The sequence below is a fragment of the Cherax quadricarinatus genome, chromosome 54 (assembly GCF_038502225.1).
Source record: "Cherax quadricarinatus isolate ZL_2023a chromosome 54, ASM3850222v1, whole genome shotgun sequence".
Classification (NCBI taxonomy): domain Eukaryota; kingdom Metazoa; phylum Arthropoda; class Malacostraca; order Decapoda; family Parastacidae; genus Cherax; species Cherax quadricarinatus.
The window spans coordinates 3,466,661-3,538,749 of record NC_091345.1 but is presented as its reverse complement, the minus strand read 5'-3'; the positions used below and the strand labels follow the sequence as shown (position 1 = coordinate 3,538,749).

Here is a 72,089-nt window from a genome sequence, read left to right as displayed (position 1 = left end):
TGTACAAACGATGTTGAAGGTTAGTTGTGAATTGTTGGAACCACGGTATTGAGGGTTACTTACGAATTGTTGAATTGACGGTATTGTGGGTTAGTTGTGAACAATTTTAACCACTGCGTTGTGAGTTTGGTGTGAATTGTTCCAGCCACGGTACTGTGTAGTTCTGAATTGTTCCAGCCACGGTACTGTGTTAGTTCTGAATTGTTGCAGCCACGGTACTGTGTTAGTTCTGAATTGTTGCAGCCACGGTACTGTGTTAGTTGTGAATTGTCGCAGGTATGCCATTTTTCCAACACGTTTTATTTTTCTCCATATTTCTTGTTAGCAGTGGGAGTATATGGCATTTCCCATGTACATTGCTCACTCCCATGTACACCCACGTACACTGCTCACTCCCACGTACACCCATGTACACAGCTCACTCTCACGTACACCAATGTACACTACTCACTCTCACGTACACCCATGTACACCCATGTACATCACATCCCTTATTAACCACTTTACTGGAATTTGCCCGTCACTATTAACATTCAAATAACTCTTACTTCCTGCAGTATAATTATAAGAATTTGTGAGCACAAAGCGTTTATCATAGAAATGCTAATGAACAAGTCTCCTTACACCTACTGCCCCTGTCCACCTTGTAGTACCCGGGTGCTAGCAGACTGTCATGGGTGGCATCCTGGGGGTTATTAGTATGCTTTAGATAGCGTCAGGTCCACAGTCAAAGGTAGACTATGATAGATGTCGCTTCTGGAGACACTAAATGATCTAAGAGGGAAGGCGCTTTGTTACGGGGGAGTTTCCTGCAGGGTTATACTAAGTCTTAATAATAATAATAATAATAATAATAATAATAATAATAATAATAATAATAATAATAATATCTTTATTTACTACAAGTACATGTACATGGTATACAGGACTAGTTAACATTAATGATATACTACTACACAGAAAGCCGCTTGTTACGCAGAGCATTTCTGGCAAATTATGTCTTTGTCCCAGGATGCGTCCCACACCAGTCGACTAACTCCTAGGTACCCATTTTACTGATAAGCGAACATAGACAACAGGTGTAAAGAAACACGCCCAATGTTTCTACCCGTGCTGGGAATCGAACGCAGACCCTCGCCGTATGAAGCGACAGCTTTAGCCGCCAGGCCACGGGGCACCGTTGGTCTTCTTCAGGATTATCTTGAACGTTTTGTACCTTATGTTCAATGTTCCGACCAACGTCTTTATCTGGTTGTTACTGACGCTGCCAGAATTGTTGTCAATGTGTATGCCACTGACACCAGTGCTGTATGTTGCACAGATTCCTAAAGTGACCTTTGGTTAATTGAACAAAGATGGTCTAGATATGATTTAATGAATGGTTTTGAAAACCGACAAGTTGAAGAATTGAAACACACAGTGTCTTCATCAGTCCAATACAAAGCAGAAAGAAGACCTACTTAGACTAGTGGATGGTACCACTATGACCTCGCCTCCTCCTGCTTCGCCTTACCTGACTACAGTATATAAACCACTGCTGTATTGTACTTTCTGCAAGATTGATGGACTGAACACATCGACTTCAGGCTGAGGGACTGATTACCTCAAACTCCTCTACTTATACCTTCCTGCTTTGTATGAGACTGATGAAGCCACTGTGTGACGAAACGTTTCTTCAATAATGATTCTCATATATTGCATAAGTGTCTCAGTTCTTCAACATGGTCTAGATACATTAGTGTAACACTTGGCTATCTTTATCGAGGAAACGTTTCGCCACACAGAGGCTTCATCAGTCCATACAAACGTCTAATTTACCAACATATCTGTTCTCTGAACCATTTATCTACAGTGGAATCATCCCACTGCCAAAAAAAAAAAATTAAGTTCAGAGACTGTAGTCTCAGTAGAGATGTAACTCTCGTTAGAGTCATAATATCTGAGCTAGACTTTGACGAGCGATGGGTTTAAGGTAACTTTTTTCATCACCAAAATACTTTAATACACACAAAAAAGATTCAATTAAACTCTCAGCATATAAACGCTGAGAGAAATAACCTTCTAAGGGAAATATATCCTGCGTAAGATTATACGTAAATAGTTGCTAATTAAACGTTATATTTTGACAGTTTTAAGTGCTTCTAAAACGCGAATAATTACTCGAGTTTAGGTTGAGATTTTTTAGCATTTAAAACCAATATTTTTCTCACAATAAATTAAATATTTATAGTTCATAAACAAGATTAATAGTGAACCTCAAAATAACAAAATTCGTGTTATAAACCATGGTAATAAATACCGAAAAATTGGTTTAGAAAGATGCCTGAGAAAACACTTGGACGTATTTATCAGAAAACGCTTCGGTCCTGAGACCTTGATCACTTCTGACATGTTAGAAGTAATCAAGGTCCCAGGACCGATGTTTACTCACGTGTCTTTTAAATCAAGAACATTCGTCGCCAGAATATTTAAGACTAGACACACCAGTGTGGTGGTACAGTTCTGGTGACACCAGTATGGTGGTACAGTTCTGGTGACACCAGTGTGGTGATACAGTTCTGGTGACACCAGTGTGGTGGTACAGTTCTGGTGACACCAGTGTGGTGGTACAGTTCTGGTGACACCAGTGTGGTGGTACAGTTCTGATGACACCAGTGTGGTGGTACAGTTCTGGTGACACCAGTGTGGTGATACAGTTCTGGTGACACCAGTGTGGTGGTACAGTTCTGGTGACACCAGTGTGGTGGTACAGTTCTGGTGACACCAGTGTGGTGGTACAGTTCTGGTGACACCAGTGTGGTGGTACAGTTCTGGTGACACCAGTGTGGTGGTACAGTTCTAGTGACACCAGTGTGGTGGTACAGTTCTGGTGACACCAGTGTGGTGGTACAGTTCTGGTGACACCAGTGTGGTGGTACAGTTCTGGTGACACCAGTGTGGTGGTACAGTTCTGGTGACACCAGTGTGGTGGTACAGTTCTGGTGACACCAGTATGGTGGTACAGTTCTAGTGACACCAGTGTGGTGGTACAGTTCTGGTGACACCAGTGTGGTGGTACAGTTCTAGTGACACCAGTGTGGTGGTACAGTTCTGGTGACACCAGTGTGGTGGTACAGTTCTGGTGACACCAGTGTGGTGGTACAGTTCTGGTGACACCAGTGTGGTGGTACAGTTCTAGTGACACCAGTGTGGTGGTACAGTTCTGGTGACACCAGTGTGGTGGTACAGTTCTGGTGACACCGGTGAGACCAGTGTCGTGGTACAGTTCTGGTGAGGCCAGTGTCGTGGTACAGTTCTGGTGACATCAGTGTCGTGGTACAGTTCTGATGAGGCCAGTGTCGTGGTACTGTTCTGGTGACACCAGTGTGGTAGTACAGTTCTGGTGAGGCCAGTGTCGTGGTACAGTTCTGGTGACATCAGTGTCGTGGTACAGTTTTGATGAGGCCAGTGTCGTGGTACTGTTCTGGTGACACCAGTGTGGTGGTACAGTTCTGGTGAGGCCAGTGTCGTGGTACAGTTCTGGTGACACCAGTGTAGGAATACAGCTCTGGTGACACACACGAGAAGTGATGGTCGCCAGTGAGCAAAGCTTATCTCTTCCTTCGAGTGTAATGACGTTTTAATTCGTAAGTTAAGACTCTAGTTCATAGATAATATTAACTTGCGTAAGATTGTTGATGCTGTTAACTTTGAAAATGAAAAAGACAAATTCTGGCAGCTCTTCTCCCACTCACAGATAAATATTGCAAGTCCAAAGTCTTGATGAGCTCAATGTGTTACAGTCTTTTATAATTCGTGGTAAAGAAAATGACATGGATAGCAAATGGACAGTCTGGGGGCCCTTACAAAGGTCTGGAAATAAACCAGCCTTTCCAGATGTGTATCAGTTTGTTACTGCTGCTCCAGTCACATCACTCGAGCGCTCTACCGTAGTTAGCGAGTCCAATTTTCAGTACCAGCTGGCAGTGATTGGCCAGCGCGTCAAAACAGAATATCTGATCGTCTGACCGACTGACTGTCTAATTGTCTTAGCGGGAAGCAGAATTTGTTTTTCTTACCCTTAAATCTTAGCTCACGAATTATTTAAATCACACCTGTGCAAATCAGCACAAAAACAGTGCCGACTACAGCTGTATAAGTTCAGTCACTAAAGACCCCACTGATGTATGGATACCAGCGTGTACTATGAAGGTTAATAATTCGTTGGTTAATGGGGGAAGACTGAAGTCTATCACCATACTAGGTGTGGTTGATAGACTTCTTCACCAGTAGACAACAATACTTCAACACCTAAAAGAGAGATTAAAGTTAAATTAGTGTATATATCATATACGCTGAGAGAAAAGTATCTCTCAGGGAATATATCCTGAGTAGTTTAAAGGAGATGTAATTGTTATATTATATATCAAAAATGTATTTTGCATGGAGCTAGATTTATGTATCTATTTGCTCTTTCAATAGGAGTTTTCCAGACTGATGGACACTAGGCTATGCTAAACTTTTAAATAATATTAATTTTTAATCCGCTGGTCTACATACTGTTAACAATACCACGGGTGGGGTTTGAACCCGTGGTCGGAGTCTCAAAACTCCAGACTCCATTCTAGAAATGAGTTTCTCGTACATTTGCTAGCTTCCAGTGTAGGCCTAACTAAATAACAATAAGGTGACGCCGTGTAACAAAGTTTTTATCACTATATACAAATGTGTCAGTCCTCTCCTGGCCTCCTCTGAGCCTCGATAACCTGATCATAATTGTGGCAGCGAACATAGGCCTAGCAGCGAACATAGGCCTCCTTTTCGAAATGAGCTGAGGGTGGGTTAATCACTCCTTCCTTGCAAGTTCACTGGTATAAAATATATATAAAAATATTGATTATAGAGGGTTGAAGAGCAAATGGATGACGCATATAGAAAATCACCAGACTAGTTACTATAAGGGAAAAATATAGAGATGGGCCGGGTTCCCCCCCTTTGATCTATCTTTCCTCTCGGCCCCCTCTCAACCCCCCTCTCTGCCCCTCGCCCCCCTGTTGCCTCAGGTGTGCAATAAAACAATTAACATAATTGTAAGGCCAGGTGAGGAGAGTCCCCTCTGACCATGTGTGTGTGTGTGTGTGTGTGTGTGTGTGTGTGTGTGTGTGTGTGTGTGTGTGTGTGTGTGTGTGTGTGTGTGTGTGTGTGTGTGTGTGTGTGTGTGTGTGTGTGTGTGTGTGTGTGTGTGTGTGTGTGTTTGAGTATGTGTGTGTGTGTGTACTCACCTATTTGTGGTTGCAGGGGTCGAGTCTTAGCTCCTGGCCCCTCCTCTTCACCGGTTGCTACTGGGCCCTCTCTCTCCCCGCTCCATGAGCTTTATCAAACCTCGTCTTAAAACTGTGTATGGTTCCTGCCTCCACTACGTCATTTTCTAGGCTATGTGTGTGAGTGTGTGTGTGCGTGTGTGTGTGTAAGACAACCAAACTTGCCTCTGCTTACAAAATCAGGTCTATTTCACGCATATTTCCCGCTGTTAAAACGAAAAAAAAAAACTTCTATTCACTAGTCGACGGATTTTCTAAAACAAGAAATGTAAACCTGTACTTGTAAACTGACGAAAGTTATCTTGTAGGATACATTCACAGTCCACGAGAGAAATAGCAGTCGCAGGATAAGTGATAACTTAAACAATAACTAATAAAAAATGTATATTCGTTATGATAAATAAAAGTTAATTATCTATGCAAATGGCAACAGTTTTCAAACGCCAGAGTTATCGTTTAAAATATGCAACACAAAAATCTTAACGTCAATGCAATCATCAAGACTCGTACCTCACCTGGGCACGACCCGTGCCCACCCAGCACGTGTGTAGATACCAGCTGGTCCACCCAGAACGTGTGTAAATACCAGCTGGTCCACCCAGAACGTGTGTAAATACCAGCTGGTCCACCCAGAACGTGTGTAGATACCAGCTGGTCCACCCAGCACGTGTGTAGATACCAACTGGTCCACCCAGCACGTGTGTAGATACCAGCTGGTCCACCCAGAACGTGTGTAGATACCAGCTGGTCCACCCAGCACGTGTGTAGATACCAACTGGTCCACCCAGCACGTGTGTAGATACCAACTGGTCCACCCAGCACGTGTGTAGATACCAGCTGGTCCACCCAGCACGTGTGTAGATACCAGCTGGTCCACCCAGCACGTGTGTAGATACCAACTGGTCCACCCAGCACGTGTGTAGATACCAACTGGTCCACCCAGCACGTGTGTAGATACCAGCTGGTCCACCCAGCACGTGTGTAGATACCAGCTGGTCCACCCAGCACGTGTGTAGATACCAACTGGTCCACCCAGAACGTGTGTAGATACCAGCTGGTCCACCCAGCACGTGTGTAGATACCAGCTGGTCCACCCAGCACGTGTGTAGATACCAACTGGTCCACCCAGCACGTGTGTAGATACCAACTGGTCCACCCAGCACGTGTGTAGATACCAGCTGGTCCACCCAGCACGTGTGTAGATACCAGCTGGTCCACCCAGCACGTGTGTAGATACCAACTGGTCCACCCAGAACGTGTGTAGATACCAGCTGGTCCGCCCAGCACGTGTGTAAATACCAGCTGGCCCACCCAGCACGCGTGTAGATATCAGCTGGTCCACCCAGCACGTGTGTAGATACCAGCTGGTCCACCCAGCACGTGTGTAGATACCAGCTGGTCCACCCAGCACGTGTGTAGATACCAGCTGACCCACCCAGCACGTGTGTAGATACCAGCTGGTAAACCCAGCACATGTGTAGTTACCAGCTGGTCCACCCAGTACATGTGTAGATACCAGCTGGTCCACCCAGCACGTGTGTAGATACCAGCTGGTCCACCCAACACGTGTGTAGATACCAGCTGGTCCACCCAGCACGTGCGTAGATACCAGCTGGTCCACCCAGCACGTGTGTAGATACCAGCTGGTCCACCCAGCACGTGCGTAGATACCAGCTGGTCCACCCAGCACGTGTGTAGATATCAGGTGGTCCACTCAGCACGTGCGTAGATACCAGGTGATCCACCCAACACGTGTGTAGATACCAGCTGGTCCACCCAGCACATGTGTAGATGCCAGCTGGTCCACCCAGCACGTGTGTAGACACCAGTTGGTCCACCCAGCACGTGTGTAGATACCAGCTGGTCCACCCAGCACGTGTGTAAATACCAGCTGGCCCACCCATCACGCGTGTAGATACCAGCTGGTCCACCCAGCACGTGTGTAGATACCAGCTGGTCCACCCAGAACGTGTGTAGATACCAGCTGGCCCACCCAGCACGTGTGTAGATACCAGCTGGTTCACCCAGCACGTGTGTAGATACCAGCTGGTCCACCCAGCACGTGTGTAGACACCAGCTGGTCCACCCAGCACGTGTGTAGATACCAGCTGGTCCACCCAGCACGTGCGTAGATACCAGCTGGTCCACCCAGCACGTGTGTAGATACCAGCTGGTCCACCCAGCACGTGCGTAGATACCAGGTGGTTCACCCAGCACGTGTGTAGATGCCAGCTGGTCCACCCAGCACATGTGTAGATACCAGCTGGTCCACCCAGCACGTGTGTAGATACCAGGTGGTCCATCCAGCAGGTGTGTAGATAACAGCTGGTCCACCCAGCACGTGTTAGATACCAGCTGTTCCACCCAGCACGTGTGTGTGTAGATACATACCAGCTGGTCCACATCGCACGTGCGTGTGTAGATACCAGCTGGTCCACCCAGCACGTGCGTGTGTAGCTACCAGCTGGTCCACCCAGCACGCGCGTATGTAGATACCAGCTGGTCCACACTACGATCATGTCTCCCCTCATTCTACGTCTCACAAGTGAATGTAAATTAAGAGATTTCAATCTTTCTTCATACGGAAAATTTCTAATGCTATGTATTAATTTAGTCATTCTACGCTGAATGTTTTCTAACGAATTTATATCAATTCTGTAATGTAGAGACCAGAAATGAGCTGCATAATCTAGGTGAGACCTTACTAATGATGTATAAAGCTGTAATATAACCTTTGGACTTCTGTTGCTTACACTTATTGATATAAATCCCAGTAAACTGTTTGCCTTCTTATGTACGCTTAGGCATTGCTGTCTTAGTTTAAGGTTACTGCTTATCATAACCCCCAAGTTCTTTTCGCAATCTGTACGGCTACGCTCTACGCTTCCTATCTTCAGAACCTTTCATTTATCTACACTGAACTGCATCTGCCACTTTTCTGACCAGGAATTGAGTTTGTCTGAATCCTCCTGAAGTCCCGTGACATCTACGGTTGAATCCCTTATCCTACCTAACTTCGTGTCATCAGCGAATTTGCTCATATTACTAGTAATTCCCTAATCAAGGTCATTGATATACATTATGAACAACAACGGGCCTAAGACTGATCCCTGTGGAACACCACTTGTTACAGATTCCCACTCGGATTTAACCCCATAAGCACACTCTCTGCTTCCTAAGACTGAAGAAATACTCCCTAACATCCTGGGACTCATTTGTGTTATAAGCTTCCAGCTATGCCCATTTGTTCCAGTTTCCTGACTCTTGAATAATTTGTCCTCTGTGCTCTCTAGTAGTTCTCAGCGTTATACCTGGAGAGGCTTTCGGGGGTCAACGCCCTCGCGGCTCGGTCTGTTACCATGTCGTATATATGTCATTGTCATATCACCCCTAATCCTTTTGTCCTCTAATGTCAACAAGCTTAGCTCCCTTAATCTCTCCTCATAGCTCAAGTATCCTTAGTTCCGGGACTAGTCTCGATACATACCTCTTCATTTACTCCAGTTTCTAGACGTACTTGACCGGGTAGTGGCCCTGATATATGTTGTGTAGTGTTGTGAATAACTCACTGCTTAGATTCCAGAAAGCTATTCTTTGATTTGCCTGATGCGCATTTGCTGCAGCAATTATTTTGTTACAATCATCACCCTGAGGTCCATCTCCTTTAAAGACTTTTGCAGTCCTTGTCCCACGAGCCTAAATTCCTGTCCCCAATCTTTATAACTTGGCATTTGCTGAGGTTAAATTCTAATAGTCACTTGTCAGACCAGACCTGCAGCCTGTCCATGTCCGTTTGTAGTCTTACCTGGTCCTCACCTGCTTGCATTCTCATTAGTGTAATATTACCTGCGAACAGGGACACCTCTGATTCTGGAAATAAATGGCATAAAATACCGACACAATGGAAAAATAAACACAGAAGCAGTATAATGTCATCCTTTACTGCTTCTGTGTTTATTTTTCCACATCTGACTCTGTCTATTACGTGATGTCGTTCACATGCACAAAAATATTAATGATTCAAGATACATAAATCTGAATGACTATGAAAGTTAAGACACACGTGCAACATCTGGGTATCTTTACTGTAGACGTTTCGCCATCCAGTGGCTTTATCAATACAGATTCTAGGACATAACTTGAAGACAGTAGAACTATATACATAAGATGAGGTAATCAGTCCCTTAGCCTTGGAGTTGGTGTAGAGAGCACCGTAGTTGTAGAGATTCTGGAGCACAGACAAGGAGACTGGCGCTTATATAGACAAGACTATGTTTCAAGGAATTTAAATGATTGTAATTGAGGTCATAACCACTTATGACCCATTACCAACACGCTAATGAAATACTAACACAATGTCCATAAAAACTCGACGTGTAGTAGGCAGATGTTCCCAGTAGAGTAACGTCTGGACTCCCACCATCGCATACCAGAGTGCTGTAATGGTGGAGAAAAGGCTGGGGATTTGTGTAGTGAATAAACAGCGTTCATTCAACGGTTCGGCATCTTTATTGATTGGAAGCTTGGCCTCTTCGGTAGACTTTTTCATTGCAAATACAGACGAGAGAGCATAAGTCGTTGAGATGTAGATATAAGAACATAAGAAAGATGGAACACTGCAGCAGGCCTACTGGCCCATGCGAGACAGGTCCAAGTCCCTTACCGGCTTAAGCCAATGCCCCAACCTTGTCAGGTCAGGTCACATTCACTCAAGGAACACGGCAACTGATCTAGTAGTACAAGCTAACCAGGTCCAACTCACACCCACCCACACCCACTCATGTATTTATCTAACCTATTTTTAAAACTACACAACGTTTTAGCCACTATAACTGTACTTGGGAGTTTGTTCCCCTCATCCACAACTCTATTACCAAACCAGTGCTTTCCTATATCCTTCCTGAATCTGAATTTATCCAACTTAAAATAATTGCTACGAGTCCTATCTAGGCTAGATATTTTCAGCACATTATTTACATCCCCTTTATTTATTCCTGTCTTCCATTTATACACCTCAATCATATCCCCCCTAATTCTACGCCTTTCTAGAGAGTGCAGATTCAGGGCCCTCAGTCTATCCTCATAGGGAAGGTTTCTGATACATGGGATCAACTTTGTCATCCTCCTTTGTATGTTTTCCAGAGCATTTATATCCATTCTGTAATACGGTGACCAGAACTGTGCAGCATAATCTAAATGAGGCTTAACCAAGGATATATAGAGTTGAAGAACAACCTGAGGACTCCTATTATTTATGCTTCTTGATATGAAGCCAAGGATTCTGTTAGCTTTATTGCGAACACTTATGCACTGTTGTCTTGGTTTCAGATTACTGCTAACCAGAACTCCTAAATCTTTTTTGCAATCCTTAATATTAAGATCTACATTATTTAGTTTATATGTGGCATGGTTATTGTCCTGTCCAACATTTAGCACTCTGCATTTGTCTATATTAAACTGCATCTGCCACTTCTCCGACCACTGCATCTGTCTATTCAAATCATCCTGGAGTACTCTAATGTCCTCATTAGAATGAATTCGACGGCCTATTTTGGTGTCATCAGCAAACTTGCTTATGTCACTCTTTATGCCCTCATCAATGTCGTTTATGTAGATTGTGAACAACAGGGGGCCCAACACTGACCCCTGTGGAACACCGCTCGTGATGCTTCCCCACTCTGATTTCTCCCCATTTATGCAAACTCTGCTGCCTATTTGTCAACCATGCCTCTATCCAGGAAAAAATTTCTCCTCCTATTCCATGTGCCTTAATTTTCCTCAATAGTCTCTGATGTGGGACCCTGTCAAAAGCCTTACTGAAGTCCATATACACAATATCATATTCATTACCATGATCTATCTCCTCAAACACCTTAGTGAAAAAGTTAATAAATTCGTAAGGCAGGAACGCCCCTTTGTAAAACCATGCTGAAATTCGTTGATTAATTTATGCTTTTCAAGGTGGCTACGAACTGCCTCGGCAATTATTGATTCCATAAATTTTCCCATTATGGAGGTTAGGCTTATTGGTCTATAGTTCGAAGCTAAGGACCTGTCACCTGCTTTGAAAATAGGTATCACATTTGCCCTTTTCCACTTACCTGGCACCATGCCAGTCTGTAGTGATATGTTGAAAAGATTAGCCAGTGGTTTGCTAAGCTCCTCTTTACATTCCTTTAAAACCCTTGCATACAGTTCATCAGGGCCTGGGGATTTGTTAGGTTTTAATTTATCAATTTGCCTAAGAACCATGCCACTTGTGACCCTAATCGTGCATAGTTTATCATCATCCTGTTCTAGACAATTTATTATTTCTGGAATATCACTAGTATCTCCCTGTGTAAAAACTGAGAGGAAGTATGTGTTAAAAATTCTACACATTTCCTTATCACTGTCAGTGAGCTGACCAGAGTAACTTTTGAGTGGGCCTATCTTGTCCATGATCTTACTTCTGTATACCTGAAAGAATCCTTTTGGGTTAGTCTTCGATTCTCTTGCAACTTTAACCTCATAATCTCTTTTTGCTTTTCTTATTCATTTTTTTTTATTTCTTTCTTTAACTGAATAAATTGATTTCTTAATTGCCCCTCTCCTCTTTTGATTTGCTTATATATGCCTCTCTTTTGACCAATGAGATGTTTTAATCAATTGTTCATCCATATAGGATCATTTTTGCTTGATCTGATTTCCCTATTTGGAACATAAGTTGTCTGAGCAGCTAGAACTATGCCCTGGAAAAGTCATATCGGCAACCATCACCACCTACCTGACCCATAGTCAGGTCATTCCAGTTCAGCCCACCTAAGTAATTTTTCAGTCCTATGAAATCAGCCAAGCAGAAGTCAGGGACAGAGACTTGATTGCCATTATTAGGGGAATTCCATGATATATTAAAACTGAGTGATTTGTGATCACTTTCCCCAAGCTCATCATTAACCTCAAGATTATTAATTAGCGTTTCCCTGCTGGCAAGAACCAAGTCAAGCAGGTTATTTCCTCTAGTTGGCTCTGTCACAAACTGTTTTAAAAAACAATCCTGCATCGTATCAAGAAAGTCACTTGACTCTAAATTTCCTGTCAAATTGTTCCAGTCAATCTGTCAATAGTTGAAATCTCCCATTATCACAGCATTTTCGTATGCAGATACCTTACGAATTTCATCCCATAGAAGTTTACCGCACTCCCTATCAAGATTTGGGGCCCTGTAAATCGCACCCAAAATTAGTTTTTCACGACCCTCGAGAAGCTGTAACCAAACAGATTCAGTGGCTGATACTTCTAATTTTATATCTTGTCTAACACAACAACTTAAATTGTCTCTGATGTACATTGCTACTCTACCACCCTTCCTGTTGACCCTGTCAGTGTGGAATAATTATATTGCCTTGTATTTGACATTCAGAGGGCATCTCTCTATCTTTCAGATTGAGCCAGGTTTCTGTTATAGCAATGATATCTATGTTTCCTGCACTTTCAATTAATCTTAGCTCATCTATCTTATTTCTTACACTCCTGCTATTAGTATAGTAAACCTTAAGGGAGCTAGTTCTTCACTGCCCTCTGCTGTCTCCCTTTGTTTTCTGACCTGATCTATTGTCTTTATTTATAACTTCATGATGAATGTCTTTTATACATTTACTGTTTTCAACCCTGACTGTTTCCAACACACACCCAGACCTCTATCTTCTATCAGTTTAAAATCCTAGGCATTTCAGCAATGACCTTCTCGACTGAGTTTGCAAGAGCTACCACCCCAGCCCCAGAGAGATGTACCCCATCCCTTGCATACATATCATGTTTGCCATAAAAGTTGTCTCAGTTGTCAGTGAATGGGATTGCAAGTTCCTTGCAGTATCTGTCTAGCCAGCAGTTTACACCAATTGCCCTAGACAACCATTCATTGCCCACTCCCCTGAGGTGATCAATCCCTCAGCCTCGAGAAGAAGTAAGTTTAGCATAAGAGAGCTGCTTTCTCCTGCTTCAGCTTCACGTTCATGGAAGCTGTGTAGCAGAACTCAAACACCATGGCTGAGGGACAGTCCATCTCATATCTGCGTCTCCACGACGTCTGCCATCTTTGTATTTCCACTCAGGAAATCTGCCTTGCGGGAAAAACGTCTCGACAATAAAGACACCAAAAACTGTTGCATGTGTCTTACGCATCTCCTCCTGAAAACTAAATATTCGTATTCTCATTGTCATAAACATATGGAAAAAATATAATCTTATTCTCATTATGTAATCCTCACTACCATTAAAACATTGAATGTGTCCACATTATGTATTTCTTAAAACAATTCAACTCAATAAAAGCCATTTATCATGTACTAACAGAATATTCAGTTCCGTTGTATTAATTGTAACTCCTAAATTTATTTCTAATACCACCTAAGAGACAGTACTTAAAACCAATCACTTTATCATTTCCTTATTAATCTTAAGATAGACTTAAGTCAGTCCGAAATACTCTGCATAATAAGGGACTTTCTGCAAGCACGCCAAAATGACATTCACCTCTGTACAAACACTGTAGCATTAGAATTACAGCATCAAGAAGTATTTATACAACACATCTGGAAACACGCTTATCAGCATCTCAGTTCCTTAATAGTTTTTATCACCTAAATCTAAACTCTTTCTTTCTAGATTTTTGTATTGTAATGAGAAGACTTCGAGGTGGAAGTGTTTTGGTGACAAGTTGGAGGTACAAGATAGATCTTACCTGGAGTTTACCTGGAGTGAGTTCCGGGGGTCAACGCCCCCGCGGCCCGGTACAGAGAACCCACAATTTGATAAATTAAACAAATGTGCAGCACTTGGGTATCTTTACTGAGGAAACGTTTCGCCACACAGGGGCTTCATCAGTCCTATACAAAGAAGAATGGTGAAGATCAGGAGGAGTTTAAAGTAATCAGTCCCTCAGTCTTTTCAAGATTGATGGACTGATTATGTCGACTCCAGGCTGAGGGATTGATTACCTCAAATTCCTTCTGATCTTCACCATTCGCCTTCGTATAGGACTGATGAAGCCACTGGCCGGCGACACGTTTCCTCACTATAGATACCCAGGTGTTGCACATATGTCTAATTTATCAAGACAGGTATCAAAATATTAACGAAATGTTGCGCCACGAGCGGCATCTTCAGTACTAATACACAACACTCATGACCAGACATTTGCTACAATAAATGTCCTTAACTGTATATAAATGTCTTTTTCCACATCTTGTCGTGTCACCATTTCTCATTCATTTAGTGCTGTGTGACGGTGTTGACTGTGTCATAGTGTTGACTGTGTCACAGTGTTGACTGTGTCACAGTGTTGACTGTGTCACAGTGTTGACTGTGTCACAATGTAATAATAATAATAATAATAATAATAATAATAATAATAATAATAATAATAATAATAATAATAATAATAATAATAATAATAACAATAACAATAATCTTTATTTGTATATGTACAAGGCATACAGACCATAGCTGACATCAATAACATACTACTATATAAAAAGCCGCTTGTTATGCAGAGCATTTCCCGCAAATTAGGTCAGTTTTGTCCCCAGGATGCGACCCACATCAGTCGACTAACACTCAGGTACCTATTTTACTGCTAGGTGAACACGGACAGCAGGTATCTTACGAAAACGCGTCCCAACGTTTCCACCCGTTCCGAGGATCGAACCCTGGACCTTAGTGTGCTACCAATTCAGCTACTGGACACCGTACTTCGTATAAAACAGTTTATGAAGCTTTTGTTTCAACGTTACTGTGATTTCTCACGAGTTTCAAAATTCAATTCTTCAGCTGCGTCCATATTTTTACCTCACGATTGTATACACTGAAAATTATTTATTATTTATTTCGTATTTTCAAATCTCTGAATCTAAAAATTTGTGTTATGTAAGTCTGGGGATCAATAACGTAAATTCGAAAATTTACTGCGTTTTTATTCTCAGTAAAACAAATTGTAAGGACATTGTCGGTGTTTTTCATTACTGTTTCTTCACTCTGCGCCTTATACCTGGCACCTTTTATTCGGTAGAGAGATGGGGAAGTCGGGGGCGAAAGGTGGGCACGACACAGCGTCTATCTATCCCCGGGTCCAGGATGGTTGCTTTAATCCCGGGTGAGAATGGCTGAGTGTGAGAACCTACTTCGGTAGGCCTAAGACAAAATACTTCTCTACTCTTGTACATAAATGGCATACAGTACCAACAAGATGAAGAATTAAACACCTGTGCAATATCTGGGTATTTTTGTTTGTAGACGTTTCACCCTCCAGTGGTTTTATCCATGCAATTAAAGATACCCAGATGTTGCAAAGGTGTCCAATTCTTCTTCTCTTCTCTTGAATAAATCCGGTGATGTATTTATTTACAATTTACCTAATACAGTCATTCGTCCATCCGTCAATCATGTAACATTGTCATCCAGCTATCCGTCATATAGAAGACATGGTCATCCATCCATCAACCAGAGGACGCACCCAACTCATCACGTAACACAGTCATTCAACCATCTATCAAGCTGTGACAGTTATCCAACAAATGAGACGGTCGAGTAACCACAATCCCTTGTCTCCCTCACTTTGCACCCTCCCTCAGCTCCACCACCAACACCACCACAAGCACCCACAACTCTCCCCATCACAAGCACCCACAACACTCCCCGCCACAAGCATCCACCACAGCCCTGGTCAGGAGGCAAGAAGGCTGACCATCGCTGGGCCCTCGTGACAAATTGTTCCGTTACAGGGGGTCGAACCCTGGTATCTGGAGAGACCACACGCTGACCACAACGCCACTTTTTAACCTCCGAGCTACAGAAGGAAAGAAAAGGGAAAAAGAATGAGGATGTAAACAAGGAACAACGAGAGCATTGAAGTCTGAGAGTGAGAGAGAAAGAGAGATAGAGGTAAATTGTACGGAACGGGAGGGTGAATATAACTAACACAGGAGGACTGCAGGAATACTAGTGGCTCGTGCTAAATAGACACTGCTGAAACCTGTTGATACTGAAATCCCAATATGACTCTATGTTTAGCGAGCCACTAATCAGTCTAAAGATCGACAATCCAAACATTTTTTCATGAATGAACCTCCAAACTCCATCAATGTATGCCTTATTTCCGACATTACCCTAACTCCCATAGCCTTTGAGAAAGCCATTGACAACATGCCCATGCACTCAGCCCCAGGCCCAGACTCGTGGAACTCTGTGTTCATTAAGAACTGCGAGAAACCCCTTTCGCATGCTCAAAGTATACTATGTAGAAGGAGCTTAGACATGGGTGAAATTCCAGTCACTAAAAACAACGGATTTAGCCCCACTCCATACAGATGGCAGCAAAGCATTAGCTAAGAACTATAAACCAATAGCTCTAACGTCCCACATCATAAAAATCTTTGAAAGAGTTCCAAGAAGCACGATTGCAAACCACTTGGATTCCCAAAAACTGCACAATTCAGGGCAACATGGGTTCAGAGCAGGTCGCTCCTGCCTCTCGCAACTACTGGATCACTATGATATGATCTTGGATGCACTAGAAGAAAAACAGAATGCAGATGTATTATACATAGGCTTAATGAAAGCCTTTGACAAGTGCGATCATGGAGCAATAGCGCATAAAATACGTGCTAAAGGAATAACTGGCAAAGTGAGGAGATGGATCTTCAACTTTCTAACCAATCGAGCACAAAGAGTAGTGGTCAACAGAGTTAAATTCGAAGCTGCAATAGTGAAAAGCTCTGTTCCACAAGGCACAGTACTCGCCCCCATCCTGTTCCTCATCCTCATATCAGACATAGACAGAGATGTAATCCACAGCACCGTGTCATCCTTTGCAGACGATACTAGGATCTGCCATCTCTGTACACTCTCAAGATCTGCAATTTCACCTGCTTTGAACGAAGATGTTAATGTACAGCAATATTCCAGCCTAGAGAGAACAAGTGATTTGAAGAGGATCATCACTGGCTTGGCATCTCTTGTTTAGAACGTTCTCATTATCCATCCTATCATTTTCTTTGCAGTTGTGATCGTGGCACTGTTGTGATTCTTGAAGGTAAGGTCCTTAGACATTACCACTCCCAGGTCCTTCACATAACTTTTCCGCTCTATTGTGTAATTAGAGTTTGTAGTATACTCAGTTCTAGCTATTATTTCTTCCAGTTTTCCATAACGGAGTAGTTGGAATTTGTCTTCATTGAACATCATATTGTTTTCCGTTGCCCATTGGAAAACATGATTTATGTCTTCTTGGATGCTAACCGCGTCCTCAGTAGATGGCCTCTCTGGTCTGCCATCCCCGCCCCAAGGGGGCTACTGGGAATGACAGTCTTGTGAGCTGAAATCTCTGGCTCAGGCACCTACCCTGCCCTAGAAGGGCTGAGCATGGTGTCGATGTGGGTCACTTATTATTATTAAAGATTCGCCGGTATTCTCCCGGCCCGGGCCTTTTCCAAGTGGTGGCCCGGCCTTGGCTCCCTGTCTTGGGAGTGTCTGAGACCTAAGTCTCCCATGGGAGGAGGTACAAGTACCCCCTCATCTTAGGGACCCACTGTCCCTAGGCCTAGCCACATTCCTCGCCCTCATGGGGCTCGTAGGGAGAAGCTAGGCCTCTCTGGTCTGCCATCCCCCCCAAGGGGGCTAATGGGAATGGCAGTCTTGTGAGCGGCAAGCTCTGGCTCAGGCACCTACCCTGCCCTAGAAGGGCTGAGCATTCTGTCGATGTGGGTCGCATCCTGGGACACTGACCTAATTTGCCCGAAATGCTCAACATAACAAGGGGCTTTCTCTAAAGTAGTAGGTCCATGATGTCAGCTAGGCCTGTATACCTTGTACATGTACTTGTAGTAAATAAAGATACATTATTATTATTATTATTATTATTATTATTATTATTATTATTATTATTATTATTATTATTTTGGAAAATACTGTATATATTTTCCAGAAATACAGTAGTTATATGTAAATAGATGGCCATACTTTATTTAATAAAAATTATGTTATAAAAAATGGGAAACTGCGCCTGCGCAGAAGAGACTCGCCATTGTGTTTTGAATGAGCAAAGAAAACGTTAGTGAAATTAAGAAGAATTTTCGTGCTCTAGAGGTAAAATTGGGCTGACACCTCTCAAATAGGAGGCTAAATTGTTGGATGTGCATTCCTGCATAACTTGAGATATCAGGCGACTGGACAAGACAGCTCCAGGAACCTCAGATAAGTCTGTGATGTTTTAACTCTGGCCAGTGTTATTTTCATGTATAGACATTGAGGTTTTCTGAGTATGATACACATTAATCTCCAGTCAAATTGGTGAGTGATATTAAGATGTTCTCCTTCTGTTATTTATATGTGTATATATATAATCCTTTATTAATTTAATATACAGTCCACAAATTTATATATTTACCAGAATTCCTGGTGATACATATTTCATTTGTAATTAATAGGAGCCTGAGCCTGCTACCATCTGCAGCTCATAAGACTGCCATCCCCACGAGCCCCTTTGGGGTGGGGCAGATGGTAGACCAGAGGTCTAGCTTCTCCCTATGAGCCCCGTGAGGGCGGGGAATGTGGCTAGGCCTGGGGACAGTTGGTCCCAAAGATGAGGGGGTACTTGTACCTCCTCCCATGGGAGACTTAGGTCTCGAGACACTCCCCAGATAGGGAGCCAAAGCCGGGTCACCACTACTTGGAAAAGACCCGGGCCGGGAGAATACTGGCGAATAAAAAAAAAAAATAGGTCTAGAGCAACTTGTGGATATGACAGTTGTAGGTATCGAAGGGGGACATTATTATTTATTATTATTAAAGATTAGCCGGTATTCTCCCGGCCCGGGCCTTTTCCAAGTGGTGGCCCGGCCTTGGCTCCCTCTTTAGGGAGTGTCTGAGACCTAAGTCTCCCATGGGAGGAGGCACAAGTACCTCCTCATCCTTGGGACCAACTGTCCCCAGGCCTAGCCACAAGCTAGGCCTCTCTGGTCTGCCATCCCCGCCACAAGGGGGAAAATAGGTATGACAGTCTTATGAGCTAAAGGCTAAGGCTCGGACTCAGGCACCTACCCTACCCTAGAAGGGTTAGGCATGGTGTCGTTTATTATTTTTTTTTTATTCGCCGGTATTCTCCCGGCCCGGGTCTTTTCCAAGTAGTGGAGCCTTGGCTCCCTATCTGGGGAGTGTCTCGAGACTTAAGTCTCCCATGGGAGGAGGTACAAGTACCTCCTCATCTTTGGGACCAAGTGTCCCCAGGCCTAGCCACATTCCCCGCCCTCACGGGGCTCGTTTATTATTATTATTATTATTATTATTTTTATTATTATTATTATTATTATTATTATTATTATTATTATTATTATTATTATTATTATTATTATTATTATTATTATTTCCCAATGGAAATAAGTCACTCTGTCTGACTTTTTGGGGTTATCCTAGGTTCTCTACACATATGCTGCTATGTATGATAATTCTATGTAACTGTATTTGTGTATACCTGAATAAATTTACTTACTTACTTACTTATTATTATTAATATAAAATAAATTAGTTAGCGTTACTTTGCCGGATGCTATTGTAAAGGAAAACCTTAATAAAGAAAATGAGTACTTTGGTGTATTTTTGAGGAGTGACAATGATAGAGAGCAAGACCGGAGACTATTTTAAATGAAGTAATTCAAAGATTCGTAAGCATTTTTTTATTATTTTAGGCTTTGGGAACACCTTTCATAACATATTAAAAGATAATTTTATTCGGAATTTTAACCACAGGTCTACAGTAGGACATAACTAACCTCATGGTTAATAGGACGTGGTTAATAGGACGTGGTTAGTAGGACATGAGTAACATGGGACTAGTAAGACATGACTAGTATGGGACTGGTAGAAAATGACTATCATGGGAAAGTTTCCAGGGTCATCGCCCTCGCGGACCGGTGCATGGCCACAGTGGATCAGAGTCTGATCAAACAGGCTGTTACTACTGGCCGCACGCAACCCATTGAGGGCACTGTCACTGGCAGACGGGAATCCCCAGTGGAAGTAGATCATGCTTAAGAGTTGGGCCAAGAGTAGGCAAGTAGGTTGTGGAGATATCCTCTGTACTAAGATTTCATGATGTTGCTGTCTGACAAGGTATATATATAAAAGGTATACAACACTCCTGGCTGCCCTCCTGGGTATGACCTACCTCCACTGAGAAATCATACCTGCCAGTGACAGTGCCTTCATCTGCTATAAAAAATGGTTATAAATCATAATTTTTAGTGGGGTGGACCGGTAAGCCAGCGGAAGGCCTCGGTCAGATGACCAAAAGCTCCGACGGCGGGTCATCATCTGACTAAGACCCGCGTCAGGAAACACTTGTCCTGTTTCCTGACGAACCTTACCTAACTTAACCTTCGTCTGCTGTACCTCCCTCACCTCACCCCAGTATATAAACACCAGTCTTCATGCCTGTGCTTCAGATTCTTTATGACTACGGTGCTCATCACCTGCTCCTAGGATGAGGGACTGATTACCTCACCTTCCACTGTCTGCTGTATTATACAGTCTTCAGATTATGTCCATGTATTGCACTGATAAAGTCATTGGATGGCGAAACGTCTACAATAAAAAGAAACCCAGATGTTACATGTACCAGTCCAAAGGTGAAGTGTATATCCTCAGTGTGACTGAGTCACTGTGCATATAATGACTTATTTGCACCAAGAGGTGCAAATAAGTCATTATATGCACAGTGATGCACGTGATTTCTCGTTATCAAGGAACATTACAGTTCCTTGATAATGTGAGAAATCACGAAAGGGCTTGGTCGTTCACTGTTTTTTCACAGTGGTTGTTTCGCACACCAAGAGGTGTATACCTCTCAGTGTATACCTCTCGGTGTGTATACCTCTCAGTGTATACCTCTCGGTGTATATACACTGAGAGTTCACTTTACAACAGCTGACATGCAGCCTTCAAGACCTCGTGTAGTAGTGAGATCTGAGAAGCATTAGTAACTCAACTTAAGAGAATCTGACAACACTAAGTTAGAAGCTAAGTATTTAAGTTGACGATACTTTGTTTGGGAACTTAATAATTAACTGAGTGTTTATTAACTGTACAATTACCATTATTATTATTATTATTATTATTATTATTATTATTATTATTATTATTATTATTATTATTATTATTATTATTATTATTATTATTATTATTTTAATCTGCCGTTCTGGTTCCGTTTATAAATTTATATGACTGTTTTTTCTGAGTTTGGAATTTTTTGTATAAATAAATTTTTTGTTAGGTGTTGTATAGGCCTATTTAACATTATAAACACTATTGTTATTAGCGTTATAAACATTATTACTAACATCATAAATATTACTGGTAACATCATAAATTATACAGGTTAACAGTTATACAATTAACAGATACACGGGTTAACAGTCATTATGGTGACGCATGAAGGTTACAACTGCGTGGCTCTACTGACTCATAACTCACAATGTAGACAGGTCACTTTAGACACTGACGTCCGTTCTCCTGACCTGACGATGGTTCAGGACCAATAGAAACTTCGGGACTTGATGACGGTACTGGACCTCTCTAAATTGTGTTTCTCTTGAGTCGTTTTCCTGCTGTACAACAAAGTATATTCATCAATATTTTGTTAATAATTGATGTAGATTCATCAATATTTCGAAATAAACTGATATAAATTAATGAATATTTCGTTATAAACTGATGTAGATTCATCAATATCTCGCTAGAAATTGATGAAGATTGATCAGTATTTCGCTATGAACTAATGTACATTCATAAATATTTCTTTATAGACTTTCAAACTCAAGAATAAACCCTTTGTCAAGAAACCCCTGTCAAGAAGCCCCTGCCAAGAAGCCCCTGTCACGAAGCCCCTGTCAAGAAACCCGTCAACAAGCTACTATCAAGAAGCCCCTGTCAAGGAGCCACTGTCAAGAAGCCACTGTCAAGAAACCCATGTCAAGAAACCCCTGTCAAGAAGCCCCTGTCAAGGAGCCACTGTCAAGAAGCCCCTGTCAAGAATCCCCTGTCAAAAAGCCCCTGTCAAGAAGCCCCTGTCAAGAAGCTCCTGTCAAGAAGCCCCTCTCAAGAAGCTCCTGTCAAGAAGCTCCTGTCAAGAAGCCCCTGCCAAGAAGCCACTGTCAAGAAGCCCCTGTCAAGAAACCCCTGTCAAGAAGCCCCTGTCAAGAAGCCCCTGTCAAGAAGCCACTGTCAAAAAGCCCCTGTCAAGAAGCCACTGTCAAGAAGCCCCTGTCAAGAAGCCCCTGCCAAGAAGCCACTGTCAAGAAACCCCTGTCAAGAAACCCCTGTCAAGAAGCCCCTGTCAAGAAAAAACTGTCAAGAAGCCACTGAAAAGAAGCCCCTGCCAAGAAGCCCTTGTCAAGAAGCCCTTGTCAAGAAGCCACTGTAAAGAAGCCCCTGTCAAGAAGCCCCTGTCAAGAAGCCTCTGTCAAGAAGCCACTGTCAAGAAGCCACTGTCAAGAAGCCACTGTCAAGAAGCCACTGTCAAGAAGCCCCAGTCAAGAAACCTCAGTCAAAAAGCCCCTGTCAAGAAGCTCCTGTCAAGAAGCCCCTGTCAAGAAGCCACTGTCAAGAAGCCACTGTCAAGAAACCACTGTCAAGAAGCCACTGTCAAGAAGCCACTGTCAAGAAGCTCCTGTCAAGGAGCCCCTGTCAAGAAGCTCCTGTCAAGAAGCCACTGTCAAAAAGCCCCTGTCAAGAAGCTCCTGTCAAGAAGCTCCTGTCAAGAAGCCCCTGTCAAGAAGCCCCTGTCAAGAAGCCACTGTCAAGAAGCCACTGTCAAGAAGCCACTGTCAAGAAGCCACTGTCAAGAAGCCACTGTCAAGAAGCCACTGTCAAGAAGCCCCTGTCAAGGAGCCACTGTCAAGAAGCCCCTGTCAAAACGCCCCTGTCAAGAAGCTCCTGTCAAGAAGCCCCTGTCAAGAAGCCCCTGTCAAGAAGCCCCTGTCAAGAAGCCCCTGTCAAGAAGCCCCTGTCAAGAAGCCACTGTCAAGAAGCCCCTGTCAAGAAGCCCCTGTCAAGAAGCCCTTGTCAAGAAGCCACTGTCAAGAAGCCACTGTCAAGAAGCCCCTGTCAAGAAGCCCTTGTCAGGAAGCCACTGTCAAGAAGCCACTGTCAAGAAGCCCCTGTCAAGAAGTTCCTGTCAAAAATCCCCTGTCAAGAAGCCCCTGTCAAGAAGCCTCTGTCAAGAAGCTATTGTCAAGAAGCCCCTGTCAAGAAGCTACTGTCAAGAAGCCACTGTCAAGAAGCCCCTGTCAAGAAGCCACTGTCAAGAAGCCCCTGTCAAGAAGCCCCTGTCAAGAAGCCCCTGTCAAGAATCCACTCTCAAGAAGCCCCTGTCAAGAAGCCTCTGTCAAGAAGCTATTGTCAAGAAGCCCCTGTCAAGAAGCCCCTGTCAAGAAGCCACTGTCAAGAAGCCCCTGTCAAGAAGCCACTGTCAAGAAGCCCCTGTCAAGAAGCCCCTGTCAAGAAGCCCCTGTCAAGAAGCCCCTGTCAAGAAGCCACTCTCAAGAAGCCCCTGTCAAGAAGCCCCTGTCAAGAAGCCCCTGTCAAGAAGCCCCTGTCAAGAAGCCTCTGTCAAGAGGCCACTGTCAAGAAGCCCTTGTCAAGAAGCCACTGTCAAGAAGCCCTTGTCAAGAAGCCCCTGTCAAGAAGCCCCTATCAAGAAGCACCTGTCAAGAAGCCCCTGTCAAGAAGCCCTTGTCAAGAAGCCCCTGCCAAGAAGCCCCTGCCAAGAAGCCCCTGTCAAGAAGCTCCTGTCAAGAAGCCTCTTTCAAGAAGCCCCTGTCAAGAAGCCCCTGCCAAGAAGCCCCTGTCAAGAAGTTCCTGTCAAGAAGCCTCTGTCAAAAAGCTTCTGTCAAGAAGCCCCTGTCAATAAGCCCCTGTCAAGAAGCTCCTGTCAAGAAGCCACTGTCAAGAAGCCCCTGTCAAGAAGCCCTTGTCAAGAAGCACCTGTCAAGAAGCCCCTGTCAAGAAGCCCCTGTCAAGAAGCCCCTGTTAAGAGGTTCCTGTCAAGAAGCTCCTGTCAAGAAGCTCCTGTCTAAAAACCCTTGTCAAAAAGCCCCTGTCAAGAAGCCTCTGTGAAGAAGCCCCTGTCAAGAAGCCTCTGTCAAGAAGCCCTGTCAAGAAGCTCCTGTCAAGAAGCTCCTGTCAAGAAGCTCCTGTCAAGAAGCTCCTGTCAAGAAGCCCCTGTCAAGAAGCCCCTGTCAAGAAGCCCCTGTCAAGAAGCCCCTGTCAAGAAGCCCCTGTCAAGAAATCCTTGTCAAGAAGCCCCTGCCAAGAAGCCACCGTCAAGAAGCCACTGTCAAGAAGCCACTGTCAAGAAGCCCCTATCAAGAAGCCCATGTCAAGAAGCCCCTGTCAAGAAACCCCTGTCAAGAAGCCCCTGTCAGGAAGCCCCTCTCAAGAAGCCCCTGTCAAGAAGCCCCTGTCAAGAAGCTCCTGTCAAGAAGCCCCTGTCAAGAAGCTCTTGTCAAGAAGCCCCTGTCAAGAAGCTCCTGTCAAGAAGCCCCTGTCAAGAAGCTCCTGTCAAGAAGCCCCTGTCAAGAAGCTCCTGTCAAGAAGCCCCTGTCAAGAAGCTCCTGTCAAGAAGCCCCTGTCAAGAAGCCCCTGTCAAGAAGCCCCTGTCAAGAAGCTCCTGTCAAGAAGCCCCTGTCAAGAAGCTCCTGTCAAGAAACTCCTGTCAAGAAACCCCTGTCAAGAAACCCGTCAAGAAGCCCCTGTCACGTGCCTTCGGTATTCTATGGAGAGTGAGTATGGACACAGGAGTCATCACATACTCACTAAAAACTACAGTTATAGGAATGCAGTTAGAAGCCTGAGTAGATCTATAACCCACTATGATAACATGAACGTTGATAAGTATGTTTATGGAGCAACTTGCAATGTGAACACTGACTGATGTTGTAGTGGCCAGGCTTAGGCTTGGTTACAAGTACTTTTGGCAGTTTAGGAGACACAAAGATGATGATCAAACTAAATGTAAATTATGTGGTCAGGTATATGGTCACTGTCTTGAACACTATGTGCTTTATTGTCCACTTATTGAGGAATACTGAGACAGACAGTATAATAACCTATGTGACATGTCAAGATATCTTATTGATGAAAATAAGATACCAGATGTACTAAGCAAATTTCCTAAATATGCTTGTAACAGATAAGTGAACTGTAGATATGTAGATAAAAAAAAACATATGTACACCTGTTAACCCTTTTGGAGCCTAGTTCCCAGGCCTTTTGTGTATCCATATGCTCTTGCGCTACCGTCCACAGGATGGATATGAGGTGTACAATAAACTAGCCACTTCGGTGGCAAAATCTAATCTCTCCGCAATGGTGGCAGTAAAGTAATTGCAAAGAACTGCAGACTGATAGTGCTAACATCCCGTATCATAAAAGTCTTTGAAAGGGTTCTAAGAAGCAAGATCACCAACAACATAGATACCCATCAGTTACACAACCCAGGGCAACACGGGTTCAGAGCAGGTCGCTCCTGCCTGTCCCGGCTACTGGACCACTATGACAAGGTCCTGGATGATGTAGACTTTTGTAGAGGATAAACAAAATGGAGATGTAGTATACACAGACTTTGCGAAAGCCTTCGACAAGTGAGACCATGGTGTAATAGCGCACAAAATGCGTGATAAAGGAATAACAGGAAAAGTTATTCATGGATCTATAACTCTCTAACAAACAGAACACAAAGAGTAATAGTAAACAGAGTAACGACTGAGGCGGCTACAGTGAAAAGTTCTATTCCACAAGGCACAGTACTCGCTCCCATCCTGTTCCTCATCCTCATATCTGACATTGATAGACATGTAAGCCATAGCTCCGTGTCTTCCTTTGCGGATGACACCCGAATTTGCATGACAGTGTCACCCATCAAAGACACTGCAAGACTCCAGGCGAGCATCACCCAAATTTTTAAATGGGCAGCAGAAAACAACATAAAGTTCAACGAAGAGAAAATTCAATTACTCCGATATGGAAAACTTGAGGAAATTAAAACTGTATCAGAATATAAAACAAATTCCAACCATACAATAGAGCAGAAAACTAATGTGAAGGACCTTTGAGTGATAATGTCAGAAGATTTTACTTTCAAAGACCACAACAACGTATCTGCGACATCTGCTAAGGAAATGGATAATAAGAACCTTCAAAACTAGGGATGCCAAGCCAGTGATGATTTTCTCCAAATCGTTTGTTTTTTCTAGGCTGGAATACTGCGAAATTGCTGACCTGGAGAATGTAGAGAGAGCCTTCACGGCACGCACATAAGTACTTTAAAGTACCTAAATTACTGGGAACAGATGAAGTCCCTTGACCTGTATTCCACTGAATGCAGGCGAGAAAGATACATGATAATACACACTTGGGAAAATCCTTGAGGGATTAGGACCAAATTTGCACCAGAAAATCACTTCCTACAAAAGCAAAAGACTCGGCAGGAGATGCAACATTCCCCCAATGAAAAGCAGGGGCGTCACAAGTGTCAGGGGCTCATGACTGCTCAATTGCTTCCCAGCATACTTAAGAGGAATTACCAATAGACCCCTGGGTGTCTTCAAGAAGGCACTGGGCAGGCACCTAAAATCAGTACCTGACCAGCCGGGCTGTGGTTCGTACGTCGGTTTGCGTGTGGCCAGCAATAATAGCCTGGTTGATCAGGCATTGATCCACAAAACCTGGTCTCAGACCGGGCCACGGAGGCGGTGACCTCCGAAAACCTCTCTAGATACACATATATCGTTATCAACTGTTGTAAATTCATTAACTTTCACAGCTCTACACTCAGTTGTGGATGAGTGGAACAAACGCCAGAGTACAGTTATAGAGGCTAAACGTTGTGTAGTTTTAAAAATAGGTTAGATATATACATGAGTGGGTGTGGGTGGGTGTGAGTTGGACCTGACTAGCTTGTGCTACTAGGTCTGATGTTGAGCTCCTTCCTTAAGTGGAAGTGACCTGCCTAGGTGGGTCATTAGGCTAAATGGGGGGGACATGGACCTGCTTCGCATGGGTCAGTAGGCTTGTTGCAGTGCTCTTTCTTATGTTCTTATAAATTTATGTAAATTCATGAATATTTCGTTATAAACAGAAGTATATTCATTAATATTTCATTATAAACTGATGTACATTCATGAAGAGCATTATATGTGACTAGTGAGGGAGTCATTATATGTGACTAGTGAGGGAGTCATTATATGTGACTAGTGAGGGAGTCATTATATGTGACTAGTGAGGGAGTCATTATATGTGACTAGTGAGGGAGTCATTATATGTGACTAGTGAGGGAGTCATTATATGTGACTAGTGAGGGAGTCATTATATGTGACTAGTGAGGGAGTCATAGTCATTATATGTGACTAGTGAGGGAGTCATTATATGTGACAAGTGAGGGAGTCATTATATGTGACTAGTGAAGAAGTCATTATATGTGACTAGTGAGGGAGTCATTATATGTGACTAGTGAGGGAGTCATTATATGTGACTAGTGAGGGAGTCATTATATGTGACTAGTGAGGGAGTCATTATATGTGACTAGTGAGGGAGTCATTATATGTGACTAGTGAGGGAGTCATTATATGTGACTAGTGAGGGAGTCATTATATGTGACTAGTGAGGGAGTCATTATATGTGACTAGTGAGGGAGTCATTATATGTGACTAGTGAGGGAGTCATTATATGTGACTAGTGAGGGAGTCATTATATGTGACTAGTGAGGGAGTCATTATATGTGACTAGTGAGGGAGTCATTATATGTGACTAGTGAGGGAGTCATTATATGATGTGACATTATATGTGACTAGTGGAGTCATTATATGTGACTAGTGAGGGAGTCGTTATATGTGACTAGTGAGGGAGTCATTATATGTGACTAGTGAGGGAGTCATTATATGTGACTAGTGAGGGAGTCGTTATATGTGACTAGTGAGGGAGTCATTATATGTGACTAGTGAGGGAGTCATTATATGTGACTAGTGAGGGAGTCATTATATGTGACTAGTGAGGGAGTCATTATATGTGACTAGTGAGGGAGTCATTACATGTGACTAGTGAGGGAGTCATTATATGTGACTAGTGAGGGAGTCATTATATGTGACTAGTGAGGGAATCATTATATGTAACTAGTGAGGGAGTCATTATATGTGACTAGTGAGGGAATCATTATATGTGACTAGTGAGGGAGCCATTATATGTGACTAGTGAGGGAGTCATTATATGTGACTAGTGAGGGAATCATTATATGTAACTAGTGAGAGAGTCATTATATGTGACTAGTGAGGGAGTCATTATATGTGACTAGTGAGGGAGTCACTATATGTGACTAGTGAGGGAGTCATTATATGTGACTAGTGAGGGAGTCATTATATGTGACTAGTGAGGGAGTCATTATATGTGACTAGTGAGGGAGTCATTATATGTGACTAGTGAGGGAGTCATTATATGTGACTAGTGAGGGAGTCATTATATGTGACTAGTGAGGGAGTCATTATATGTGACTAGTGAGGGAGTCATTATATGTGACTAGTGAGGGAGTCATTATATGTGACTAGTGAGGGAGTCATTATATGTGACTAGTGAGGGAGTCATGAGGGAGTATATGTGACTAGTGAGGGAGTCATTATATGTGACTAGTGAGGGAGTCATTATATGTGACTATGAGGGAGTATATATGTGACTAGTGAGGGAGTCATTATATGTGGCTAGTGAGGGAGTCATTAAATGTGACTAGTCAGGGAGTCATTATGACTAGTGAGGGAGTCATTATATGTGACTAGTGAGGGAGTCATTATATGTGACTAGTGAGGGAGTCATTATATGTGACTAGTGAGGGAGTCATTATATGTGACTAGTGAGGGAGTCATTATATGTGACTAGTGAGGGAGTCATTATATGTGACTAGTGAGGGAGTCATTATATGTGACTAGTGAGGGAGTCATTATATGTGACTAGTGAGGGAGCCATTATATGTGTGACTAGTGAATGTGACTAGTGAGGGAGTCATTATATGTGACTAGTGAGGGAGTCATTATATGTGACTAGTGAGGGAGTCATTATATGTGACTAGTGAGGGAGTCATTATATGTGACTAGTGAGGGAGTCATTATATGTGACTAGTGAGGGAGTCATTATATGTGACTAGTGAGGGAGTCATTATATGTGACTAGTGAGGGAGTCATTATATGTGACTAGTGACTAGTCGTTATATGTGACTAGTGAGGGAGTCATATGTGACTAGTGAGGGGAGTCATTATATATGACTAGTGAGGGAGTCATTATATGTGACTAGTGAGGGAGTCCTTATATGTGACTAGTGAGGGAGTATTATATGTGACTAGTGAGGGAGTCATTATATGTGACTATTGAGGGAGTCATTATATGTGACGAGTGAGGGAGTCATTATATGTGACTAGTGAGGGAGTCATTATATGTGACTAGTGAGGGAGTCATTATATGTGACTAGTGAGGGAGTCGTTATATGTGACTAGTGAGGGAGTCATTATATGTGACTAGTGAGGGAGTCATTATATGTGACTAGTGTGGGAGTCGTTATATGTGACTAGTGAGGGAGTCATTATATGTGACTAGTGAGGGAGCCATTATATATGACTAGTGAGGGAGTCATTATATGTGACTAGTGAGGGAGTCATTATATGTGACTAGTGAGGGAGTCATTATATGTGACTAGTGAGGGAGTCATTATATGTGACTAGTGAGGGAGTCGTTATATGTGACTAGTGAGGGAGTCATTATATGTGACTAGTGAGGGAGTCATTATATGTGACTAGTGAGGGAGTCATTATATGTGACTAGTGAGGGAGTCATTATATGTGACTAGTGAGGGAGTCATTATATGTGACTAGTGAGGGAGTCATTATATGTGACTAGAGAGGGAATCATTATATGTGACTATTGAAAGAGTCATTATATGTGACTAGTGAGGGAGTCATTATATGTGACTAGTGAGGGAGTCATTATATGTGACTAGTGAGGGAGTCATTATATGTGACTAGTGAGGGAGTCATTATATGTGACTAGTGAGGGAGTCTTTATGTGTGACTAGTGAGGGAGTCATTATATATGACTAGTGAGGGAGTCATTATATGTGACTAGTGAGGGAGTCCTTATATGTGACTAGTGAGGGAGTATTATATGTGACTAGTGAGGGAGTCATTATATGTGACTATTGAGGGAGTCATTATATGTGACTATTGAGGGAGTCATTATATGTGACTAATGAGGGAGTCATTATATGTGACTAGTGAGGGTGTCATTATATGTGACTAGTGAGGGAGTCATTATATGTGACTAGTGAGGGAGTCATTATATGTGACTAGTGAGGAAGTCATTATATGTGACTAGTGAAGAAGTCATTATATGTGACTAGTGAGGGAGTCATTATATGTGACTAGTGAGGGAGTCATTATATGTGACTAGTGAAGGAGTCATCATATGTGACTAGTGAGGGAGTCATTTTATGTGACTAGTGAGAGAGTCATTATATGTGAATAGTGAGGGAGTCATTATATGTGACTAGTGAGGGAGTCATTATATGTGACTAGTGAGGGAGTCATTATATGTGACTAGTGAGGGAGTCATTACGCTATGTCAACAACACCTCTTAACTGTGAACTGCATCAGTCATATGTAAGTGTTTAAACAGTTGTTAGCCTCATACATTTATTGTGCACCCCATACCCATGGTATGGGTGGTAGTCACCCCATACCCATGGTATGGGTGGTAGTCACCCCATACCCATGGTATGGGTGGTAGTCACCCCATACCCATGGTATGGGTGGTAGTTACCCCATACCCATGTTATTGGTAGTAGTCACCCCATATCCATGGTATGGGTGGTAGTCACCCCATACCCATGGAATGGGTGGTAGTCACACCATACCCATGGTAAGGGTGGTAGTCACACCATACCCATGGTATGGGTGGTAGTCACTCCATACCCATGGTATGGGTGGTAGTCACACCATACCCATGGTATGGGAGGTAGTCACCCCATACCCATGGTATGGGTGGTAGTCACCCCATACCCATGGTATGGGTGGTAGTTACACCATACTCATGCTACGGGTGGTGGTCACACCATACTCATCGTATGGGTGGTAGTCACCCCATACCCATGGTGTGGGTGGTAGTCACCCCATACCCATGGTGTGGGTAGTAGTCACCCCAAACCCATGGTGTGGGTGGTAGTCACCCCATACCCATGGTATAGGTGGTAGTCACACCATACCCATAGTATGGATGGTAGTCACAACATACCCATAGTATGGATGGTAGTCATCCCATACCCATGGTATGGATGTTAGTCATCCCATACCCATGGTGTGGGTGGTAGTCACACGATACCCATGGTATGGGTGGTAGTTACCCCATACCCATGGAATGGGGTGTAGTCACGGCATACCCATGATGTGGGTGGTAGTCACTCCATACCCATGGAGTGGGTGGTAGTCACCCCATACCCATGGTGTGAGTAGTAGTCACACCATACCCATGGTGTGGGTGGTAGTCACCCCATACCCATGGTGTGGGTGGTAGTAACACCATACCCATGGTGTGGGGGGGTAGTAACACCATACATAAATTACATGAATTACTAAAATGTTAGAGTGTCTTTTATAAGTGGTTCTGAGTTACTTATGACACTTTATATTATAGGAAGGTATCCTGGAATATAAACAGGTTAAAGTGGGTTATGTGTTATTTGCAGTGAGCAAAGTCAGGGTATTTTTTCCAAAATGGTTGATCATATGCCACTTTGGATGAAATACTTCGACATTTCTTGAATATTTGTAAGTTGTCTCTGAATTCACCAGTTTTATCGCAATGCTTCACGTATTGACGCTGTTTGTGACAATATTCCATGTGTTGTGTTCGTCAGGAGACACAGAAGTTGTGACATGGTGCTAAGATATATGATATTTCTCTCTCTAGAACTTATGGTCATTATGTTCGACGCCTTCGGTCCACTGCGAACAAGTTAAGCATCACATCGCATGTTGTGAGTTTATCTCCGCAGACACCTACAGGAATTTCGTCAGCCATTGAGAGTTTTAAAAGAATTACATGCTGAACAAATTGTTAAATAAGTAAGTTTATCCACGTATACACAATACAAAGATTATCATACATAGCAGCATATGTGTAGAGAACCTGAAATAACCCAAAAATCTCAGACAGAATGACTTATTTCCATTGGGGATATTACTAAGAAAACCGTATTCAAATTAAATCAAATCAATAGTTTATTCTCTGGAAAGATTACAATTTGTGGTTTGCATATTATAAAATACTAATTACAAAGAGGGCCACTATCATGCCTAGCATAACTAGGCATTTCAGTCAGACTAATTCAAACTGTATATTGATACAAGTTATGGAGGATATTGATATTAAAGCTAGGTAACTACATTATAGTTTGTAAATTTAGCAATGAGAATGGTTGGTCTTGGCACGATACACAGTTTACATTATAGCTCCTATATTGGAGTATCTCAGGCAAACTTATGACTAGTTTAAGATTTGTTTGGCAATAGCTTTATTCGACCTTTTATGTTTACAGTCATTTGGGTGAGTGTAAGTGTAAATTGAGGGGAAACACAGGTATCGAGAGTAGATCTAGTCTGTTCTTTTATGTATCATCCTGTAGCCACACAGGTTACGGCGTTAGACTCTTCTAATACTTTTAATTATTCCGCCGAGAACCTGGAAAAGAAGTGCAAACATCCTTTTCTCGGAGTCTCTGGAAATAAAGAGAGAAATTTTAGCATATTGGTAAGGACAATTAGGTAGAGTATCTGTCTCGATAATGGAGGACGGAGGATCGAGCCTCCAACAATTAATGCATTTAATGATATACAGGCTATAGCGATTCATAAAAAATACAGTAATGCTGAGTTTATCGAGTAATGTGTATGGACGAATTTTAATTGCTACTAACTGAAAAAAAAGAGAATCTGTGATTGTACAAGAAAGTGAAGATGCAATAAATGAACCTTCACACTGATGCAAGTAACTGACCACTACTTGTGTCTCTAGATATCAGCACTTCTTAAAGGCTGGACAGAGGAGAGACACTGAATGAACTGGGTGGTATATTGTTAAAATATGAATGCAACGTTGAGAACCCAGACCCAGGACCCATTATGTGCCAGGGTACACTCTTGACTGCCGCACACACCATGGGCAGGAAGTACACAATCAAGATTTTAAACTAACTTAAAGTTGAGGCACACTTTAGAGAGTGTAAACAAAAAGAACATGTTATTTAAAGAAAATGTTGGTGTACTAAGTGTTACTGCCAGTGTTGAGTGTACTAAGTTAATGTTACTGCCAGTGTTGAGTGTACTAAGTTAATGTTACTGCCAGTGTTGAGTGTACTAAGTTAATGTTACTGCCAGTGTTGAGTGTACTAAGTTAATGTTACTGCCAGTGTTGAGTGTACTAAGTTAATGTTACTGCCAGTGTTGAGTGTACTAAGTTAATGTTACTGCCAGTGTTGAGTGTACTAAGTTAATGTTACTGCCAGTGTTGAGTGTACTAAGTTAATGTTACTGCCAGTGTTGAGTGTACTAAGTTAATGTTACTGCCAGTGTTGAGTGTACTAAGTTAATGTTACTGCCAGTGTTGAGTGTATTAAGTGTTACTACTAGTGTTGAGTGTACTAAGTTAATGTTACTGCCAGTGTTGAGTGTACTAAGTTAATGTTACTGCCAGTGTTGAGTGTATTAAGTGTTGCTACTAGTGTTGAGTGTACTAAGTTAATGTTACTGCCAGTGTTGAGTGTATTAAGTGTTACTACTAGTGTTGAGTGTACTAAGTTAATGTTACTGCCAGTGTTGAGTGTACTAAGTTAATGTTACTGCCAGTGTTGAGTGTATTAAGTGTTACTACTAGTGTTGAGTGTACTAAGTTAATGTTACTGCCAGTGTTGAGTGTACTAAGTTAATGTTACTGCCAGTGTTGAGTGTATTAAGTGTTGCTACTAGTGTTGAGTGTACTAAGTTAATGTTACTGCCAGTGTTGAGTGTATTAAGTGTTGCTACTAGTGTTGAGTGTATTAAGTCAATGTTACTGCCAGTGTTGAGTGTATTAAGTCAATGTTACTGCCAGTGTTGAGTGTATTAAGTGTTGCTACTAGTGTTGAGTGTATTAAGTCAATGTTACTGCCAGTGTTGAGTGTACTAAGTGTTGCTACTAGTGTTGAGTGTATTAAGTCAATGTTACTGCCAGTGTTGAGTGTATTAAGTGTTGCTACTAGTGTTGAGTGTATTAAGTCAATGTTACTGCCAGTGTTGAGTGTATTAAGTGTTGCTACTAGTGTTGAGTGTATTAAGTCAATGTTACTGCCAGTGTTGAGTGTATTAAGTGTTACTACTAGTGTTGAGTGTACTAAGTCAATGTTACTGCCAGTGTTGAGCGTATTAAGTGTTGCTACTAGTGTTGAGTGTACTAAGTCAATGTTACTGCCAGTGTTGGGTGTATTAAGTGTTGCTACTAGTGTTGAGTGTACTAAGTCAATGTTACTGCCAGTGTTGAGTGTATTAAGTGTTACTACTAGTGTTGAGTGTACTAAGTCAATGTTACTGCCAGTGTTGAGTGTATTAAATGTTACTACTAGTGTTGAGTGTACTAAGTCAATGTTACTGCCAGTGTTGAGTGTATTAAGTGTTACTACTAGTGTTGAGTGTACTAAGTCAATGTTACTGCTAGTGTTGAGTGTACTAAGTCAATGTTACTGCCAGTGTTGAGTGTATTAAGTGTTACTACTAGTGTTGAGTGTACTAAGTCAATGTTACTGCCAGTGTTGAGTGTACCAAGTCAATGTTACTGCCAGTGTTGAGTGTACTAAGTCAATGTTTCTGCCAGTGTTGAGTGTATTAAGTGTTACTACTAGTGTTGAGTGTACTAAGTCAATGTTACTGCCAGTGTTGAGTGTACTAAGTCAATGTTACTGCCAGTGTTGAGTGTATTAAGTGTTACTACTAGTGTTGAGTGTACTAAGTCAATGTTACTGCCAGTGTTGTGTATTAAGTGTTACTACTAGTGTTGAGTGTACTAAGTCAATGTTACTGCCAGTGTTGAGTGTATTAAGTGTTACTACTAGTGTTGAGTGTACTAAGTCAATGTTACTGCCAGTGTTGAGTGTATTAAGTGTTACTACTAGTATTGAGTGTACTAAGTCAATGTTACTGCCAGTGTTGAGTGTACTAAGTCAATGTTACTGCCAGTGTTGAGTGTATTAAGTGTTACTACTAGTGTTGAGTGTACTAAGTCAATGTTACTGCCAGTGTTGAGTGTACTAAGTCAATGTTACTGCCAGTGTTGAGTGTACTAAGTCAATGTTACTGCCAGTGTTGAGTGTATTAAGTGTTACTACTAGTGTTAAGTGTACTAAGTCAATGTTACTGCCAGTGTTGAGTGTATTAAGTGTTACTACTAGTGTTGAGTGTACTAAGTCAATGTTACTGCCAGTGTTGAGTGTACTAAGTCAATGTTACTGCCAGTGTTGAGTGTATTAAGTGTTACTGCTAGTGTTGAGTGTACTAAGTTAATGTTACTGCCAGTGTTGAGTGTATTAAGTGTTACTACTAGTGTTGAGTGTACTAAGTCAATGTTACTGCCAGTGTTGAGTGTACTAAGTCAATGTTACTGCCAGTGTTGAGTGCATTAAGTGTTACTACTAGTGTTGAGTGTACTAAGTCAATGTTACTGCCAGTGTTGAGTATTAAGTGTTACTACTAGTGCTGAGTGTACTAAGTCAATGTTACTGCCAGTGTTGAGTGTACTAAGTCAATGTTACTGCTAGTGTTGAGTGTATTAAGTGTTACTACTAGTGTTGAGTGTACTAAGTCAATGTTACTGCTAGTGTTGAGTGTACTAAGTCAATGTTGCTGCCAGTGTTGAGTGTATTAAGTGTTACTACTAGTGTTGAGTGTACTAAGTCAATGCTACTGCCAGTGTTGAGTGTACTAAGTCAATGTTACTGCCAGTGTTGAGTGTATTAAGTGTTACTACTAGTGTTGAGTGTACTAAGCCAATGTTACTGCCAGTGTTGAGTGTACTAAGTATTACTACTAGTGTTGAGTGTACTAAGTCAATGTTACTGCCAGTGTTGAGTGTATTAAGTGTTACTACTAGTGTTGAGTGTACTAAGTCAATGTTACTGCTAGTGTTGAGTGTACTAAGTCAATGTTACTGTCAGTGGTGAGTGTACTAAGTCAATGTTACTGCCAGTGTTGAGTGTATTAAGTGTTACTACTAGTGTTGAGTGTAGTAAGTCAATGTTACTGCCAGTGTTGAGTGTGTTAAGTGTTACTGCTAGTGTTGAGAGTACAAAGTCAGCGTTACTGCTAGTGTTGAGTGTACTGTTTCTGCTATTGTTCAGTGTACTAAGTCAATGTTACTGCTAATGTTGAGTGTATTATGTTAGTGTTACTGCTAGTGTTGAGTGTACTGTTTCTGCTAGTGTTCAGTGTACTACGTCAATGTTGAGTGTACTAAGTCAGTGTTACTGCTAGTGTTGAGTGTACTAAGTGTTACTGCTAGTGTTGAGTGTACTAAGTCAGTGTTACTGCTAGAGTTGAGTGTACCAAGTCAGTGTTTCTGCTAGTGTTGAGTGTACTAAGTCAGTGTTACTGCTAGAGTTGAGTGTACCAAGTCATTGTTACTGCTAGAGTTGAGTGTACCAAGTCAGTGTTACTGCTAGTGTTGAGTGTACTAAGTCAGTGTTACTACTAGTGTTGAGTGTACTAAGTCAGTGTTACTGCTAGAGTTGAGTATACTAAGTCGGTGTTACTGCTAGTGTTGAGTGTACTAAGTGTTACTGCTAGTGTTGAGTATACTAAGTCGGTGTTACTGCTAGTGTTGAGTGTACTAAGTGTTACTGCTAGTGTTGAGTATACTAAGTCAGTGTTACTGCTAGTGTTGAGTGTACTAAGTGTTACTGCTAGTGTTGAGTATACTAAGTCGGTGTTACTGCTAGTGTTGAGTGTACTAAGTGTTACTGCTAGTGTTGAGTATACTAAGTCAGTGTTACTGCTAGTGTTGAGTGTACTAAGTGTTACTGCTAGTGTTGAGTATACTAAGTCGGTGTTACTGCTAGTGTTGAGTGTTCTAAGTGTTACTGCTAGTGTTGAGTATACTAAGTCGGTGTTACTGCTAGTGTTGAGTGTTCTAAGTGTTACTGCTAGTGTTGAGTATACTAAGTCGGTGTTACTGCTAGTGTTGAGTGTACTAAGTGTTACTGCTAGTGTTGAGTATACTAAGTCAGTGTTACTGCTAGTGTTGAGTGTACTAAGTGTTACTGCTAGTGTTGAGTATACTAAGTCGGTGTTACTGCTAGTGTTGAGTGTACTAAGTGTTACTGCTAGTGTTGAGTATACTAAGTCAGTGTTACTGCTAGTGTTGAGTGTACTAAGTGTTACTGCTAGTGTTGAGTATACTAAGTCAGTGTTACTGCTAGTGTTGAGTGTACTATGAATTTTTGCAACTTTCTTTCTGTAAATATGAATTAAAGAAGGATATCACAGTATTATGAGTGCCTGTGGTAGTGGTGTGTCTAGTGGATTCTCCTTCAAGGAATTCAAGACTACGTAGACTACCCAAGACTGAGGCATCTCTCGTAGTATCATTAAGTGATTAGTAGACTACGAGATCATTCCTGTCAAATATATTTGAACTTCCTGTCTACATATTTCTTTTTATGATGTATTTCTTCATATATTTTTTAAGACGGAACTGCCGGTGTTATTTTTTCTCAGTGTATCAGCGGGAGGAAGATCGAGGGAAAGATTTCATTGATATGAAACACACGACTTCCTCTCTGGGCTATTTTTATGATGCGTTTCTTCAGGTCTTAGAGAAGAATAGATAAAAAAAATATTCATAGTTAACAATTTCCTTAAATTTTAATAATCACGTCTGATGTCATTTTTCATAAGGATTCCTGCACCAATCTATACAACCGATCTTTGTTATAGATACTGAAAATTAAATGAAAAAAAAAACTTTTCTCTATTATACGTTAATTCAATATGAGTAAAAAATACATTGAGAAGTTTTACCAATGTCTGGATACATACATGTGCTTTTCCTGGCATCCAACATCTATAAAAAAGTCAAGACGATCTTTTTCTTGAAGGCAAAAACTCCTTCCTTTCTTCACTTTTGCAGACCATACTTTGAATATTTCATCAATACCTGGAGTACACATGGCTGTTACTGTTGGTCACTCACATCCCGACGTACGAACCACAGTCTACCTGGTCAGGTACTGACTTTGGGTGCTTGTCCAGTGCCTTCTTGAAGACAGCCAGGGGACAGCCAGGGGACAGCCAGGGGACAGCCAGGGGACAGCCAGGGGACAGCCAGGGGACAGCCAGGGGACAGCCAGGGGACAGCCAGGGGACAGCCAGGGGACAGCCAGGGGACAGCCAGGGGACAGCCAGGGGACAGCCAGGGGTCTATAGGTAAACCCTCTAACCTTCTGTAAATATGCTACAATACTCCAGTATGGTGTTTTTTAGTTTCCACGATACAAAATACAGTCCCAAGCAATTTTTTTCTTTTGTTGGCCTTTAAAGTTGAAATGGAAAAGGGAAATTCTAAGCCTTTATTAACTTCACTTGAGATGTGAGAGATACCAGATTTTCTTCTCTGTGACCACTTGTCTAGACTCACCAGTCAGGTGGGTTACTTGAGACACAACAGTCAGGTGGGTTACTTGAGACACAACAGTCAGGTGGGTTACTTGAGACACAACAGTCAGGTGGGTTACTTGAGACACAACAGTCAGGTGGGTTACTTGAGACACAACAGTCAGGTGGGTTACTTGAGACACAACAGTCAGGTGGGTTACTTGAGACACAACAGTCAGGTGGGTTACTTGAGACACAACAGTCAGGTGGGTTACTTGAGAGATACAACAGTCAGGTGGGTTACTTGAGACACAACAGTCAGGTGGGTTACTTGAGACACAACAGTCAGGTGGGTTACTTGAGACACAACAGTCAGGTGGGTTACTTGAGACTCACCAGTCAGGTGGGTTACTTGAGACACAACAGTCAGGTGGGTTACTTGAGACACAACAGTCAGGTGGGTTACTTGAGACACAACAGTCAGGTGGGTTACTTGAGACACAACAGTCAGGTGGGTTACTTGAGACACAACAGTCAGGTGGGTTACTTGAGACACAACAGTCAGGTGGGTTACTTGAGACACAACAGTCAGGTGGGTTACTTGAGACTCACCAGTCAGGTGGGTTACTTGAGAGACACAACAGTCAGGTGGGTTACTTGAGACACAACAGTCAGGTGGGTTACTTGAGACACAACAGTCAGGTGGGTTACTTGAGACACAACAGTCAGGTGGGTTACTTGAGACACAACAGTCAGGTGGGTTACTTGAGACACAACAGTCAGGTGGGTTACTTGAGAGATACAACAGTCAGGTGGGTTACTTGAGACACAACAGTCAGGTGGGTTACTTGAGACACAACAGTCAGGTGGGTTACTTGAGACACAACAGTCAGGTGGGTTACTTGAGACACAACAGTCAGGTGGGTTACTTGAGACACAACAGTCAGGTGGGTTACTTGAGACACAACAGTCAGGTGGGTTACTTGAGACACAACAGTCAGGTGGGTTACTTGAGAGACACAACAGTCAGGTGGGTTACTTGAGACACAACAGTCAGGTGGGTTACTTGAGACACAACAGTCAGGTGGGTTACTTGAGACACAACAGTCAGGTGGGTTACTTGAGACACAACAGTCAGGTGGGTTACTTGAGACACAACAGTCAGGTGGGTTACTTGAGAGACACAACAGTCAGGTGGGTTACTTGAGAGACACAACAGTCAGGTGGGTTACTTGAGACACAACAGTCAGGTGGGTTACTTGAGACACAACAGTCAGGTGGGTTACTTGAGACACAACAGTCAGGTGGGTTACTTGAGACACAACAGTCAGGTGGGTTACTTGAGAGACACAACAGTCAGGTGGGTTACTTGAGACACAACAGTCAGGTGGGTTACTTGAGACACAACAGTCAGGTGGGTTACTTGAGAGACACAACAGTCAGGTGGGTTACTTGAGAGACACAACAGTCAGGTGGGTTACTTGAGACACAACAGTCAGGTGGGTTACTTGAGACACAACAGTCAGGTGGGTTACTTGAGAGACACAACAGTCAGGTGGGTTACTTGAGAGACACAACAGTCAGGTGGGTTACTTGAGACACAACAGTCAGGTGGGTTACTTGAGACACAACAGTCAGGTGGGTTACTTGAGACACAACAGTCAGGTGGGTTACTTGAGAGACACAACAGTCAGGTGGGTTACTTGAGAGACACAACAGTCAGGTGGGTTACTTGAGACACAACAGTCAGGTGGGTTACTTGAGACACAACAGTCAGGTGGGTTACTTGAGACACAACAGTCAGGTGGGTTACTTGAGAGACACAACAGTCAGGTGGGTTACTTGAGACACAACAGTCAGGTGGGTTACTTGAGACACAACAGTCAGGTGGGTTACTTGAGACACAACAGTCAGGTGGGTTACTTGAGAGACACAACAGTCAGGTGGGTTACTTGAGACACAACTCAGGTGAGAGACACAACAGTCAGGTGGGTTACTTGAGACACAACAGTCAGGTGGGTTACTTGAGAGACACAACAGTCAGGTGGGTTACTTGAGAGACACAACAGTCAGGTGGGTTACTTGAGAGACACAACAGTCAGGTGGGTTACTTGAGACACAACAGTCAGGTGGGTTACTTGAGAGACACAACAGTCAGGTGGGTTACTTGAGACACAACAGTCAGGTGGGTTACTTGAGAGGCACAACAGTCAGGGGTTACTTGAGAGACACAACAGTCAGGTGGGTTACTTGAGAGACACAACAGTCAGGTGGGAGACACAACAGACAGGTGGGTTACTTGAGAGACACAACAGTCAGGTGGGTTACTTGAGAGACACAACAGTCAGGTGGGTTACTTGAGAGACACAACAGTCAGGTGGGTTACTTGAGAGACACAACAGTCAGGTGGGTTACTTGGGTTACTTGAGAGACACAACAGTCAGGTGGGTTACTGGAGAGACACAACAGTCAGGTGGGTTACTTGAGAGACACAACAGTCAGGTGGGTTACTTGAGAGACACAACAGTCAGGTGGGTTACTTGAGAGACACAACAGTCAGGTGGGTTACTCGAGAGACACAACAGTCAGGTGGGTTACTTGAGAGACACAACAGTCAGGTGGGTTACTTGAGAGACACAACAGTCAGGTGGGTTGGGTTACTTGAGAGATACAACAGTCAGGTGGGTTACTTGAGAGACACAACAGTCAGGTGGGTTACTTGAGACACAACAGTCAGGTGGGTTACTTGAGAGACACAACAGTCAGGTGGGTTACTTGAGACACAACAGTCAGGTGGGTTACTTGGGTTACTTGAGACACAACAGTCAGGTGGGTTACTTGAGAGACACAACAGTCAGGTGGGTTACTTGAGAGACACAACAGTCAGGTGGGTTACTTGAGAGACACAACAGTCAGGTGGGTTACTTGAGAGACACAACAGTCAGGTGGGTTACTTGAGAGACACAACAGTCAGGTGGGTTACTTGAGAGATACAACAGTCAGGTGGGTTACTTGAGAGACACAACAGTCAGGTGGGTTACTTGAGAGACACAACAGTCAGGTGGGTTACTTGAGAGACACAACAGTCAGGTGGGTTACTTGAGAGACACAACAGTCAGGTGGGTTACTTGAGACACAACAGTCAGGTGGGTTACTTGAGAGACACAACAGTCAGGTGGGTTACTTGAGAGACACAACAGTCAGGTGGGTTACTTGAGAGACACAACAGTCAGGTGGGTTACTTGAGAGACACAACAGTCAGGTGGGTTACTTGAGAGACACAACAGTCAGGTGGGTTACTTGAGAGACACAACAGTCAGGTGGGTTACTTGAGAGACACAACAGTCAGGTGGGTTACTTGAGAGACACAACAGTCAGGTGGGTTACTTGAGAGACACAACAGTCAGGTGGGTTACTTGAGAGACACAACAGTCAGGTGGGTTACTTGAGAGACACAACAGTCAGGTGGGTTACTTGAGAGACACAACAGTCAGGTGGGTTACGTGAGAGACACAACAGTCAGGTGGGTTACTTGAGAGACACAACAGTCAGGTGGGTTACTGAGAGACACAACAGTCAGGTGGGTTACTTGAGAGACACAACAGTCAGGTGGGTTACTTGAGAGACACAACAGTCAGGTGGGTTACTTGAGAGACACAACAGTCAGGTGGGTTACTTGAGAGACACAACAGTCAGGTGGGTTACTTGAGAGACACAACAGTCAGGTGGGTTACTTGAGACACAACAGTCAGGTGGGTTACTTGAGAGACACAACAGTCAGGTGGGTTACTTGAGAGACACAACAGTCAGGTGGGTTACTTGAGAGACACAACAGTCAGGTGGGTTACTTGAGAGACACAACAGTCAGGTGGGTTACTTGAGAGATACAACAGTCAGGTGGGTTACTTGAGACACAACAGTCAGGTGGGTTACTTGAGAGACACAACAGTCAGGTGGGTTACTTGAGAGATACAACAGTCAGGTGGGTTACTTGAGACACAACAGTCAGGTGGGTTGGGTTACTTGAGACACAACAGTCAGGTGGGTTACTTGAGAGACACAACAGTCAGGTGGGTTTCTTGAGAGACACAACAGTCAGGTGGGTTACTTGAGAGACACAACAGTCAGGTGGGTTACTTGAGAGATACAACAGTCAGGTGGGTTACTTGAGAGACACAACAGTCAGGTGGGTTACTTGAGAGATACAACAGTCAGGTGGGTTACTTGAGACACAACAGTCAGGTGGGTTACTTGAGAGACACAACAGTCAGGTGGGTTACTTGAGAGACACAACAGTCAGGTGGGTTACTTGAGAGACACAACAGTCAGGTGGGTTACTTGAGAGACACAACAGTCAGGTGGGTTACTTGAAAGATACAACAGTCAGGTGGGTTACTTGAGAGACACAACAGTCAGGTGGGTTACTTGAGACACAACAGTCAGGTAGGTTACGTGAGAGACACAACAGTCAGGTGGGTTACTTGAGAGATACAACAGTCAGGTGGGTTACTTGAGACACAACAGTCAGGTGGGTTACTTGAGACACAACAGTCAGGTGGGTTACTTGAGAGACACAACAGTCAGGTGGGTTACTTGAGAGACACAACAGTCAGGTGGGTTACTTGAGAGACACAATAGTCAGGTGGGTTACTTGAGAGATACAACAGTCAGGTGGGTTACTTGAGACACAACAGTCAGGTGGGTTACTTGAGACACAACAGTCAGGTGGGTTACTTGAGAGACACAATAGTCAGGTGGGTTACTTGAGAGATACAACAGTCAGGTGGGTTACTTGAGACACAACAGTCAGGTGGGTTACTTGAGACACAACAGTCAGGTGGGTTACTTGAGAGACACAACAGTCAGGTGGGTTACTTGAGAGACACAACAGTCAGGTGGGTTACTTGAGAGACACAACAGTCAGGTAGGTTACTTGAGAGACACAACAGTCAGGTGGGTTACTTGAGAGACACAACAGTCAGGTGGGTTACTTGAGAGATACAACAGTCAGGTGGGTTACTTGAGACACAACAGTCAGGTGGGTTACTTGAGAGATACAACAGTCATGTAAATCTTTCTCTCTGCTATTAATCTCATTAACAAAACGAGGGACTGGAAAATATTTATATATTGCAGATCTGGGCAGTAGTCGAATGTGGAAGACTTCAGTAGCTTAGTGTTTTCCTGCCACCTCTCCATCTGCTACTGCTGCCTCTCCATCTGCTACTGCTGCCTCTCCATCTGCTACTGATGCCTCTCCATCTGCTACTGCTGCCTCTCCATCTGCTACTGCTGCCTCTCCATCTGCTACTGCTGCCTCTCCATCTGCTACTGATGCCTCTCCATCTGCTACTGCTGCCTCTCCATCTGCTACTGCTGCCTCTCCATCTGCTACTGCTGCCTCTCCATCTGCTACTGCTGCCTCTCCATCTGCTACTGCTGCCTCTCCATCTGCTACTGCTGCCTCTCCATCTGCTACTGCTGCCTCTCCATCTGCTACTGCCACCTCTCCATCTGCTACTGCTGCCTCTCCATCTGCTACTGCCACCTCTCCATCTGCTACTGCTGCCTCTCCATCTGCTACTGCCACCTCTCCATCTGCTACTGCTGCCTCTCCATCTGCTACTGCTGCCTCTCCATCTACTACTGCTGCCTCTCCATCTGCTACTGCTGCCTCTCCATCTGCTACTGCTGCCTCTCCATCTGCTACTGCTGCCTCTCCATCTGCTACTGCTGCCTCTCCATCTGCTACTGCCACCTCTCCATCTGCTACTGCTGCCTCTCCATCTGCTACTGCCACCTCTCCATCTGCTACTGCTGCCTCTCCATCTGCTACTGCCACCTCTCCATCTGCTTCTGCTGCCTCTCCATCTGCTACTGCTGCCTCTCCATCTACTACTGCTGCCTCTCCATCTGCTACTGCTGCCTCTCCATCTGCTACTGCTGCCTCTCCATCTGCTACTGCCACCTCTCCATCTGCTTCTGCTGCCTCTCCATCTGCTACTGCTGCCTCTCCATCTGCTACTGCTGCCTCTCCATCTGCTACTGCCACCTCTCCATCTGCTTCTGCTGCCTCTCCATCTGCTACTGCTGCCTCTCCATCTACTACTGCTGCCTCTCCATCTGCTACTGCTGCCTCTCCATCTGCTACTGCTGCCTCTCCATCTGCTACTGCTGCCTCTCCATCTGCTACTGCTGCCTCTCCATCTGCTACTGCCACCTCTCCATCTGCTTCTGCTGCCTCTCCATCTACTACTGCTGCCTCTCCATCTGCTACTGCTGCCTCTCCATCTGCTACTGCTGCCTCTCCATCTGCTACTGCTGCCTCTCCATCTGCTACTGCTGCCTCTCCATCTGCTACTGCTGCCTCTCCATCTGCTACTGCTGCCTCTCCATCTGCTACTGCTGCCTCTCCATCTGCTACTGCTGCCTCTCCATCTGCTACTGCTGCCTCTCCATCTGCTACTGCTGCCTCTCCATCTGCTACTGCTGCCTCTCCATCTGCTACTGCTGCCTCTCCATCTGCTACTGCTGCCTCTCCATCTGCTACTGCTGCCTCTCCATCTGCTACTGCTGCCTCTCCATCTGCTACTGCTGCCTCTCCATCTGCTACTGCTGCCTCTCCATCTGCTACTGCTGCCTCTCCATCTGCTACTGCTGCCTCTCCATCTGCTACTGCCACCTCTCCATCTGCTACTGCTGCCTCTCCATCTGCTACTGCCACCTCTCCATCTGCTACTGCTGCCTCTCCATCTGCTACTGCCACCTCTCCATCTGCTACTGCTGCCTCTCCATCTGCTACTGCTGCCTCTCCATCTACTACTGCTGCCTCTCCATCTGCTACTGCTGCCTCTCCATCTGCTACTGCTGCCTCTCCATCTGCTACTGCTGCCTCTCCATCTGCTACTGCTGCCTCTCCATCTGCTACTGCCACCTCTCCATCTGCTACTGCTGCCTCTCCATCTGCTACTGCCACCTCTCCATCTGCTACTGCTGCCTCTCCATCTGCTACTGCCACCTCTCCATCTGCTTCTGCTGCCTCTCCATCTGCTACTGCTGCCTCTCCATCTACTACTGCTGCCTCTCCATCTGCTACTGCTGCCTCTCCATCTGCTACTGCTGCCTCTCCATCTGCTACTGCCACCTCTCCATCTGCTTCTGCTGCCTCTCCATCTGCTACTGCTGCCTCTCCATCTGCTACTGCTGCCTCTCCATCTGCTACTGCCACCTCTCCATCTGCTTCTGCTGCCTCTCCATCTGCTACTGCTGCCTCTCCATCTACTACTGCTGCCTCTCCATCTGCTACTGCTGCCTCTCCATCTGCTACTGCTGCCTCTCCACTGCTGCCTCTCCATCTGCTACTGCTGCCTCTCCATCTGCTACTGCTGCCTCTCCATCTGCTACTGCCACCTCTCCATCTGCTACTGCTGCCTCTCCATCTACTACTGCTGCCTCTCCATCTGCTACTGCTGCCTCTCCATCTGCTACTGCTGCCTCTCCATCTGCTACTGCTGCCTCTCCATCTGCTACTGCTGCCTCTCCATCTGCTACTGCTGCCTCTCCATCTGCTACTGCTGCCTCTCCATCTGCTACTGCTGCCTCTCCATCTGCTACTGCTGCCTCTCCATCTGCTACTGCTGCCTCTCCATCTGCTACTGCTGCCTCTCCATCTGCTACTGCTGCCTCTCCATCTGCTACTGCTGCCTCTCCATCTGCTACTGCTGCCTCTCCATCTGCTACTGCTGCATCGCCATCTGATACTGCTGCCTCTCTCTGCATCTGCTCCATCTGCTGCCTCTCTGCATCTGCATACTGCCACCTCTCCATCTGCTACTGCTGCCTCTCCATCTGCTACTGCCACCTCTCCATCTGCTACTGCTGCCTCTCCATCTGCTACTGCTGCCTCTCCATCTGCTACTGCTGCCTCTCCATCTGCTACTGCTGCCTCTCCATCTGCTACTGCTGCCTCTCCATCTGCTACTGCTGCCTCTCCATCTGCTACTGCTGCCTCTCCATCTGCTACTGCCACTTCTCCATCTGCTACTGCTGCCTCTCCATCTGCTACTGCCACCTCTCCATCTGCTACTGCTGCCTCTCCATCTGCTACTGCTGCCTCTCCATCTGCTACTGCTGCCTCTCCATCTGCTACTGAGACCTCTCCATCTGCTTCTGCTGCCTCTCCATCTGCTACTGCTGCCTCTCCATCTGCTACTGCTGCCTCTCCATCTGCTACTGCCACCTCTCCATCTGCTTCTGCTGCCTCTCCATCTGCTACTGCTGCCTCTCCATCTGCTACTGCTGCTACTGCCACCTCTCCATCTGCTTCTGCTGCCTCTCCATCTACTACTGCTGCCTCTCCATCTGCTACTGCTGCCTCTCCATCTGCTACTGCTGCCTCTCCATCTGCTACTGCTGCCTCTCCATCTGCTACTGCTGCCTCTCCATCTGCTACTGCTGCCTCTCCATCTGCTACTGCTGCCTCTCCATCTGCTACTGCTGCCTCTCCATCTGCTACTGCTGCCTCTCCATCTGCTACTGCTGCCTCTCCATCTGCTACTGCTGCCTCTCCATCTGCTACTGCTGCCTCTCCATCTGCTACTGCTGCCTCTCCATCTGCTACTGCTGCCTCTCCATCTGCTACTGCTGCCTCTCCATCTGCTACTGCTGCCTCTCCATCTGCTACTGCTGCCTCTCCATCTGCTACTGCTGCCTCTCCATCTGCTACTGCTGCCTCTCCATCTGCTACTGCCACTTCTCCATCTGCTACTGCTGCCTCTCCATCTATTACTGCTGCCTCTCCATCTATTACTGCTGCCTCTCCATGTGTTACTGCTGCCTCTCCATGTGTTACTGCTGCCTCTCCATCTGCTACTGCTGCCTCTCCATCTGCTACTGCTGCCTCTCCATCTGCTACTGCTGCCTCTCCATCTGCTACTGCTGCTACTGCTGCCTCTCCCTGCCTCTCCATCTGCTACTGCTGCCTCTCCATCTGCTACTGCTGCCTCTCCATCTGCTACTGCTGCCTCTCCATCTGCTACTGCTGCCTCTCCATCTCCATCTGCTACTGCTGCCTCTACTGCTGCCTCTCCATCTGCTACTGCTGCCTCTCCATCTGCTACTGCTGCCTCTCCATCTGCTACTGCTGCCTCTCCATCTGCTACTGCTGCCTCTCCATCTGCTACTGCTGCCTCTCCATCTGCTACTGCTGCCTCTCCATCTGCTACTGCTGCCTCTCCATCTGCTACTGCTGCCTCTCCATCTGCTACTGCTGCCTCTCCATCTGCTACTGCTGCCTCTCCATCTGCTACTGCTGCCTCTCCATCTGCTACTGCTGCCTCTCCATCTACTACTGCTGCCTCTCCATCTGCTACTGCTGCCTCTCCATCTGCTACTGCTGCCTCTCCATCTGCTACTGCTGCCTCTCCATCTGCTACTGCTGCCTCTCCATCTGCTACTGCTGCCTCTCCATCTGCTACTGCTGCCTCTCCATCTGCTACTGCTGCCTCTCCATCTGCTACTGCTGCCTCTCCATCTGCTACTGCTGCCTCTCCATCTGCTACTGCTGCCTCTCCATCTGCTACTGCTGCCTCTCCATCTGCTACTGCTGCCTCTCCATCTGCTACTGCTGCCTCTCCATCTGCTACTGCTGCCTCTCCATCTGCTACTGCTGCCTCTCCATCTGCTACTGCTGCCTCTCCATCTGCTACTGCTGCCTCTCTGCATCTGCTATCTGCGACTGCTGCCTCTCCATCTGCTACTGCTACCTCTCCATCTGTTACTGCTGCCTCTCCATCTGCTACTGCTGCCTCTCCATCTGCTACTGCTGCCTCTCCATCTGCTACTGCTGCCTCTCCATCTGTTACTGCTGCCCCTCCATCTGCTACTGCTGCCTCTCCATCTGCTACTGCTGCCTCTCCATCTGCGACTGCTGCCTCTCCATCTGCTACTGCTGCCTCTCCATCTGCTACTGCTGCCTCTCCATCTGCTACTGCTGCCTCTCCATCTGCTACTGCTGCCTCTCCATCTGCTACTGCTGCCTCTCCATCTGCTACTGCTGCCTCTCCATCTGCTACTGCTGCCTCTCCATCTACTACTGCTGCCTCTCCATCTGCTACTGCTGCCTCTCCATCTGCTACTGCTGCCTCTCCATCTGCTACTGCTGCCTCTCCATCTGCTACTGCTGCCTCTCCATCTGCTACTGCTGCCTCTCCATCTACTACTGCTGCCTCTCCATCTGCTACTGCTGCCTCTCCATCTGCTACTGCTGCCTTTCCATCTGCTACTGCTGCCTCTCCATCTGCTACTGCTGCCTCTCTATCTGCTACTGCTGCCTCTCCTTCTGCTACTGCTGCCTCTCCATCTGCTACTGCTGCCTCTCCATCTGCTACTGCTGCCTCTCCATCTGCTACTGCTGCCTCTCCATCTACTACTGCTGCCTCTCCATCTGCTACTGCTGCCTCTCCATCTGCTACTGCTGCCTCTACATCTGCTACTGCTGCCTCTACATCTGTTACTGCTGCCTCTCCATCTGCTACTGCTGCCTCTACATATGCTACTTCTGCCTCTCCATCTATTACTGCTGCCTCTCCATCTGCTACTGCTGCCTCTCCATCTATTACTGCTGCCTCTCCATCTGCTACTGCTGCCTCTCCATCTGCTACTGCTGCCTCTCCCTCTATTACTGCTGCCTCTCAATCTGTTACTACTGCCTCTCCATCTATTACTATTGCCTCTCCGTCTGTTACTGCTGCCTCTTCATCTGCTACTGCTGCCTCTCCATCTATTACTATTGCCTCTCCATCTGTTACTACTGCCTCTCCGTCTGTTACTGCTGCCTCTTCATCTGCTACTGCTGCCTCTTCATCTGCTACTGCTGCCTCTCCATCTGTTACTGCTGCCTCTCCATGTGTTACTGCTGCCTCTCCGTCTGTTACTGCCTCCTCTTCACCTGTTACTGCTCCCTCTCCATCTGTTCCTGCTGCCTCTCCATCTGTTACTGCTGCCTCTACACCTGTTCTTGCCACCCGTACACCTGTTCTTGCTACCCCTACACTTGTTCTTGCTACTTCAACGCCTGTTCTTGATGCCTCTATACCTGTTCTTGCTACTTTTACACCTGTTCTTGCTGCCTCTACACCTGTTCTTGCCACCTCTGCACCTGTTCTTGCTACCTCTACACCTGTTCTTGCCACCTCTGCAAGTCTTCTTGCTAATTTTACACCTGTTCGTGCCACTTCTAATTAGGTAAACGAGCACTTATTGGTCAAGAAAGTAGCCATAATGCTGGCCACATAGTATACGATCATTTTTATTATCATCCGTGTGTTTGTAGGGAACTCTTGTGACACACAGCTTATGTATTTATAATGTTAAATAAAGTAACATTGCTCTGTGTCTCCTATGGTCACTTACCTGGTCTTGTGGACCCTGACATCGTGAAGCTACTGAAGGAAAAGTAACTTCCTTGGTCTTGTGGGTGATGACATCAAATATACCCTGAAGGAAAAGTAACTTGATCTTGTGGATTGTGACATCAAATATACCCTGAAGGAAAAGTAACTTGATCTTGTGGATTGTGACATCAAATATACCCTGAAGGAAAAGTAACTTGATCTTGTGGATTGTGACATCAAATATACCCTGAAGGAAAAGTAACTTGATCTTGTGGATTGTGACATCATATATACCCTGAAGGAAATGTAACTTACTTGGCCTCGCGGACGGTGACATCAGAGCAGAAGACATCGTCCACTCTAACACACTTGGAGGGATCCCGACAGTTCACCACCACCCGCAGCTTCACATACAAGAACAACACATAATAATAATAATAATAATAATAATAATAATAATAATAATAATAATAATAATAATAATAATAATAATAATAATAATATATTTATTTCTACAAGTACATGTACAAGGTATACAAACCATAGCTGACATCAATAACATACTGCTATATAGAAAGCCGCTTGCTATACAGAGCATTTCGGGCAAATTATGTCAGTTTTGTCCCAGGATGCGACCCACACCAGTCCACTAACACCCAGGTACCCATTTTATACTGATGGTAAACATAGACAACCGGTGTAAGGAAACATGCCCAATGTTTCTACCCTCGCCGGAAATTGAACCCAGACCCTCGTCGTGTGAAGCAAGAGCTTTAACTATCAAGCCACGGGCCACTTACCAACAGTTACAACATAACACACGGTATTGTGGCTCTGGTGGCCTGGTGGTTAACGCTCTCGCTTCACACGGTGAGGGCCTGGGTTCGATTCCCAGCCAGAGTAGAAACATTGGACGTGTTTCTTTCCACCTGTTGTCTATGTTCCCCATCAGTAAAATGGGTACCTGGGTGTTAGTCGACTGGTGTGGGTCGCATCCTGGGACACTGACCTAAGGAGGCCTGGTCACAGACCGGGCCGCGGGGGCGTTGACCCCCGGAACTCTCTCCAGATAAACTCCAGAAACTGGCGACATGTATTTTAGACTCTTAGATATTTCATTCGTATATTTCAACACGAAGCTAATTTGTGCTTATTGTTTGTACCATAAATCCCAGACACGTCCTGTGGGTCAGAAGATTCCTACAAACTTTGCTAACTTATACAACAAATTGATTTAGAAAGACACGTAAGTAAACACTAGGATAAATTTATCAGAAAACATTTCTGTCCTGGAACCTTGACCACTTCTAACATACAGTTAAAAAAAATAACAGTATATGGAAGAAATCACAATATAAAGTGTAACTGTAAATATGAAAAAAAATCCTACAGTAAAAATAGGAAATAAAACCTAAGCGCTTTCATGTGCTTACACACATATTCAGAGGAAGATGTGTGTGTGTGTGTGTGTGTGTGTGTGTGTGTGTGTAAGAACATGAAAGCGTTCACAGCAGTATATATATATATATATATATATATATATATATATATATATATATATATATATATATATATATATATATATATATATATATATATATATATATATATATATATATATATATATATATATATATATATATATATATATATATATATATATATATATATATATATATATATATATATATATATATATATATAGTAGAGTGAGGTGTGACACATGGTGACCTGTGTTGCAATAAGATCACAGTAAACAGGTAATATCACAATATGCAGAACAACCACTGTGAAAAAATAGTGAAATTCCAAGCGCTTTCGTGACTTCTAACATTATCAAGGAACTATAATTCCTTGATAACACTGATCAATAACCAAAATGTTTCCGAGACCAGAGTAGCAATTTCCAACTAATTTTAGGTCACTGATAATGAATATCATGGTTAAAATTGTTTGTTAACTCTACTTTTCAATATACACCTACGTGTCACAACAGGTTCCAACAGGCTTGTGGCAGTGTGTTTCTTACGACACTCACAGTCTGACTGACCATCATTATTGTTCCAGCAATCATAGAAGGTGGCTGTGATGTGCAAGTTTATATTCTGAGGTGAAAGGTAGGTGATTTTCTTAGCCAAACACTTTTTAAACTTATAATAAATATCCACCGAGCAAGCTATTGATATGCATGTGAGATATATTAATTTTATTTTCCTATTGAATGATATAAATACTTCTGCTTAGCTGTTACTTTCTGTTATAATGATAAGTTAATGAATAAATTTTCTGTTTATCTTCTAACTGTTTGTTGCTCTTTTCTTTCAGATGTTTCGTACTTGTGCGAATAAGTTAGACAACTTCTGCCACATTTGTGGTGAGGTGACCTATGCATCACAGAAGTGCTGTATAACTGCTGTGGTTAGAAAGGCACATCACCTATATTTTGGATGCAAGACTGGTGACCAGGATATCAATGGCAGCTCTGTGGTGACTTAAAGGTTGCTGCTCTTGTGATGGGCTTGCAAGGCGGATACACCAAGTACTGCTGCTTTCTATGTAAATGGGATAGCAGTGCAAGAGGTTCCCACTATATCAGGAGAGACTGGCCACCTCAGTCATTGGAGCCTGGGATGAAAAATATTCATCATCCACCTCTCATTGAATCAATCAAAATATAGCTACCACCACTACACATAAAACTGGGGCTCATGAAAAACTTTGTAAAAGCTATGGACAAATCCGGTCAAGGATTCAAGTATTTAACGTCAAAATTCCCCTCACTGAGTGACGCTAAGATAAGAGAGGGAGTCTTCAAAGGTCCTCAGATTCGAGAGCTTCTTGAAGATGGTGACTCTGAATCAGACCTTCATAGTGAGGAGAAAGCTGCTTGGGAAGCATTCAAGTTAGTGGCGAAGGGATTTCTTGGAAGCAGAAGGAAAGGCAAGTATGAAGAACTAGTGGAAAACCTCATCAAGGCTTACAAGAACATGGGATGTAACATGTCACTTAAAATCCACTTTTTGGACTCACGTTTAGACTTTTTTTCCCAGCGAACTGTGGGGCAGTTAGTGACGAACATGGTGAAAGGTTTCACCAAGATATTTCAACCATGGAAAAATGATACCAGGACAAATGGGGCACAAGAATGCTTGCAGACTATTGCTGGACATTGGCAAGACATGATTCTTCAGCCCACTATTTTTTCACAGTGGTTGTTCTGTATAATGACCTGTAAAATGCAACAGTGACGACTTAAAGAACGCCTGTGTCCTCCACAGGAACTCCACGGGACATTTGGTAAGTTTGGAATGAAGCACAGCTCGTCCTCACCGAACATGATCTTAGACGTCGACAATGTCTAGAAACCTCGTTAATCGCCGTCACCGACACCGTAGAACATAACACTGGAAGCTACAAGGAAAAAAACAAAAACAAAAACACCGGCATACATGATACTCAACCAGGGAAAACCCAACCTATCTCACGGCACAAGAATCACGTGACCTATATTGTCTACTTGAATTCATCTCAAATAAGTCGCAGTTGCATTTTTCGGGTCACTACGTGTCACCTACACCTCACCTTCTGCCTATATATACTTTTAATTTCAGTCTAATAAATAAATAGGCACTAGTGTTTGCTCACGTGTCTTTCTAAGCCAGTTAGAAGATTTCACAGCCGCGCACCAGCTCCTGTGCCTTGATATCTACTGTGTGGACGACACAGATTAGGTTTTGCCATCAAAGTGGCTAGTTTACTATGCACCCCATATCCATCCTGTGGACGGTAGCACAAGAGCATATGGATACGACATAGATATACTAAACAAAGACTTTATTTGGTCTATGATTCATTCTAAGCAGTTTATTTTTAGTTGTATACGAGTATTTTTAAACGTGAAATGTTGCGTATGTTAACATCGTTGTGCGTACCTGCGGATTCCAAACCACCATGATAAAAATGATATCAGGTTGAACAAGTAACAACTAGGCTGGTCAAGTAACAGCCAGGTTGATCAAGTAACAACCAGGTTGATCAAGTAACAGCCAGTGTCCTCACCTGTAGGGTACAGAGGTCGCAGGTAACATCGTCAGGAATCCTGATAGCGATCTCGTACTTGTCAGGACGAGTAACGGAGGTCAGGTTGAAGACTGAGCCAGAGCCGTCACCCAGTTCCAGCGGTATCCTGTGAAGGAAGCTCTGTTACTCCCGTATACAACGATATCCTGTGACGGAAGCTCTGTTACTCCCGTATACAAAGGTATCCTGTGAAGGAAGCTCTGTTGCTCCCGTATACAACGGTATCCTGTGACGGAAGCTCTGTTACTCCCGTATACAAAGGTATCCTGTGAAGGAAGCTCTGTTACTCCCGTATACAAAGCTACCCTGTGACGGAAGCTCTGTTACTCCCGTATACAAAGCTACCTTGTGACGGAAGCTCTGTTACTCCCGTATACAACGGCATCCTTTCCTGTAATACTATAACCCACACATGTAACACCAGAACCCACACCTGTTACACTAGAACCCACACCTGTGACGCTAGACCCCACACCTGTGGCACTAGAACCCACACCTGTGACACTAGAACCAACGCCTGTAACACTAGACCCTACACCTGTAACACTAGACCCCACACCTGTAACACTAGACCCCCACACGTGTGACACTAGAACCCACACCTGTAACACTAGTGTTAAACACTATTAATTGGTAGAGCTGAAAGAGGGTGGTTAATGATAAACGTCTTCGGAGGCTTCTTACTTTATTGTTAAGTTGTGGTGGGTACACAGGCTTGTGTGTTGTGCCCATGGCCCGGGAGGGCCATCCCACGAGAGAGCTACTAGTAGGACTACTGTCTTGCTGCCAGGCCGCTGTGAGAGTGAGAGAGTGTGGGACTAGCTTCCCACAGATCTGGACAGACCCAGAGGGCAGTACTTTAGTGGCGCGAAATATAAACTAAGCTGGCAGACAGCATGGGCTGTCTGTGCAGACAATACAGGCTGTCTACACTAGGCATCCACACCTGTGACACTAGAGCCCACACCTGTAACACTAGGCATCCACACCTGTGACACTAGAACCCACACACGTGACACTAGAACCCACACGTGTGACACTAGAACCCACACCTGTAACACTAGGCCTCCACACCTGTGACACTAGAACCCACACCTGTGGCACTAGAACCCACACCTGTAACACTAGGCTTCGACACCTGTGACACTAGAACCCACACGTGTGACACTAGAACCCACACCTGTGACACTAGAACCCACACGTGTGACACTAGAACCCACACATGTAACACTAGGCTTCCACACCTGTGACACTAGAACCCACACATGTAGCACTCGAACCCACACCTGTAACACTAGACCTCCACAACTGTGAGACTAGAACCCACACATGTAACACTAGAACCCACACTTGTAATACTAGACCTCGACACCTGTGACACTAGAACCCACACCTGTGACACTAGAACCCACACCTGTAATACTAGATCTCCACACCCGTCACACCAGAACCCACACATATAACACTAGACCTCCCCACCCGTGACATTAAAACCCACACATGTAACATTTGAACCCACACTTGTGACACCAGAACCCACACATGTAACACTAGAACCCACGCCTGTAACACTAGACCTCGACACCTGTGACACTAGAACCCACACCTGTGACACCAGAACTCACACATGTAACACTAGAACCCACATCCGTAACACTAGACCTCGACACCTGCGACACTAGAACCCACACCTGTGGCACCATAACCCACACATGTAACACTAGACCTCCACAACTGTGACACTAGAACCTACACATGTAATACCAGACCCCACACTTGTAACTAGATCCCACACCTGTAACACTAGACCTCCACAATTGTGACACTAGAACCCACACCTGTGACACCAAAACCCACACATGTAACACCAGAACTCACACATGTAAGACAAGTCCTCCACGCCCGTGACATTAGAACCCACGCATGTAACACCAAAACCCACACCTGTACCACTTGAACTCACACCTGTAACACTAGACCTCATATTTTTGACACTAGACACCGTCACTTGTGACGCCACATCTCCATATCTCTGTCAACAGGCTCCTCCCCACCCACACCTGTGGCACTACGTGCCTATACTACACCACCCACACCTGTTACATACCTCTCCAGACACTCCTCTGCAGAGTTGTCTGACTGGGGACACAGGTAGAACTCGAAGACACCATCCAAGCCTGCAGGGATGGAAGCCAAGGCCATCAATACCTGTCAAACATGTATACTTGTTACCTATGACACCAGGTATCACCTCCACACCTTGATGGTTAATATTCGTTTAGTATATGCTAGAATATAAAAAAAAGTTGATATATGTAAACAAAGTAACAGAAGATTGACTCACTCCTCCTGCCGGGTACTCGTTGTGGCTCCTGGCGGGATCCAGCTCAAGGTCCGAAGGTCGACCCTGTGAGTGTTATGTTTGTATTATTACTAATAGAGATATAGCGAACTCTTTCAATTAATTTTCTTTTTCAGCATTCTACTGCAACTTTATCTTTATCAACTTCCTCCTACGCACACTCTTCCGTACTAATCTAACTTCTTCAACTTCTTGCTCAACTTCACAGTAGAACTGTGTCACTAACAAACAACAAATCATATTTCTTTTCTCGTATAATCATCCCTCTTGGAATTACTAGCATTTTTTTTTTTTCAGCGCAGTGTTTATACACTAAGTTAACTGAGAGATTAAATATTATTGTCCAAGACCTACTTTTTATTGGATTTTTTTTTATTTTTAGCCTACACACTCCAAGTTGAGCCTCACTCGCCTTATAAAATCTCTGACGGATTTTTAAGAAGCAAGTTTGTTAATGAAATATACGCCCAATAGTCATCCTACCCCGGTTAACATGGGTTTAGAACACGTCACTTCTGCCTCTTGCAACTACTGCACTATTAAGACATGGTCTGCTATACGCTGGAAGACAAACACAATGAAGAATGTGTATACCTGGAAGGTGTTCGGGGGTCAATGCCCCCGCGGCCCGGTCCATGACAAAGACTTTACTAAAGCCTTCGACTACTGAATGCAAAAGGAACAAGCGGAAAAGTGGGCATGTAGATATTAAACCTAGTAACAGATACAGCCCCACTGAGTAATAGTGAACAAAGCAAACCTAGCAGAACCTGGGTGTTAGTCGACTCTGGGGGACGCTACAGTGAAAATCTCTGAACAAATCTTATCTTATCCTTATCAAGAGTATCTCTGTTACGTTAATCACCCGATTCTTTGTCTCATTCTCATGTCCGACATAAAGACATAAATCATAATACTGAATTATCCTTTACAGACGATATTAGAATTTAGATCACAGTGGCATCCTATGAGGACACACAAATCTTCAAGTTGATAATGACCCGGATCTTCCAGCGGGCCATTGAAAATAATAATATGTTTAATGAGGAGAAATTTTGATCAGTTCACCGTGTTAAAAAATGAGGAAATAGAAACTAACTTAGTATAAAACGAACTCGAGTGGAAGATTAATGTGAGGTATTTAGGACTGATAATGCCAACAGATCCCACATTCAAGAATCACAGCAAAGTTAGTGTCACATCCACGAGGAAAATGATTGGATACTTAGCTAGAATTTTGAAATAAGAGATGTCAAGTCAGTGATAATGCTCTTAAAGTTACTTGTTATTCTTTGCTGTACAGTAACAGCAGGTGAAAGTACAGATCTGGAGGATGTACAGAATCTTCACTGTCTGTACATATTCAATCAAGCATCTAAATTACTGATAATGCTTAAGTCCATCCAAATGTTCTCTTTGGAGCGTAAGTGAGAGAGATGCATTAAATTGTACACTTGGAAAATTCAGGCAAGGTTGGTTCAGAGTCAGCATACTTAAATCCCTTTGTATAAAAGGAAGAGGCTTGGTAGATGGTGCAAAATATTCCCACTGAAAAGCAGGGAAGCGATGAATACACTAAGAGATAACTCGATAAGTGTAAAGGGACCAAGACTTTTTAACATCCTTCATGCATAAGGAGAATTACCAACAGACCCCAGATTATATTCATGAGGGAACGTGTTAAATTTTTCAAGTCAGTGCCTCATCAGCCGAGCTACCTACCTTGGACTCAGTGCGGCTAGTACCAGTAACCTGGTTGATCAGGCCATCAAGCGAGAGGCCTGGTCTGGGACCGGGTGTTGGGGGCAGTGACCCCCAGGTTCGTCTTCACGTGACCTTTATGTCACCTCGTCACATTCCTTTTCCAAATCCACAAATCCTCTTACCGTCTGGTGTCCCGTGGTCTGGAACCCAACGCTCTCGCCTCATAATGAGTATCCATGGTTCGATCCCCGTCCAGATAGAAACATTGGACATGTTTCCTTATACCTGTTGTCCACGTTCACCTAGCAAGCAAGTACTTGGGTGTAAGTAGACAGGTGTGGGTCGCATCTTGGGAGACAAGTGAAGGACCATATGGGAAATAAGACAGACAGTCCTCGATGACGCACTGACTTTCTAGGATTATCCTGGCTAACCCTCCGGGATTAAAAATCAGAACTAAATCTTATTTGAATCACTTCTGTAAATTCTGCTTTTGAGTTTCAGTATTAGTATCGACTGTTTTCCTTTGTACCGTTCTTCTTACAAAGTTAACTCACACACTTAATGCTGTTGCTTTATGCAGTTGACGACATGCAGAGTAATTCAACTCGACGTTTTGTGCATTTTTTCGAGATTACGAACAAGAAAATGAAGAACTGTGTACTCACCTATTTGTGGTTGCAGGGGTCGAGTCTTAGCTCCTGGCCCCGCCTCTTTACTGATTGCTACTAGGTCCTCTCTCTCCCTGCTCCATGACCTTTATCAAACCTCGTCTTAAAACTGTGCATCGTTCCCTCCTCCACTATGTCACTTTCTAGGCTATTCCACTGCCTGACAACTCTATGACTGAAAAAATACTTCCTAACATCTCTTTGACTCATCTAAGTCTTCAGCTTTCAATTGTGACGCCTTGTTTCTGTGTCACCTCCCTGGAACATCCTGTCTTTGTCCACCTTGTCTATTCTGCGCAGTATTTTATATGTCGTTATCATGTCTCCCCTGACCCTCCTGTCCTCCAGTGTCGTCAGGCCGATTTCCCTTAACCTTTCTTCATAGGACATTCCCCTTAGCTCTGGAACTACTAACCCTGTCGCAAACCTTTGCACTTTCTCTAATTTCTTGACGTGCTTGATCAAGTGCGGGTTCCAAACAGGTGCTGCATACTCCAGTATGGGCCTGACGTACACGGTATACAGTGTCTTGAACGATTCCTTACTAAGGTATCGGAACGCTGTTCTCAGGTTTGCCAGGTGCCCATATGCTGCAGCAGTTATCTGGCTGATGTGTGCTTCCGGAGACATACTCGGTGTTATACTCACCCCAAGATCTTTCTCCTTGAGCGAGGTTTGCAGTCTTTGGCCACCTAGCCTATACTCCGTCTGTGGTCTTCTGTGCCCTTCCCCGATCTTCATGACTTTGCAGTTGGCGGGGTTAAATTCGAGAAGCCAGTTGCTGGACCAGGTGTCCAGTTTGTCCAGGTCTCTTTGAAGTCCTACCTAATCCTCATCAGATTTAATTCTCCTCATTAACTTCACATCATCTGCGAACAGGGACACTTCTGAGTCTAACCCTTCCATCATGTCGTTCACATATACCAGAAATAGCACTGGTCCTAGGACCGACCCCTGTGGGACCCCGCTCGTCACAGGTGCCCACTGCGATACCTCATCACGTACCATGACTCGTTGTTGCCTCCCTGTCAGGTATTCTCTGATCCATTGCAGTGCCCTTCCTGTTATATGCGCCTGATCCTCTAGTTTCTGCACTAATCTCTTGTGAGGAACTGTTAAAGGCCTTCTTGCAGTCCAAGAAGATGCAATCAACCCACCCCTCTCTCTCTCTCGTGTCTTACTTCTGTTACTTTATCATAAAACTCCAGAAGGTTTGTGACACAGGATTTGCCTTCCATGAATCCGTGCTGGTTGGCGTTTATAATCTTGTTCCGTTCCAGGTGTTCCACCACTCTCCTCCTGATAATCTTCTCCATGACTTTGCATACTATACACGTCAATGACACAGGTTTATAGATTATGTGTGTGTGTGTGTGTGTGTGTGTGTGTGTGTTTGCAGCGGTCGAGTCACAGCTCCTGACCCCCGCCTCTTTATACAACCAGTTTTACTACCTTCCTGCATCATGGACCAGGCCGTGCCTATACTTACATTATTATTATTATAATCACAACCGAGCGCTAAACTCACTTATACCTACAGCAGCGTATTTCTACATCTCCTTAAGTAGGAATATATTACAACATGAATACAAGTTGCTCACCAGAGTACGGCAGGGACGAGGAATGGGATCAATCAAACTCTGGCTCATGCACCCACACACAGCCTGAAAAAAATTATATATATATATATATATATATATATATATATATATATATATATATATATATATATATATATATATATATATATATATATATATATATATATATATATATATATATATATATATATATATATATATATATGCAAAACAACCACTCTGAAAGAACGAAAGCGCTTGGAATTTCTCTATTCTTTCAGAGTGGTTGTTTTGCATATTTTGAAATCACCTGTTTACTGTGATCTTATTGCATATATATATATATATATATATATATATATATATATATATATATATATATATATATATATATATATATATATATATATATATATATATATATATATATATATATATATATATATATATATGTATATTCATTTATTATATTTTGAATGTGTAATTTAAAAGAGTCATATCTTAAACAGGTAACATCATACATGTCTCCCTTCATCTCAGTCCAAGTTCAAAGTCAGTAAATCACAGCTAAATCAGCTGTTCGTGTTCCTCTACAAGTTCTCTCCAGACAGTGTATGTGTTTGTGTGTGTGTACTCACCTAATTGTGGTTGCAGGGGTCGAGACTCAGCTCCTGGCCCCGCCTCTTCACTGACCGCTGCTAGATCCTCCCTCTCCCTGCTTCATAAGCTTTATCATACCTCGACTTAAAACTATGTATAGTTCCTGCCTCCACTACATCGCTTGCCAGATTATTCCACTTCCTAACTACTCTATGACTGAAGAAATACTTCCTAACATCCCTTTGACTCATCTGAGTCTTCAGCTTCCAATTGTGACCCCTTGTTTCTGTGTCCCATCTCTGTAACATCCTGTCTCTGTCCACCATGTTTATTCCACGCAGTATTTTGTATGTCGTTATCATGTCTCCCCTGACCCTCCTGTCCTCCAGTGTCGTCAGACCGATTTCCCTTAACCTTTCATCATAGGACATTCCCTTAGCCCTGGAACTAGCCTTGTTGCAAACCTTTGCACTTTCTCTAATTTCTTGACGTGTTTGACCAGGTGTGGGTTCCAAACTAGTTTCGCGTACTCCACTATGGGCCTGACGTACACAGTGTATAAAGTTTTGAACGATTCCTTACTGAGGTACCGGAACGCTATTCTCAGGTTTGTCAAGCGCCCATATGCCGCAGCAGTTATCTGGTTAATGTGTGCTTCTGGCGATGTACTCGGTATTATACTCACTCCTAGGTCTTTCTCCTTGAGTGAGGTTTGCAGCCTTTGGCCACCTAGCCTATACTCTGTCTGCGGTCTTCTTTGCCCTTCTCCGATCTTCATGACTTTGCATTTGGCGGGGTTAAATTCTAGGAGCCAGTTTCTGGACCACACATCCAGCCTGTCCAGGCCTCTTTGTAGACCTATCTGGTCCGCGCGCGTGTGTGTATGTATTCAGCTAGTTGTACTCACCTAGTTGAGATTGCAGGGGTCGAGTCCTAGCTCCTGGCCCTGCCTCTTCACTGGTCGCTACAAGGTCACTCTCCCTAAACCATACCCCCGGCCGGGATTGAACCCGCGGTCATAGAGTCTCAAAACTCCAGCCCGTCGCGCTAGCCACTAGACCAGCTAGCCACAATAAGATTCATCCAACTAGGTATATTTCTACACCATAGGAAAGTTAGCACAGGCACCTCTGTGACCACAAATGCAAGTTTTTACAGACGAATCTCCAGCTAGCGCGACGGGCTGGAGTTTTGAGACTCTATGACCGCGGGTTCAATCCCGGCCGGGGGTATGGTTTATTTGCAATCGTGTCATTACGATTTCTTAAGTCACTCTCCCTAAACCGTGAGCTTTATCATACCTCTGCTTAAAGCTATGTATGGATCCTGCTTCCACTACATCGCTTCCCAAACTATTCCAAACTGTGTGTGTGTGTACTCACCTAGTTGAGGTTGCGGGGGTCGAGTCCGAGCTCCTGTGTGTGTGTGTGTGTGTGTGTGTGTGTGTGTGTGTGTGTGTGTGTGTGTGTGTGTGTGAGTGAGCAATTTAAATTTTCTCGAGCATATAGTGCCACCCGTCTTCCAGTTATTCCTATCAATGTGGAACAATATAAACCCCTGAATGTGGCACTCGGCAGTTACATCCCGACTCTTCAAATTAAGCCATATGTCATTTATTGTAAAATCATCGATGTTTCTCGCACATGCAACTACTCTCAACTCAGACCATGAAGCTGAACACTTTTCAAACCTGAGGGACTGACCACCTCAAAACTAGTTCAAAGCTGGGGGACTGACCACATCAAAACTAGTTCAAAGCTGGGGGACTGACCACCTCAAAACTAGTTCAAAGCTGGGGGACTGACCACATCAAAACTAGTTCAGAACTGAGGGACTGATAGTGTCATGTTTACCTCTCCGGTCTTTCTGGTGTCGACAATATGTCACCTCTGTATTCAACTGAAGAAACCTGCAGAGCAGATGGAAAGTTTCGATACTAAAGTTACTCAGCTGTTGCACATGTCTTACTCATCTTTATAAGATGGTGTTGAGGGAAGATCACATGTGCTTGTCTTACTAGATGCTGCTGAGGAAGATCTTACCATGGTGAGGAGAAGGAACGAAATCATGGTGTAAGAGAGACGCAACTTCCTCAGCGCACTTGCCAGAACTCTCTGCATTTTCAGAATCTACCCACCTTTATATACTCCCAGAGAAGAGCAGTCATTGGTCACTGTAGCAGAAATATGAGGCTGTGACTGGTGGATGTACCATGTTCCAGTGTAACGCACAGCTTCCATATAAGGTTTCTCCAGGTTTCCTTGTGTCTGCCTCGTGGTGTCTTGATATCCTGTCTAGGATGTGATAAAAACAACTCCCGTGTGCATCTGTCTAATTGTGAGCACACCCAATGCTGCAGGAAAGTGCGCGTGCACACACAAACCAGACAACAGGCCAAGGTGTCCCGAAGCTCGATCGCCAGCGCAATAGCTCACACACCGAGGTCCGGGGTTCGAATCTCCTCCGGTACGGCTGGAAAACATTAGAGACGTGTTTCCATAAGACACCTGCTGTCCCTGTTCACCCACCAGTTTAAAATGGGTACCTGGGTGTTAGTCGACTGGTGTGGGTCGCATCCTGGGACAAAACTGACCTAATTTGCCCGAAATGCTTTGCATAACAAGTGGTTTTCTATATAGTAGTATGTCATTGATGTCAGCTAGGACTGTATACCTTGTACGTGTACTGGTAGTATTATTTTTATTATTATTATTATAATCAAGGGGAAGCGCTAAACCCGTAGAATTATACAGCGCCTGGGGGGGGGGGAATGTGGAAGACATTCAGGCTTAATTCGGGGAACTGAAGCACAGATCCAATTCCCTAAATCAAGAGCCCCTCACCAACATCAAGGAACCTTCCTTGAGGGGTGTACTTGAAGTAAATAAGGATATTATTATTATTATTATTATTATTATTATTATTATTATTATTATTATTATTATTATTAAGTATCTACTGACAAGTGCCTTTGACGCCTGGTAACTAATACTCTATTATGTTCTCGATGGTTTTTTATTCCTCTAATCAAACCATCAAGCCGAATGAGGTATATGTGGCAGACTTATGTCGGCTAACCGATTTCAATGAATCCCCTTCACACACTATGTCACTCACACTGCAACAGCTTGTCATATCCCAAAGATTATGTATCTCCACTCCCAACTAACATATGCTTGCTGGATGCTTAAGCCACTACCTCTCAAAACCTTCCAACCCTTCCTAGGCCATTTCTGTATATCTACCATCTACCCCAGAATTATAAACAGGCTTGGTCAACATCAGTAACGGAATGGGTGGGGATTAAACCCATGGCGAGTGAGTCGTAAAAACTCCAGTCCAGTGCGTTAACAACTGGGCCAGCTGGCTGCAATAAGACTCATCCAACTAAGTACATAATGAGGTTAGCATGGGCCACCACTGTGACCACAAATACAAGGTTATACAGATAAATCCCCCACCAGTGTGGCTGTGGCAAACTTTAGCTCAAGTTCCTTCAAAGCTTGGAGTTTTAGGACTTGCTGTCCATGGGTTCAATCCCCACCCATTCCGTGGTTTATTTGCAATCGTGATATTATGATTTCGTGAGTCATGTTGGTCAACATGCATTCTAGATGTCCAAACCATATCAACCTCTCTATTTTTCAGTTACATATATTTCTCATTCCTTCTACTTACATCCCACATATTCTGGCCAAAATTTCCATCACACATTGATCTCAGTGTGGAAATTTCCACGGATTAATTACAGCCACATGAAGTATCAAAACATCAGTTTATTTAGTTGATATAAAAAGGGTAATATTTATGAAGAGATTCTTTTAACTAGTTAGCCCAACTTGAGACCTGGAGGTGAGAAGAGCAGTACTTGCACGGGTGACCATCTGAACTGTGATGTCGGCAAACTTCTAGCAAGACAGCAATTGAATGAATGATAGTGAAGGTGTTTCTTTTTTTTACGGTCACCTTACCTTGTGGGGGGATGGAAGCTGATAAAAATAATTTAAACCCAGCATCACACATTGATCTTGGTAAGAAATTTTTTTAAGTTACATTGAGTCAGCAGATAAGTAGTTACAGTTGAAGCATCGCAGCAAAGTTAATCTAGTCTGTATTAAAATTATTCTGCCAACAACAATTTTTATAACATGTCAGCCGTTTCCCACCGAGGCAGGGTGACCCAAAAAGAAAGAGAAACCCAAAAAGAAAGAAAAAACTTCCATCATCATTCAACACTTTCACCATCACTCATACATAGTGACTCTTTGCAGAGGCACTCAGATATGACAGTTTAGATGTCCCTCCAAACAACCAATATCCCAAACCCCTCCTTTAAAGTGCAGGCATTGTACTTTCCATTTCCAGGACTCAAGTCCGGCTAACCGGTTTCCCTGAATCCCTTCACAAAATATTACCCTGCTCACACTCCAACAGCTCCTCAGGTCCCAAAAACCATTCGTCTTCACTCACTCCCAGCACTCTCACGCACGCTTGCTGGAAGTCCAAGCCCTTCACCCACAAAACCTCCTTTAGTCCCTCCCTCCAACATTTTCGGGGACGACCCATACCCCCGCCTTCCTTCCCCTACAGATTTATAAGCTCTCCAAGTCATTCTACTTTGTTCTATTCTCTCTAAATAACCAAACCACTACAACAGCCCCTCTTCAACTCTCTGACTAATGCTTTTAGTAGCTCCATACCTCCTGATTTCCACACTATGAATTCTCTGCATAATATTTACACCACACATTGCCCTTAAAAAGAACATCTCCCCTGCCTCCTCACTGCAGCATTTACAACCTATGCTTCACACCCATACAAGAGCATTGGTACCACTATAATCTCGTACATTCCCTGCTTTGCCTCCATGGACAACTTTTTTTGCCTCCACAGATACCTCAATGCACCATTCACCTTTTTTCCATAACTTTGGGGTCCAGTCCCTGGACCCATTATGTACCTTTGTAATCTTTTGACTACCGCCCACAGGATGGGTATGGGGTGCATAATAAAGATATTAAACTAAACTAACCTTTTTTCCTTTATCAATTCTCTGGTTGACCTCATCCTTCATAAACCCATCTGCTGACAAGTCAACTTCCAAATATCTGAAAGCATTCACTTCTTCCATACTCCTTCCCTCCAATGTGATATCCAATTTTTCTTTATCTAAATCATTTGATACTCTCATCACCTTTCTCTTATCTATGTTCACTTTCAACTTTCTACCTTCACACACCCTCCCAAACTCATCCACTAACATTTGCAACTTTTCTTTACAATCCTCCAAAAAGTACAGTATCATCAGCAAAAAAGTAACTGTATCAACTCCCATTTTGTATTTGATTGCCCATAATTTAATCCCACCCCTCTCCCCAGCACCCTAGCATTTACTTCTTTTACAACCCCTTCTACAAATATGTTAAACAACCATGGTAACATTACTGTATAAGACCTACTTTTACTGGGAAGTAATCTTCCTCTCTCCAACACACCCCAACCCAAGCCTCACTATCCTCATAAAAACTCTTTACAGCATTTAGTAACTTACTACCTATTCCATACACTTGCAACATCTGCCACATTGCTCCCCTATCCACTCTATCATATGCCTTTTCCAAATCCATAAATGCAATGAAAACTGGAATGGGAAGTACAATGCCTGCACTTTAAAGGAGGGGTTTGGGATATTGGCAGTTTTGAGTAACTATCTAACTATCTGGGCGCCTCTGCAAAGACAGTGATTATGAATAATTGATGGTGAGTGTTGATTGATAATGAAAAGTTTTTTCTTTCTTTTTGGGTTTTTCTTTCTTTTGGGTCACCCTGCCATAGTGGGAAATGGCCGACGTGTAAAAAAAAAAAAAAATTCTGCTTCAATGTAAACACTTGATCAACACATCCCCTGCCCACTCTAAGCTTCCTTGCTCATCTGCAATCCTGCTCTGTATTACCTCTAATTCTTTCAGTAATAACCCTACCATACACTTTACCTGGTACACTCAGTAAACTTATTCCCCTATAATTTTTAATCTCTTTTGTCCCTCTTTCCTTTATATAAAGGAACTATACACACTCTCTGCCAATCCCTAGGTACCTTCCCCTCTTTCATACATTAAACAAAAATACTAACCACTCTAACACTATATCCCCACCTGCTTTTAACATTTGTCATAATCCTGTCAGTTCTAGCTGCTTTACCCCTTTTCATTCTACATAATGCCTCATGCACCTCCCCCACACTCACATCCTGTTCTTCTGCACTCATAAAAGATGTTATACCTCCCTGGCCAGTGCATGAAATTACTGCCTCCCTGTCTTCATCGACATTTAAAAGTCCTCAAAATATTCCCACCATCTACCCAATACCTCCAACTCCCTGTCTACTAATTCCCCTACTCTGTTTTGAACTGACAATATTATTATAATCACAGAATTATTATCATCAAATAAAGCACTAAACCGACAAGGGTCATGCAGCATCTGCCAGCAAAAATGAAAGTCATGAGTGCAGAGTAAATTTTTATTGAGGCAATGTTTTACTACAAATATTATATTAATTGTAACAAAGTGCTAAACCCACAAGGGTCATACACTTAATTATCATCATCAAAACTATGCACTAAACCCAAAATGATCAAATCATTTGAAAAAAGTTCTACTTGGAGCATAACACTATCTAAATGCTTATTCTGCAAGCTTGTCCCTATGGGTTTAGTACTTCCCCATGATTATAAAAATAATGCAAGCTTGTCAATGTTACGTCCTCCAACTAGTACAGTGGAACCTCCGTTTTTGTATGTCCTGGTGTTCTTTGGATTCGGTTTCCGAAATTTTGTCCCAATTTTCATACATCTGCTTGGTTTTCATAGAGTTGACAATGGTCTGCTGTACCAAACGCATCCGCCTGCCTGCACCCACACAAAGCATCCCATACGTTCTGACTCAGCCTGGCTTTGTTTCTCGTTGAGTGCAAAGTGGAATGAGTTGCAAAGTTTTGTGGAGAAATATCATCCTAACAAAGCTGTTGCAAGCCATGTCTGCAACATATTCAATGACAATACCTTGTCCCATTTTTGGCAATTCTTAGAGACGCCAGAAACAGACCTCTCTTGACAAATTTTTTGTGCGACAGGGGTCCAGTGACTCTCAAGCTGGTCCTAGTGCCAATAAAAGACAAAGAAGGGAAGTAAAGTCCTCATGGAGGGGGATTCCTCTTCCAAACAATAACCTCTCCTCCTCCCTCTCCCCTCCTTATCGTCTACCATACCCCAACAAGAGTCTGCAATAAGGTAAAAGTGATGTTAAATGTTCATTTATCCATTTATATTTATTTCTCATTGTTTTCTATATGTAAAACTATAGTTATTCTCTATAAATGTAGTTTTTGATATTTTTGGGAGTCTGGAATGGATTAACTGGATTTACATTATTTCTTATGGGGATTATTATTATTATAATAAAAAAGAAGCGCTAAGCCGCAAGGGCTATACAGCATTTCTTATGGGGAATATTGCTTCAGTTTTCGTACAATTCGGTTTTTGTCATACTTTCTGGAACGAATTAATCATCAAAACCGAGGCTCCACTGTACTTTAGAAAAGCTATAATTGATGTGTATACCTAGATTTTGCGGTTTCTATGATTTGAAGAGCTGTTGGAGTGTGTGCAAAGTAACATTAGTAACTGGTTAGTTAGATTTGAGCCATGGAGGTGGGAAATACAGTGCCTGCACTCTTAAGGAGAGATGAGGATGTTGTAGTTCAGCGGGTCATCTAGGCTGTGATGTCATCATACTCCTGGCAAGACAGTGATTGAATGAATGACAATGAAAGTATTTCTTCTTTTTCGGGGTCACCCACCTTGGTGGGAGACATTATTACAATCTTGGGGAAGCGCTAAACCCATAGGGATTATACAATGCCTGTGAGGGGGTTATGGAGGGTATTCAGGCTCAATTCAGGAAACTGGAGCACAGATCCAATTCCCTAGATCAAGAGCCCCTCACCAGCATCAAGGAACCTCCCTTGACAGGATGGTGGGAGACAGCCGGGGTTAAAATTATTATTATTATTACAATCAAGGGGGAAGCACTAAACCCGGAGGATTATACAGCGCCGGGGTTAAAAGAAAGATAAACTTGGGTAGTTCATTATAACAATCACATGTCATCAGTGCATGGGAATAGAGCCCTGCACAAGCACCAAGAAACCCAATTGAAGGTATGCTCATGTATAATGTGTTAATCATGTGTTAATGTTGCAGTTTAAAAACTGTAGTGTAAAGCACCCTTCTGGCAAGACAGTGATGGAGTGAATGATGGTGAAAGTTTTTCTTTTTCGGGCCACCCTTCCTTGGTGGGAATCGGCCAGTGTGATAAAAAAAAAAAAAAAAATTGTGGAAATGGAAAAGAATTCTTCCTCCATAAGCCATACGTGTCGTCAGAGGCGAGTAAAATGCCGGGAGCAAGGGACTAGTAACCCCTTTCTCCTATATAAATTAACAAATTTAAAAAGAAAAATTTTTGTTTTTCTTTTTAGGTCACCCTGCCTTGGTGGGATACAGCCAGTTCATTAAAAAAAAAATCATGGGGGGAGCACTAAACCCATAGGGATTATACAGCACCTGTGGGGGAGGGGGATAGAAGGCATTCAGACAGTTCAGGGAGCTGGAGCACAGATCCAATTCCCTAGATCAAGAGCACTTCATTAGCATCATGGAACCTCCCTTGAGGGGGGTATATCATCTATTTGTATTAATAATAGCAATAATTTAAGTGCTGAACCCATAGGGGTTATTCAACAGTATTTTTATTACAGCGTCAAATTCAATAATTCAGGTCATACAATAGTTATTTTTTTGTATATTGGTTGAATATAAAATTATGCTCATCTGAAATCAAATTAATTTACAGAAAGCTTTCTTGCAAAGCTCTTCTAGTGCTCTTTGTTTGCAAATGAAAATATGTAATGCATCAAAAATTTAATAGTATATACTATGATGGTCTTTTCACATATTTAATTTTAATTGTACTTTTTAACTGCATAAACAAAGTCACAGTATATAGAGGAGCTTCATAAGAAAGCTTTCTCTATTGACCACTTAAAAATCTAAGTTAAAAGTATATACGCAGACTAATAGGTGTGAGGCATGGGTTGTGAATGTTGCAACAAAGAGAAGGCTGGAGGCAGTGATGTTATATCTGAGGGCAATGTGTGGTCTGAATATAATGCAGAGAATCTGTAGTTTGGAGATTAGGAGGAGGTGTGGTATTAACAAAACTATAATCCAGAGGGCTGAGGAGGGGTCATTGAGAAGGTTTGGACATGTAGAGAAGATGGAATGAAATAGAATGACTTCAAGTGTATAAATCTGTAGTGGAGGAAAGGCAGGGTAGGGGATGGTCTAGGAAAGGTTGGAGGGAGTGAGTAAAGGAGGTTTTGTGTGTGAGGGGATTGGACTTCCAGCAAGTGTGTGTTAGATAGGAGTGAATGGAAACAAATGGTTTTTAGGACTTGATGTGCTGTTGGAGTGTGAGCAAGGTAACATTTATGAACAGATTCGGGAAAACCGGCAGGCCGGACTTGATTCATGGAGATGGGAAGTACACTGCCAGCACTTTGCAGGTTTATAACTGCAGTGTAAGCATGCCTCTGGCAAGACAGTGATGGAGTGAGTGATGATGAAAGTTTTTCTTTTTCGGGCCACCCTGCCTTGGTGGGAAACGGCCAATGTGTTAATAAAAAATAATAAATAATAGGATAAATACTATATACAAAAGCATATTAATATTAAAGAGAATATGCTAGAAGGAAATTTAAACTATATTTCTCTCAAGCAAGCGTGCGTGAGCGTGTTAGATAGGAGTGAATGGAGACGAATGGTACTTGGGACCTGACGATCTGTTGGAGTGTGAGCAGGGTAATATTTAGTGAAGGGATTCGGGGAAACCGGTTATTTTCATATAGTTGGACTTGAGTCCTGGAAATGGGAAGTGCAATGCCTGCACTTTCAAGGAGTAGTTTGGGATATTGGCAGTTTGGAGGGATATGTTGTGTATCTTTATATGTGTGTGCTTCTAAACTGTTGTATTCTGAGCACCTCTGCAAAAACAGTGATAATGTGTGAGTGTGGTGAAAGTGTTGAATGATGATGAAAGTATTTTCTTTTTGGGGATTTTCTTTCTTTTTTTTTTTTTTTCCCTGCCTCGGTGGGAGACGGCCGACTTGTTGAAAAAAAAAAAAATCCTCTCAAGCATCAAATTAGGCTTCTTTATTGGGTGTTGTTATTCCAGAGTTCATTGTCTCACTTAACCATGGTAATGGTAAACTTCCGAGCTTCGTACCACTCATGCTCCAAACTTTATTAAGTTATGAAATGTTATCAAATAAATTAAATCATAGTAATTAATCTGAGAAGCTATGCTGCAGGGTTATGCATCTGAGCATTCACCAGCCAGCAAGTGCTTGCTGTTACATTTTCCACTTATGCTATCAAATTGCAGGGTGTAACTTCCCACTTAACCCTACTATATGTTACTTGTATGATTATGTTCACTTTGATCTACATGTAGGTCTAGAGGTAAATTTACATCTCATCAGAAGCCAGGATAAGTATTCTGCTGAACACTTATCCTGGCTTATCATTATCTGTGGTTATGATAAACCA

At 43.6% G+C, this 72,089-nt stretch overlaps 1 protein-coding gene and 1 long non-coding RNA gene across 4 annotated transcripts in view; both read right to left on the bottom strand.

Moving 5' to 3' along the window:
- Positions 1–32,621: 32,621 nt before the first annotated feature.
- On the bottom strand, positions 32,622–63,535 carry LOC128699119 (uncharacterized). Of its 3 annotated transcripts, none has more exons than XM_053791641.2 (7): positions 63,465–63,535; positions 60,844–60,906; positions 56,850–56,912; positions 56,613–56,713; positions 54,485–54,611; positions 50,741–50,829; positions 32,622–33,136 (listed from the first exon to the last, which is right to left on the bottom strand). In XM_053791641.2, the coding sequence occupies exons 1-7, from the start codon at positions 63,489–63,491 to the stop codon at positions 33,061–33,063; spliced, it is 546 nt and encodes a 181-aa protein (XP_053647616.1). In that variant the 5' UTR covers positions 63,492–63,535; the 3' UTR covers positions 32,622–33,060. The 3 variants fall into 3 exon arrangements, with proteins under 3 accessions (XP_053647616.1, XP_053647617.1, XP_053647618.1); XM_053791642.2 differs by having other exon boundaries at positions 63,391–63,472; XM_053791643.2 differs by lacking the exon at positions 63,465–63,535 and adding an exon at positions 63,276–63,352.
- Positions 63,536–70,192: 6,657 nt separating this feature from the next.
- LOC128699117 (uncharacterized) overlaps positions 70,193–72,089 on the bottom strand; it is a 19,566-nt gene continuing 17,669 nt past the window's right edge. The window contains exon 4 of the long non-coding RNA XR_008408553.2: positions 70,193–72,089. This exon is cut by the window's right edge and continues 626 nt beyond it. This is a non-coding gene — a long non-coding RNA (uncharacterized lncRNA).

Excerpts from the sequence above, each read along its gene's own strand:
- LOC128699119 (XM_053791641.2), bottom strand. The coding sequence starts at position 63,491 with ATGATTTCGTTCCTTCTCCTCACCATG. Across the intron at positions 56,913-60,843 it reads CTCGTCCCTGCCGTACTCTG|GGTCGACCTTCGGACCTTGA; the intron begins GTGAGCAACTTG and ends TAACACTCACAG. Across the intron at positions 33,137-50,740 it reads GTCACCGTCCGCGAGGCCAA|AGACTCCGAGAAAAGGATGT; the intron begins GTAAGTTACATT and ends CTTTATTTCCAG.